This window comes from Trachypithecus francoisi, unplaced genomic scaffold (genome assembly GCF_009764315.1).
Source record: "Trachypithecus francoisi isolate TF-2019V2 unplaced genomic scaffold, Tfra_2.0 Lachesis_group12, whole genome shotgun sequence".
In the NCBI taxonomy this organism is placed as follows: domain Eukaryota; kingdom Metazoa; phylum Chordata; class Mammalia; order Primates; family Cercopithecidae; genus Trachypithecus; species Trachypithecus francoisi.
The window spans coordinates 111,670,361-111,726,897 of NW_022681457.1; the positions used below are offsets into that span (position 1 = coordinate 111,670,361).

General features: G+C 43.0%; 1 protein-coding gene, 1 non-coding gene and 1 pseudogene across 3 annotated transcripts; all 3 read right to left on the reverse strand.

The window, feature by feature from the left end:
* Positions 1–17,989: 17,989 nt before the first annotated feature.
* CUNH1orf158 (chromosome unknown C1orf158 homolog) lies at positions 17,990–33,890 on the reverse strand. The gene is made up of 4 exons (XM_033228291.1): positions 33,597–33,890; positions 23,837–23,950; positions 19,666–19,843; positions 17,990–18,392 (listed from the first exon to the last, which is right to left on the reverse strand). Exons 1-4 carry the CDS (start codon positions 33,705–33,707, stop codon positions 18,211–18,213), a joined length of 585 nt encoding a protein of 194 aa, XP_033084182.1. The 5' UTR covers positions 33,708–33,890; the 3' UTR covers positions 17,990–18,210.
* Positions 33,891–37,333: 3,443 nt separating this feature from the next.
* LOC117093293 lies at positions 37,334–38,526 on the reverse strand (annotated as a pseudogene). The gene has a single exon (XR_004441094.1). The product of XR_004441094.1 is annotated as a non-histone chromosomal protein HMG-17-like (transcript).
* A 1,993-nt stretch (positions 38,527–40,519) lies between these two features.
* LOC117094092 lies at positions 40,520–40,623 on the reverse strand. The gene has a single exon (XR_004441417.1). It is a non-coding gene; the product is annotated as a small nucleolar RNA U13 (small nucleolar RNA).
* Positions 40,624–56,537: the final 15,914 nt, after the last annotated feature.

A 56,537-nucleotide genomic window follows, 5' to 3' on the forward strand; every position in this document is an offset into this window, starting at 1 on the left:
CTTCAATATGAATTTTGAAATGACAAAAACCAAGGACAAATCAAATTTGGGGGGATGAAGACAAAACTACATTTAGGGGAAAAATCACAGCCTAAATCTGTTCATCTGAAAACAGACAAGAAAGTTCTCTCTGCCACCTTGGGCTGCATGTCACCATCCCTGAGTGGCTGGCTGCAGATCAGATGGGCATGAACCTAAGGATGTGGTGACTTACCAGATCTGGACTCACTTTGCCGGGTGCTGCGACCTCTCAGAGAACCAAGCAGTAGCTCCAGGTGTCAGGGCTTCGGGTCTCTTCTGTGCACTTTTGGGAGCTTTTATGGACCTTTCTAACCACACCCTCCCCTTCTCAACAACCAACTTCCAATCAGAAAATGATGTCTGATTAGATTCTGAAGTTCCACCCAGTTAATCCTGATTGAGTTTGCGCCTTTCTTCTGATTAATTGATTGAATCAGATATACATTTTGAAAGTGAAAATATAAATAATAGGGTGAAAGTCCACAACTCATTATTCCTTTATTCCACAAACACTGATGGAGCTTGACTGACATGAGAGCTTCATAGTGATGCAGGAAAGGGTTGAATCTGTTTCTGGCATTTGACAGAAAAAAACAAAACCTTTGTTGGGAGATATTTAGTACCTTTGTTGGGAGATATTTGGTATCTTTGTTGGGAGATATTTGGCCACATAAACATTATTGAAATGTCTCAGATCTAAAACAACTCTAAGAAGACAGTAATTTCATCCCTAAGAAAGCAGAATAAATATCTCTGTCTATCCACTGGTCGCCTGGGATTTATGCTTTCTCACATGGTAGATCATATGCCCATTCAGGTGGAAGAGGGTACCACTGAGGGTGTGATTGATCTCAAGACAAAAGTCCAGGCTTCTCCAGAGGAAATTAGGCCAAAATTACAAAGTGAGGTGGGGGCTGGGCAGGATGGGACTGGGTGTCCTAATGGGACCCTGGGAAGGAACCAAGACAACACAAAACACGGTGGGTATTTTGTGGGGGAGGAGACAGAAGGATTGGAAGACTCCACTCAGATTGAATTCAAAAATTAGAAAGGAAATAATTACAAAAGAGACACTGTAGACTCAAAACATAATATTGTCTTTGAGGGCATGGGACGAGATACAGTCCTGGTCCCCTCTAGAAGGTAAAGCATGTTTACTATCCCTCTCCCCTCCCCCAACCCCTTGACAAGCCCCGGTGTGTGACATTCCCCTTCCTGTGTCCAAGTGATCTCATTGTTCAGTTCCCACCTATGAGTGAGAACATGTGGTATTTGGTGTTTTGTCCTTGCCATAGTTTGCTGAGAATGATGGTTTTCAGCTTCATCCATGTCCCCACAAAGGACATAAACTCATCCTTTTTTATGGCTGCATAGTATTCCATGGTGTATATGCACCACATTTTCTTAATCCAGTCTGTCATTGATGGACATTTGAGTTGGTTCCAAGTCTTTGCTATTGTGAATAGTGCCACAATAAACATACCTGTGCATGTGTCTTTACAGCAGCATGATTTATAACCCTTTGGGTATATACCCAGTAATGGGTTGGCTGGGTCAAATGGTATTTCTAGTTCTAGATCCTTGAGGAATCGCCACACTGTCTTCCACAATGGTTGAACTAGTTTACAGTCCCACCAACAGTGTAAAAGTGTTCCTATTTCTCCACATCCTCTCCAGCACCTGTTGTTTCCTGACTTTTTAATGATTGCCATTCTAACTGGTGTGAGATGGTATCTCATTGTGGTTTTGATGTGCATTTCTCTGATGGCCAGTGATGATGAGCATTTTTTCATGTGTCTGTTGTCTGCATCAATGTCTTCTTTTTGAGAAGTGTCTGTTCATATCCTTTGCTCACCTTTTGATGGGGTTGTTTGTTTTTTCTTGTAAATTTGTTTGAGTTCTTTGTAGATTCTGGATATTAGCCCTTTGTCAGATGAGTAGACTGCAAAAATTTTCTCCCATTCTGTAGGTTGCCTCTTGACTCTGATGGTAGTTTCTTTTGCTGTGCAGAAGCTCTTTAGTTTAATTAGATCCCATTTGTCCATTTTGGCTCTTCTTGCCATTGCTTTTGGTGTTTTAGTCATGAAGACCTTGCCCATGCCTATGTCCTGAATGGTATTGCCTCGGTTTTCTTCTAGGGTTTTTATGGTTTTAGGTCTAACATTTAAGTCTTTAATCCATCTTGAATTAATTTTTGTATAAGGTGTAAGGAAGGGATCCAGTTTCTGCTTTCTATATATGGCTAGCCAGTTTTCCCAGCACCATTTATTAAATAGGGAATCCGTTCCCCATTTCTTGTTTTTGTCAGATTTGTCAAAGATCAGATGGTTGTAGATGTGCAGTATTATTTCTGAGGGCTCTGCTCTGTTCCATTGGTGTATATCTCTGTTTTGGTTACCAGTACCATGCTGTTTTGGTTACTGTAGCCTTGTGGTATAATTTGAAGTCAGGTAGTGTGATGCCTCCAGCTTTGTTCTTTTGACTTAGGATTGTCTTGGCAATACAGGCTCTTTTTTGGTTCCATATGAACTTTACAGTAGTTTTTTCCAATTCTGTGAAGAAAGTCATTGGTAGCTTGATGGGGATGGCATTGAATCTATACATTACCTTGGGCAGTATGGCCATTTTCACGATATTAATTCTTCCTATCCATGAGTGTGGACTGTTCTTCCATTTGTTTGTGTCCTCTTTTATTTCGTTGTGCAGTGGTTTGTAGTTCTCCTTGAAGAGGTCCTTCACATCCCTTGTAAATTGGATTCCTAGGTATTTTATTCTCTTTGAAGCAATTGTGAATGGGAGTTCACTCATGATTTGGCTCTCTGTTTGTCTGTTATTGGTGTATAAGAATACTTGTGATTTTTGCACATTGATTTTGTATCCTGAGACTTTGCTGAAGTCGCTTATCAGCATAAGGAGATTTTGGGCTGAGATGATGGGGTTTTCAAAATATACAATCATGTCACCTGCAAACAGGGACGATTTGACTTCCTCTTTTCCTAATCGAATACCTTTTATTTCTTTCTCCTGCATGATTGCCCTGGCCAGAACTTCCAACACTATGTTGAATAGGAATGGTGAGAGAAGCATCCCTGTCTTGTGCCAGTTTTCAAAGGGAATGCTTCCAGTTTTTGCCCATTCAGTATGATATTGGCTGTGGGTTTGTCATAAATAGCTCTTACTATTTTGAGATATGTCCCATCAATACCTAATTTATTGAGAGTTTTTAGAGTGAAGGGCTGTTGAATTTTGTCAAATGCCTTTCTGCATCTATTGAGATCATCATGTGGTTTTTGTCTTTGGTTCTGTTTATATGCTGGATTACGCTTATTGATTTGCATATGTGGAACCAGCCTTGCATCCCAGGGATGAAGCCCACTTGATCATGGTAGATAAGCTTTTTGATGTGCTGTTGGATTTGGTTTGCCAGTGTTTAATTGAGGATTTTTGCATCAATATACATCAGGGATATTGGTCTAAAATTATCTTTTTGTTGTTGTTGTGTCTCTGCAAGGCTTTGGTATTAGGATGATGCTGGCCGGATTCCCTCTTTTTCTATTGATTGGAATAGTTTCAGAAGGAATGGTACCAGCTCCTCCTTATACCTCTGATAAACTTCGGCTGTGAATCCATCTGGTTCTGGATGTTTTTTGGTTGGTAGGCTCTTAATTATTGTCTCAACTTCAGAGCCTGTTATTGGTCTATTCAGGGATTCAACTTCTTCCTGGTTTAGTCTTGGGAAGGTGTATGTGTCCAGGAATTTATCCATTTCTTCCAGATTTTCTAGTTTATTTGCATAGAGGTCTTTGTAGTATTCCCTGATGGTAGTTTGCATTTCTGTGGGATGGATGGTGATATCCCCTTTATCATTTTTTATGGTATCTATTTGATTCTTCTCTCTTTTCTTCTTTATTAGTCTTGCTAGTGGTCTATCAATTTTGTTGATCTTTTCAAAAAACCAGCTCCTGGATTCATTGATTTTTTTGAAGGGTTTTTTGTGTCTCTATCTCCTTCAGTTCTGCTCTAATCTTAGTTATTTCTTGCCTTCTGCTAGCGTTTGAATGTGTTTGCTCTTGCTTCTCTAATTACTTTAATTGTGATGTTAGGGTGTCAATTTTAGATCTTTCCTGCTTTCTCTTGTGGGCATTTAGTGCTACAAATTTCCCTCTACACACTGCTTTAAATGTGTCCCAGAGATTCTGATATGTTTTGTCTTTTTTCTCATTGGTTTCAAAGAACATCTTTATTTCTGCCTTCATTTCGTTATGTACCCAATAGTCATTCAGGAGCAGGTTGTTCAGTTTCCATGTAATTGAGTGGTTTTGAGTGAGTTTCTTAATCCTGAGTTCTAGTTTTATTGCACTGTGGTCTGAGGACAGTTTGTTATAATTTCTGTTCGTTTACATTTGCTAAGGAGTGCTTTACTTCCAACTATGCAGTCAGTTTTGTAATAAGAGTGATGTGGTGCTGAGAAGAATGTATATGCTGTTGATTTGGGGTTGAGAGTTTTGTAGATGTCTATTAGGTCCGCTTGGTGCAGAGCTGAGTTCAATTCCTGGATATCCTTGTTAACTTCCTGTCTCATTGATCTGTCTAATGTTGACAGTGGGGTGTTAATATCTCCCACTATTATTGTGTGAGAGTCTGAGTCTCTTTGTAGGTTTCTAAGGACTTGCTTTATGAATCTGGGTGTTCCTGTCTTGGGTGCATATATATTTAGGATAGTTAGCCCTTCCTGTTGAATTGATCCCTTTATCATTATGTAATGGCCTTGTCTCTTTTGATCTTTGTTGGTTAAAAGTCTGTTTTATCAGAGATCAAGATTGCAATCCTTTTTCTTGTTTTGTTCTCCATTTGCTTAGTAGGTGTTCCTCCATCCCTTTATTTTGAGTCTATGTGTGTCTCTGCATGTGAGACGGGTCTCCTGAATACAGCACACTGATGGGTCTTGTCTCTTTATCCAATTTGCCAGTCTGTGTCTTTTAATTGGAGCATTTATCCCATTTACATTTAAAGTTAATATTGCTATGTGTGAACTTGATCCTGTCATTATGATGTTAGCTGGTTGTTTTACTCGTTAGTTGATGCAGTTTCTTCCTAACATCAATCATCTTTACAGTTTGGCATGTTTTTGCAGTGGCTGGTACCGGTTCTTCCTTTCCATGTTTAGTGCTTCTTTCAGGAGCTCTTGTAGGGCAGGCCTGGTGATGACAAAATATCTCAGCATTTGCTTGTCTATAAAGGATTTTATTTCTCCTTCACTTATGTAGCTTGGTTGGGCTGGATATGAAATTCTGGGTTGAAAATTCTTTTCTTTAAGAAAGTTGAATATTGGCCCCCACTCTCTTCTGGCTTGTAGAGTTTCTGGTGACAGATCCTCTGTTAGTATGATGGGTTTCCCTTTGTGGGTAACCTGACCTTTCTCTCTGCCTGCCCTTAACATTTTTTCTTTCATTCCAACTTTGGTGAATCTGACAATTATGTGTCTTGGAGTTGCTCTTCTCGAGGAGTATCTTTGTGGCATTCTCTGTATTTCCTGAATTTGAATGTTGGCTTGCCTTGCTAGGTTGGGGAAGTTCTCCTGGATAATATCCTGCAGAGTGTTTTCCAACTTGGTTCCATTCTCCCCATCACTTTCAGGTATACCAATCAGACATAGATTTGTTCTTTTCACATAGTACCATATTTCTTGGAGGCTTTGTTCATTTCTTTTCACTCTTTTTTCTCAAAACTTCTCTTCCTGCTTCACTTCATTGTTTTGATCTTTAATCACTATATCCCTTTTTCCAGTTGATCAAATCGTCTACTTGAAGGGGTGGCCTGCCCTTCCACACCTGTGGGTGTTTCTTGTCAGGTGGAACGAGAGACTGAGAAAAGAAATAAGACACAGAGACAAAGTATAGAGAAAGAAAAACAGGCCTAGGGGACTGGCCCTTAGCATAAGGAGGACCTGTGCTGGCCCTGGTCCCTGAGTTCCTTCAGTATTTATTGACCATTGTCTTTACCATCTTTGAGAGGGGGATGTTTCAGGACAACAGGGTAATAGTGGGGAGAGGATCAGTAGGAAAACATGTGAAGAAAAGTCTCTGTGTCATAAATAAGTTTAAGGAAAGGTGCTGTGCCTTGATGTGCACATATACAAACATCTTGGTGCATTAAAGAGCAGTATTGGCTAGCACATCTCACTTCCAGCCTTAAGGTGGTTTTCTCCTATCTCAGTAAATAGAACATACCATCGGGTTTTACACAGAGACATTCCATTGCCTAGGGACGAGCAGGAGACAGATGCCTTCCTCTTATCTTAACTGCAAAGAGGCCTTCCTCTTTTACTGATCCTCCTCTGTACAGACCCTTTAGGAGTGTCACACTGGGGTACAGTCAGCTCTTTCCTTTCCCACGAGGCCATATCTCAGGCTGTCACATGGGGAGAAACCTTGGACAATTCCTGGCTTTCCTAGGCAGAGGTCCCTGAGGCCTTCCACAGTGTATTGTGTCCTTGGGTACTTGAGATGAGAGAATGGCATGACTTTCAACAAGCATACTGTCTTTAAGCACTTTTTTTAACAAAGCACATCCTGCATAGCCCTAAATCCATTAAACCTTGAGTCAACACAGCATATGTCTCTGCGAGTACAGGATTGGGGCTAGGGTTACAGATGAACAGCATCTCAAGGCAGAAGAATTTCTCTTAGTACAGAGCAAAATGGAGTCTCTTATGTCTACCTCTTTCTACATAGACACAGTAACAGTCTAATCTTTCTTTTGTTTCCCCACACTATTGAAGCTTCTGCATTCATCATGTAGTTCTCGTGCCATGGTTTTCAGCTCCATCAGGTCATTTAAGGACTTCTCTACACTGATTATTCTAGTTAGCCATTCATCTACTCTTTTTTCGATGTTTTTAGCTTCTTTATGATGGGTTCGAACTTCATCCTTTATCTCAGAGAAGTTTGATCACCTGAAGCTTTCTTCTCTCAACTCGTCAAAGCCATTCTCTGTCCAGCTTTGTTCCGTTGCTGGTGAGGAGCTGCATTCCTTTGGAGGGGGAGAGGCACTCTGATTTTTAGAATTTTCAGCTTTTCTGCTCTGTTTTTTCCCCATCTTTGTGGCTTTATCTACCTTTGGTCTTTGATGATGGTGACGTACAGATGGGGTTTTGGTGTGGATGTCCTTTCTGTTTGTTAGCTTTCCTTCTAACAGTCAGGACCTTCAGCTGCAGGTCTGTTGGAGTTTGCTGGAGGTCCACTCCAGACCCTGTTTGCCTGGATATCAACAGCAGAGGCTGCAGAACAGCAAATATTGCTGAACAACAAATGTTGCTGCCTGATCATTCCTCTGGAATCTTCATCTCAGAGGGGTACCCGGCCATGTGAGGTGTCAGTCTGCCCCTACTGGGGGTGCCTCCCAGTTAGGCTACTTGGGGGTCAGGGACCCACTTGAGGAGGTAGTCTTTCTGTTCTCAGATCTCAGACTCCATACTGGGAGAACCACTACTCTCTTCAAAGCTGTCAGACAGAGACATTTAAGTCTACAGGGTTTTCTGCTGCCTTTTGTTCAGCTATGCCCTGCCCCCAGATGTGGAATCTACAGAGGCAGGCAGGTCTCCTTGAGCTGCAGTGGGCTCCACCCAGTTTGAGCTTCCCAGTCTCTTTGTTTACCTAGTCAAGCCTCAGCAATGGCGGGCGCCCCTCCCCCAACCTTGCTGCTGCCTTGCAGTTCCATCTCAGACTGCTGTGCTAGCAATGAGCGAGGCTCTGTGAGCGTGGGACCCTCTGAGCCAGGTGTGGGATATAATCTCCTGGTGTGCCATTTGCTAAGACCATTGGAAAAGCGCAGTATTAGGATGGGAGTGACCCCATTTTCCAGGTGCCGTCTGTCACAGCTTCCATTGGCTAGGAAAGGGAATTTCCTGACCCCTTGCGCTTCCCAGGTGAGGTGATGCCTCGCCCTGCCTTGGCTCACACTCGGTGGGCTGCACCAACTGTCCTGCACCCACTGTCCGACAAGACCCAGTGAGATGCACCTGGTACCTCAGTTGGAAATGCAGAAATCACCCATCTTCTGCATCATTCACGCTGGAAGCTGTAGACTGGAGCTGTTCCTATTAGGCTGACTTGGAACCGTGGAAAGAACTGATTGACAGGCTTTCCCTTCCTGCCCAATTCGGGGAGTCTTGCACCACCCCCAGGACCCTGGTGAGAATCTGCACTTCGGGGCTATTCTACCATGTCCTGTTGCCTGTGCTTCTCAAGGTGTTTGTCTGCTGCCCAGGTCAGAGCAGCCTGCACAGCTCATCTCAAAGGACGACCTGATCCCTTCTCCACTCACGGAATCCTCACTGGGATCTCAAAGTTTCCTCCAGGCCCTTGCTCAGGGTCTCTAGAATATTTCTGAGCTTCCATTTTCCTCTCCAGGTGCAGCCTTTTCAGCTCTAAGGCTGGGCCAGGGGAACCTGGAAAGGGCCAGGGCAGCCCATTTGCTCTGCATCCCAGGAACACCAGCCCATCTCTCCTGGACCTTGGAACATGGCCATGATGCTTGGAGATCCTTTCCTTGTCATCAGCAGTAAAGAAGGAATTCTCCCCAAGTTCTACTGAGGCATTCTGGTGAATACAGCAAGGCACAAAGCAGGGAGCTCCTCAGCTGCTGCTCTGGACCTAAAGAGGCACCCGGGACTGCCTCAGGGTGACCTTGCCTGGCTTGCAGAGGAAGATCTGACTCCCCTGGTTCTCCTAGGGGTTCCAGGCTGATGGGAATCCCTGGGAGAGCTTCTGGGGCAGGGGCCTTCCCTTTCCAAGCTCCCCTGGCCCAGCCTGAAAGCTGACAAGGCTGCACCTGGGATGCAATAAGTTTGTTTTCTGTCTGAGTCAGGTCACTTCTTGCCCTAACAAGGGCTGCTTCTTTTTTTCCTCCAATAAGGATCTGAGGAGGTCACCCGCGGAGCAGACAGTTGATGCTAGGGAGGTGCTTGTAGCATCCTGGTGGTGGGGGAGTTCTTGGGACTCACTACAGGCTGGACAGAGCCAGAGGAACTAAGGGAAAGAGCAAAGCCAAGTCAGGGAGTGCGTGGCTAGAGATGCTACTGGGGCTGGAATAAGGGAGGAGGAAGGAGGTGGCAGCAGGGCCGGTACCAGGTTCTCTGGCTCTCACAGAGCCATGTCCCTGACCAGCTGCGGCCTTGTGCCTGAGACCCTGGGGGGACTGGGCCTGGATATGACCCTGTGAGTTCCCAAGGCTGTTCGTGTGCCCTGGTCTGCATGAGGTTCCAGTGGCTGCCCCACCCTGCCCCAGGAGCACACAGTCCAGTGGGGAGTCCTGGGGAGATATCATGGGTGGCACGCATCCATCCTGAATGCAGAGACAAAGGACAGGTCAGAGGGAAGCAGCCTTGGTGTGAGGCCAAGGGAAGGGATGCTCTCTGAAAATTGTGCATTTCTGTCTCCTCGCTCGTCACAGCCTCGTGGAACAGGGAGGACTGGACTTTTCAGGAGGGAATGAGGGAGAATGGAGTCTGGCCCAGAGTCCCTGTCATCGAAGAGACCCTAAATCTCCTCCTGCAAGCCAGAGAAATGTCTTGGGGCATGGAAGTCAAAACAGAGCCCACCAGCCTGCCCAGCACCTCCCTGTGGAAGGAGAAGGTGCACGTTGATTCTCAGTCAGAAAAATCCTGCCATGTTCAGTGCTGAGGAGCGTCATGAGGCCCTGGAGGGAAGACTCTGGGTCAAGTTTTCAGGGAAGATTCTGGCACATGTGACCCGCCAACATGCAGTGCCTTCCTGTCCCTGCTCTCCCCTTGATTCATTCAAAAATCTTTACTGAGTGCCTGGGATGTGCCATCTACTATTCTCAATGCTACTGAGGAAGACAAACAGAAAGCAAAGAATCTGGAAAATGAACTCAACAGGGTACACGTGGCTCAGCACTGCAGCCCAGGTCAGAAAAAAATGACTATGCAGGATGAAATGTGCAGAGTGATCTTAATAATCCATGGGGAAAAAATGACATATGTCCCATGTCCTTTAATCACTTTTTGTTGAATATGAAGAACTCTCTCACTGCTGAATATAAACAGACAGGTAAGTGGAAAACATTAGTAAAACTAATATTTATTAAGTACAATGTAAAGCAAAACACTGAGAATCCAAGGACCTTATTTCTTTGAAACAACTTGCCAAGGCAGTTTGAACAGTGATCATCTTCCTCCTGGGCACAGCACCACAGAGGCAGTCGCTGTCTTCTCCCTCTTGGAGAATTCTCCTACTTTCTTTAAGTTTGGGTGGGCCAGGGAGTCTGGAGGAGTTTGTTCATCTTGGATTGGGGGTGCATGAGGAGTTGGTAGGGTGCCTGTGGCCACATCCCTGGCCTCTGGGATCAGGAGGAGACAGTGGGGCCAGGACCACCAGGTTTGTGCCTCAGGTGATCCCTCTCCCTCCTTTGGATGTGGAGTTTGGGAGAATGTTTGGAGCCCTTGCCCATCCCCATTGGCTCTTCTAGGGAAGACGCATGTGTGGGACCTGCAGGTGGCCCTGTGCAGGAAGGGATCCCAGAACCCACGCAGTCCATGTAGAGCAAGGTTTCCTCCTGCAGACTGCAGGAGCCCTGAGCCTCCTCACAGCTCCCAGAGCCTGGGGTTGGGGACCCACTTGGAGGCAAATGCATGGAGCTTTGGCAAAGGCAGGGCTGTGGAAAGGAAAGGATGCAGGAGTCCCTGGAAGCTCCAGGGCCAGAGGAACTTGAGAGTAGGGGAGGCATCACGGGGAGAAAGGTCCAGCGCTGTCTCCATGCCCTGAGGTCCCAGCGGGTTTTCCTCTCTCCCACCTCCTCCCTGGGCTCTTGCGTCTGGGAGTCAGGGCTGGCTCAGCAGGAGCCCTGTGGGGAGTGGGAAGGATGTAGGGCCTCAGGATCTTGAGTTCAACTTTTCACATCAACCTCAAATGAGGGATTTTATCAAGTGCTCTCCTGTCCACAGATCCTATGTCTTCTTGCTGAACTCCTGGGAGATTTGTCCTGCCAGGGATATGGGACATTTTACTTTTCTCTGCTATGAGGCCAGCTCATCCTGGAGAGCTGTGATTTTCTAGGTGGTCACACACAAATGCACACAAACATACCATGTGATCATTGCAGCAATGCCCACTGGGCCTGGGGTTCTCCTATAGCTCACAGCTGATAAAAGCCTCCTTTACGCTCATCTGGGACCTGGGGCCATTGGCCCCCTTCTGTCTCATTTCACCCAGAATTTGTCCTACTCCCTGCCAATGTGCTGCTCATTTTAATGCTTTGTAATAAAATTCCACAGTGAGAGGCTTGTGCAAGAGCTGGGGTCCAGAGCATCAGGTCTAATGTTTACTATGTTTATTTTCACTGCACAATCTGTTATTCCAAATAAATTTTACAAATAAAATAGAAATACACGAGCTGCCAGCATTACTCTAATACCAAAACCAGACAAGGGCACAACCAAAAAAGAAAACTACAGGCCGGTATCCCTGATCAACACATATGGGAATATCCTCTAAAAATACTAGCTATCCGAAATCAGTAACACATTAAAAAGATCATTTACACTCATCAAGTAAGACTCATCTCAGTGGTGCAAGGATGGTTCAACATATGAAAATAAATAAATGTGATTTATCATGTTAGCAGAACCAAGAACTGAAATTATATGATCATTTCCATAGACACTGAAAAGTCATTCAATAAAATTCAACAATTCTTTAAGATAAAAACTTTCCACAAAGTGGGTATAGAGGAACACAACTCAAAATCATGAATGGCGTTTTTCACAGACCCAAAACCAACATCATACTGAATGAGGAGAAATTGAAAGCCTTTCTTCTGACATCTGGAACAAGACCAGGATGTTCACTTTCACTACTGTTTTTCAACATGATACTGGAAGTCCTGGGCAGAGCAATAAGCCAAGAGAAAGAAAGAAAGGGCATTCAAGTTAGAAAGGAAGAAGTCAAATTAACCTTGTGCGTGGATGATGTGATCTTATATTTATAAAAACCTAAAGACTTTAACAAAAAATGTGTTTCAGTAAAATTGTAGGATACAAAGTCAACGTACAAAAATCAATAGCATTCATATATGCCAACAGCAAACAATCTTAAAGATTGTTAAAGAAATCAAGAAATCACTTCCATTATCAACAGCGACAAAGAATATAAAATACCTAGGAATTCATTTAACCACAGATATGAAAGATTAATACAAGAAAAACTATAAAACACTGGTGAAAGAAATTTAAGAGAATACAAGAAAAAAACAGAAGGATATTTTATGCTCGTAGATAGGAAGAATTAATGTCATTAAAAATGAAAATGCTACCCAAAGAAACTTACAAATTCAATGAAATTCCTATCAAAATATTAATGGCATTCTTCACAGAAATAGCAAAAATAATTCTAAAATTTTTATATGGAACCTCAGCAGACCGTGAATAGCCAAAGCCATCCTGACCAAAAAGAACAAAACTAGAGGCATCACACTACCTGAGTTCCAAATATAATACAAACCTATAGTAACCCAATCAGCACGGTACTGGCATAAAAATAGACATATAAACCAATGGAACAGAATAGCAGATTCAGATATAAATTCACACATTTGCAGCCAACTCATTTTTGACAAAGGCAGTAAACCCGTATACAACTGGGAAATGACAGTCTCATCCATCAGTGTTGCTGGAAAATCTGGATACCCATGTGCAGAATGGAAGTCGATCCCTATCTTTCACTGTATACAAAAATCAAGTCAAAGTGGTTTAAAGTCTTGAGCCGGCACAGTGGCTCACGCCTGTAATCCCACCACTTCGGGAGGCTGAGGTGGACAGATCATGAGGTCAGAAGATCGAGACCATGCTGGCCAACATAGTGAAACCCCGTCTCTACTAAAAATACAAAAATTAGCTGGGCATGGCAGCACGTGCCCGTAGTCCTACCTACTCGGGAGGCTGAGGCAGGAGAACTGCTTGAACCCGGGAGGTGGAGATTACAGTGAGCCAAGATCGCACCACTGCACTTCAGCCTGGTGACAGAGCGAGACTCCATCTGAAAAAAAAAAAAAAAAAAAAAAGCAAAGTGGTTTAAAGTCTTAAATCTAAGACCTGAAATTATGAAGCCAGAAGAAAAACCTGAAAAATTACTACAAAACATTGATGGGGCAAAGATATTCTGTGTAAGACTAAGACCTGAAATTATGAAACCAGGAGAAAAACTTGAAAAAATGCTCCAGAACATTGGTTTGGGGCAGAGATATTTTGTGCAAGGCCTCAAAAGCGTAGGCAATCAAAGCAAAAATAGACAAATGGGATTACATCAAGGTAAACAGCTTCTTCTGCACAGCAAAGGAAACAATCAAAGTGAAGAGATGACCCACAGAATGGGAGAACATTCTTACAAGCTACCCAACTGGCAAGAGACTAATAACTAGAATATGCAAGGAGCTCAAACAAGTCAATGGGAAAAAAATCAAATGATCCATTTTTAAATGGGCAAAAGTTCTGAATAGACATTTTTCAAAAGATGGCACACAAATGGCCAACAGATATATGAAAAAATGCTCAATATCACTAATCATCAGAGAAAGGCAAATCAAAACCACAATGACATTTCATCTTATCCCAGTTAGAATGACTTTTATCAAAATGACAAGAAATAACAGATGCCCATGAGTATGTGGAGAAAGGAGAACTCTTGTACATTGTTGATGGAAATGTAAATTAATTAGTATAGCCCCTATAGAAACTGCATGGAGGTTCTCCAAAAAACTAAAATTACCATATGATCCAGCAATCCCACTACTGGGCATATATCCAAGAGAAAGAAAATCAGTATATCAAAGAGATGTCCTCACGACCATGTTTACTGCAGTACTATTTACAATATCCAAAACATGAAATCAACGTAAGTGTCCATGAATGGATTAATGGATACAGAAAATGTGGTACATATAGCTATACAATGAAATATCATTCAGCCATTAAAAATGAAATTTTGTCATTTTCAGCAACATGGATGGAACTTGAGGTCATTACGTTCAAATAATCATTATGTAAAATAATCCAAGCACAGAAAGACAAATAATGCTTGTTCTCACTTACACGTGGGAGCTTAAAAAGTGGATGTCATGATGATAGAGAATAGAGTGGTGGTTACTAGAGGCAGGAAAAAGTTGGGTGCGAGGGGTGGGTGAATAGAGGTTGGTTAATGGGTACAAATATACACTTAGAAGAAGTAAGAACTGGAGTCTGATAGATCAGCAGGGATACTAGAGTTAACATCAAGTGTGCATTTCAAAATAGCTAGAAGAGAATAATTGGAATGTTCCCAGTGTAAAGAAAAGAAATATTTAAGGCGGCAGATATCCAAATTATTTTGATTTGATTATATAAATGTATCAAATGGTCACATGTATCTCAAAAGTACGTACAACTATTATGTATCAACAAAAATAAATTAATTAAAAAACAAAAAAGAATTAGACTAGCTCAGCCTAGTGCCATGGTTGCCAACGTTCAGTCCCCAAGCCAGCAGCACCGGCTTCCCCTGGGAACTCATTAGAAATCCAGCTTCTCAGCCCCACCTGAAGCTCAGGGGCTGGGCCTAGCATCTGTGTGTCAGCAAGCCCCCAGGTGAAGCTGATGTGGCTCACATTTGAGAACCCCTGGTTGGGTTGAAGCAGGGCTATAGGAAAGAGACACTCACTGGCTTGATCTTCCTTTGGGAACAGTTCGGGAGAACCTCCGCCCTGGTCAACTGGAGCCTCTGCTGTTGGTTGTGCACCCCATCTTGTTGATTTGGTTGCATTGTTGACCTTGAACACAATACTCCAGCTCAAGTGTTTCTGGTCACTCTCACATTCACAGTGATTTTTTAATGTGTGTGGTTGGAAGGTAAGGCAGTGCTGACCAGGTGAGGGCAGCCACAGTCTGTGGCCCTCATCAGATTCCCCCTGCCCCTGCCCCTTGACCATCCCAGCTGCCTGGAAAGGACCAGATACATTGGGGGTAGGAGGGGGGTAAGTGACTGAGCAGGTGTCAAGTGCACAGAACTTTTCTCTCCTCGTCCCTCCTAGAATGTCCATATCCTCATCCTGGAACCTCTGAATATGTTAGTTTAGATGCAGAAGGAATTTTATAGGTGTGATTAAATTAAGGATCTTGAGACGGGGGTTATCTTGGGTTATCCAGGGAACCCAGCGTAGTCACAAGGATCCTTGTAAGGGGAGAGAGAGGAAGGAAGAGGCTGCACTGCAGGCTCTTGACAGGCTGATGGCGGCACCAGATGGGGAGCAGTGATGTGCCCTAGAAGCTGGAAAAGACAAGGAAACAATTTGCCCCAGACCCTCTAGAAGGAACGCAGCCCTGAGGACCCACTGTAGACTCTTACCCATAAGAGAACTGCAAGAGGATGAATGTGTGTTGTTTTAAAGCACTGAGCTTACAATATTTTGAATAAATATGCATTTATTCACATTTATAATAAAAACTGTCAAATAAACATGTGTTGCTTAAGGGCACTGAGTTTGTGGTATTTTGTTCCAGCAGCAACAGGAGACCGACGCACGGTCTTTCTGGACTTTTAAGGAACCTGCTTAGCTTCTTCCCGAGTCAGAAGCTTCACATGTGCTGCCCCCATGGCCCAAGCCACCCTCTCTTCCCTCCCCACCTGTCCCTTCAGCTGGGCAATCTCCCTCAGCTCTCTGGCCTTGACCTACCTGATTCTCCTTGGCCCTACCTAGACAGGCCAGGTCTTCATTCACCACCCGTCAACCCCTGCCCGTTGCTCACATGACATCCTTTACCTTCGCAGAAGCTTGTCCAGCCCTCCACCTGCAGGCTGAATGTGGCCCAGCATAAATTTGTAAACTTACTTAAAACATTATGGTATTTTTTGCGATGTATTTTTAGCTTATCAGCTATTGTTAGTGTACGTTTTTTGTTGTTGTTGGGATGGAGTCTCACTCTGGCGCCCAGGCTGGAGTGCAGTGGCACCATCTCGGCTCACTGCAACCTCCACCTCCCGGGTTCAAGCAATTCTGCGGCCTCAGGCTCCCGAGTAGCTGGAATTACAGGCATGAATCACTGTGCCCAGCTCATTTTTTTTTTTTTTTTTTGAGAGGAGTCTCGCTCTGTCGCCAGGCTGGAGACAGTGATCTCAGTCACTGCAAGCTCCGCCTCCGGGTTTACGCCATCTCTCGGCCTCCCGAGTGCGGAATACAGACCGCCATCTCGCCCGGCTTGTATAGTAGAGACTTCACGTGTTCAGGATGGTCTCATCTCCTGACCTCGTGATGTCTGGCCTCCCAAAGTGCTTTACAGGCTTGAGCCAGGCCTCATTTTTGTATTTTTAATAGGACAGTATTTCACTGTGTTGGACAGGCTAGTCGCAAACTCTGACCTCAGTGATCCACCATATTGGCTTCCCAAATGCTGGAATTACAGGCGTGAGCCACTGCGTCCGGCCAGTGTTCGTTTTTTTATGTGTGTCCCAAGACAATCTTCCAATGTAACCCGGGGAATCCAAAAGATTGGACACCCCTGCTTAACATATCCTGGGTCTCCCTCACTCCCCGCAATCCCTCACTGTCCCCCAGGGCCTCCAGCTGCAGGAGCTCCCTGTCCTGCAGCCATTTACCTCATGCTCCTCCCTGACTGCTGGACTGAGGCTCTGTGAGGTCAGGGATATGGCTCAATGGACGCTCAATAGAATGGCTGGATGTTGGAGGTATGAGGACAGCCAGCTTCACTTTACCCCACAGCTGTCTCCTGAGGCAGCCTTTCTGTACCCCCTGGCTCCTCCTCCTGTCATTCATTCATTCATTCAACTCATTCGTTCAACTCCTGTCATTCACTCATCCAACAAACATTTATAGAGCACCTAACCTGTGCCAGGCTCTGACTTTCAGTCGGGATGGAAGACAGCGTCCTTACATGGACACTTGGATGACTAAGGAAGGAACTTAGTAGGTGCCAAAGTGGCCCTAAGGTAGGTGGCCTGAGGCCAGCAGGAGTCCTGTGAAAACAACAGTAAAGACTCAGGCTCCCAAACTGGGAGTCGTATTACTGGTCTGCAGTACAAAATCACTGACAAAACACACCTGTGCCCATAAGCCAAGCATGCAGAGGGCCAAAGGTGTCTGCTGGCATTTCTTCAAAGAGGCAGTTTTGTGCGAGCACTGAGCATGCGCACTTGTGGACCCCTGTCCTAGGCGAGGACCATGCCCGAGTTCTTCTGCTAGGAGATCCACTCTGTCTCCCAAATCCCTCACCAGAGGCTCTGCCCTCTGCCCAGGCTCATAAAGATTTGAGAGCTCAGCCAGGTACAGTGGCTCAGGCCTGTAATCCCAGAACTTTGGGAGGCCGAGGCAGGCGGATCACCAGCATGACCAATATGGTGAAACCTCGTCTCTACTAAAAATACAAAAATTAGCCGGGCACAGTAGTGCGCACCTGTAGGCCCAGCTACTCAGGAGGCTGAGGCAGAAGAATCACTTGAACCCAGGAGGCGGAGGTTGCAGTGAGCCGAGATCATGCCACAGCACTCCAGCCTGGGCAACAGAGCGAGACTCCATCTCAAAAAAAAGCAAGCAAACAAACAAACAAAAAAGATTTGCGAGCTCAGAGACAGAGGAAATGTCATGTGTCTTCCCCTTCTGAGTCCCACGGGGCCAGAGCACGCCTTCTGCTGCCTTGGCAATGACAGACAAGCTGGGATCCTTCCCCATCGCCAGCTCTGCAGCACTGCCCTCCTAGGAACCACATTCGGTCATTCTGTGGGGTTTTCATGATGGGTTTCATCATCAGATTCGTTTCCTCCATGGGACTAGACTCTTCAGCAAGTCTCATTACCTCTCCGGACCTCAGCTTCCCCTCCTGTGAAACAACAGGGTGGAACTTAAGGGCCCTTCCTGTTTTCTCTGACAGTCTGAATCTGTCTTGTGCACGTACAGAGCCCAGCAATAGTGTCAAAGAGCTTTAATTGTGGGATGGAAAAGAAAGGAACCTGTGGGTTTTGAGGAGGGGACAGGTACCGCCAAATGCAGATGATTATTCTAAGGGCATCCTTGACAGGCCGGATATCGTACTCTGAGTTTATCTGCAGCCACTTGTTGTTTGGCAAGTGCAGGGATGCTGTGGGTCTCCAGTTGGTTCTATCTGAGCTGCTGCTGGGGTGGCAGCTCTCAGAAGTGTGGGACAGGATGCAGGCGATGGGGAGGGACTGGAATTGCATGTTCCCTGCAGGACATAGCGCACAACGGTGGTCTGGGGTAGGATGAAGTGTAAGTGCTCTGCTTCAGGCCAGCCTTGGGTGCGAGCCATCTCTGCTTAAGTTGTTCATAGAGTCCATAGTTTGTAGGGGGAGCTGCAAGAGAAACCAGGGTCCACTGAATGGGGCTTAGAGAAGGAGTCTTGCTCTAAATGGCCACGAGACTGGGCAGCAGGGGCCCTGGAGATTTTCCCAGGCTGCTCTGTTAGGCACCAAGGCCGGCAGAGCCCCAGAGGGAAAAAGTCTTGCAGAGAGCATTGGTTCAGCCAGCCCCTGGCGATCTCAAGGTGCACCTGCATCCCAAGTGCTCGGGGAGACCAGGCTCTGCCACGGGGACCGTGGAGAAGTCAGCCCCCACGGTGAGGTTGTGCGTGGCCTCGCTGGTCCTGAGTAATTGTCCCACCCCTGTTGGGACAGGAAGCTGTGTGCATTGAGAGTGATGTTGAGAAGAATCCCATGCAAAAGTAATGCAAAGTGACCAGCAGCTCATCCTCTGACCTATGTCCCTTTGCATCAAAAGGTAGGACCACAAAGAGATGGCACTGCTCTGTGTCCTCATTAGGGTGGACGTGGCTTGAAATGTAAATCAGATCAAGGCACTCTCCTACAAAAATGCATTCCAAGTCTTGGGATTGTGGGTAGAACAAATTTCATTCCCTTCACTGTGCCCTATGAGCCCCTACATGGCCCTCCTCCATTCCTGCCTTAGACCTTTTTCACTTACTGTTCCTTCCTCTGGAATGCCCTCCCCATCAATCCCTGTATGGCTCCCTTCTTCCCAACTCAACTATCTCCTCAACAAAGACCATCCCTCACTTTTCCAAGGAGGAATGTGTGAACCAAAGGAGTCTCACAAATTCACCACCTCACTTTCTATCCATTACCTGTTTTCTTTCCATAGCACACATTGCTGTCTCAAATTATCTATGTGATCTTAAGTGTTCTTACTTTTTAATGGTGTCTTATCTGTTTCCCCACTGGAATGTCAACTCCCTGAGGCCAGAAATTCCTCAGTGTTTGTTACCATTGCAGCAAGGAGCACTACCTGGGAAATATTGTCACTATTCATGTAGTAAATAGGACTGGGAGGGAGGATGCGTGGATGTGCTCCCTGCCACCTGTGCTCTAAGCATGCCATCATGGGGCACAGGTGATGGCTTCATTACACAGCCAAGATTATCCCGTATCAAAGGGAGAGCACAGGAGGCAGCCCTGAGGGGACAATAGGACTCAGCCCCGACTGTCATCCACTGCTCTCCTAGAGCCAGGGTCACCTGTGTGGCTCCTTCTGCATAAGGCAGGTATAGCGGCATTGGTCTGTGCACCTTTACAGACCAATTCAGAGGAAAACTCTGAACGATAAAAATACCAAGAAGGGGGAAGTCAGACTTCTCTGGCAGCCACAGCAACTTCTGTCCATTCCAGGTGCGGAGTGGAGGCAGCCCCGGGTTGTAACCATGCCGGTTGTAGTGGTCGTCATAGGTGCTGATCAGGTAGCGATGTGGGGGTTCCTGGTGATGGGTGATCAGGTGTTTGTAGGGGAGCCCCTGGAAGGACAGACACAGTGGGCTCATTACTGATAGGAGCAAGGCATCCGCCTGGCCATGATGGAGACAGGAGCTGCCACACGTAGGGGTCTGTGGTGCTAATGGAGAGAGTGGGCATCCACGGGCTGGCAAAGGGTCTTCAGAAACACATTTGTTTACCCCACTCTGAGGCATCCCACTTTCAAACACATCCCAGCTAGCTGCAGTCAGTTCTCTGTATGGCCGGTCCCATGCCAAGTCAATTCATTCCTAGAATGAGCTACGTTGGCACATTAAAATTAAAGCCAGGACATCCCGCTGAATGGGAAGAGTCAGTACCACCTCACTTGTGATCTGAAATTGCAGCCTGATTTGTCTCAAGTCTCATGCATCCAAGCCTGTTCCTAAGGGCAAGGAAAAGATGGTGAAAGCCAGCCTGACATGTGTGCCTTATATTTCAGTCTGTTACTGTGGGAAGAATCAGAGAACACCCTATAAATTATCTTCTCTTGCACACGATTTACAGCTTGCTCAGCTGGAAACTAGGGGAGTGATTTCTTTGGTGAGGAGTAATTTACAGGGAGAAGAAAGCCATGTTCTCCTTACTCTGGGATGTCTGCCTGATTCAGTGCTTTTCCTAAGAAAATCCTCTTGGGCCCAGAAGGGAATCCTGGGGAACTGTACTGATTTACAAGGGGGGATAATGTTGATTTCTATGCTTGTCCTCTTGTCTGGAGCAGACAGGGAGGCCTGTGTCTGCTATGGTCTGGAAATGCCAGCTGCACCCAATATTTCAAGTGATGGTCCCATAAATAAGTCAGATCACAATGCCAGAGGAAGACAAGGGGGGTGGGCACAGACATTAAGCAGGATTCCCAAGATCCACATCGCCAGGTACCCCATAGTATATTTCCAACGCCGAAGTGACTTGGAGGGTTTCCCATCAACAGAGGGAAGTGCAGAAGCAGCCTCGTGGCTTGGGAGGGAGAGAGGCCAGGAGGAATTTTCTTGCAGTTTCTCTTGATTTGGGGTGTGGTCCTGCTGTCTTTATTGTGTGCCTGGGATTTTTCCTTATTTGGGTTTGGGAAAGTGACAGACACAGAGACAACTACCTTTGAAAGAAGAGCTTGTTACTTAGAGTTCTCAAGAGGAAGAGTAGGCCATGCCCTGCAGGGCCACATAAGGAAGCACCAGTGTTGGTGGTTGGTCGGGAGTCAGAAGGAACGAGTGGGAAGCAGGGCCCAGAGCCTTTACTGTGGTTTCCATGGGAACCATTGGGTGAGGCAGAGTGGACAAGTTTAGGACTGGATGTGTGAATAGTTTTTGTGGGCTCTGGGCCCTAGAGGTGGTCTCTAGTGTCCACTACTTGGCCCTGGGGTGATTTAAGGCAGAGGAAACATTGGCTTGGTGTGTGAGAATCAGAAAAAGGAGGCAGTTGGGGATACGGGCTTTGGAATCGTTTTTGACTAAGAAGGAGGAGCAACGTGGGAGTGGGAGATGGAGAAGGAAGCTGTCCTAGGAGAAGGAGGGCACCATGAAGCAAACAGAAAAGCTGACAGAGTTGAAGCAGCCGTGTGGTAGCAGGGTGATGTTCAGAGCCCCATCCCACAAGCAGGCAATTTGAACAGAAACATTAGAAATAAATATTCAGCGCTGGGCACAGTGGCTCACGCCTGAAATCCCAGCACTTTGGGAGGCCAAGGTGGGCAGATCACTTGAGACCAGGAGTTCAGGACCAGCCTGACCAACATAGCAAAACCCTGTCTCCACTAAAAATACAAAAGAAAATTAGCTGGGTGTGATGGCACACACCTGTAATCCCAGCTACTTGGGAGGCTGAGGCAGGAGAATTGTTCCAACCCAGGAGGCCGAGGTTGCAGTGAGCCAAGATCGCACCACTGCACTCTAGCCTGGGTGACAGAGTGAGACTCTGTCTCAAAATAAAGAAAAGAAAAGAAGAGGAGAAGAGAGGAGAGACAGGAGAGGAGAGGAAAGGAGAGGAGAGAGAGGGGAGGGGAGGAGAGAGAGGGGAGGGGAGGAGAGAGAGGGGAGGGGAGGGGAGGAGAGAGAGGGAAGGGGAGAGAGAGGGGAGGGGAGCGGTGGGGAGGGAAGGGGGAGGGGAGGGGAGGAGAGGAGAGAAGAAAGGAAAGGAAAAGAAAAGAAGAAATGAATATTCAATTGTTTGTTCTTTTGGAGAGGACAGTGCGGGGTGTGGGTGGGGTGGGGGGCGGGGGTTCTTAATTTTAACCAGATTGTATGTTAAACTCTTGGTCAGAGCTTGTAATGGGTCCAAAGGTCTTTCAGAAAAGCTATCTAAATGCTCTACAACGTACTGAGAACTAGGGTCAATACCTCACACACACACGGATGGTTGGAGACTGAGAGCCCCCGATCCTGGCTTCTAACTTTGACTTGTTTATGTTCAAATTCACTTGTGTCTTTGGTGCCCACTACTGGTGAAGCTCAGCAGCCCCAGAGCATCAGCTTGCTTGGGGATGTCAGCGTGGTCTGAGGATGAGGGAGTGGTCTGGGGTTGCCAGCACAGAGCTGAAAATCTGTTGCTGCTTATCCTGACATGGATCCCTAAATGCAGAAGGCAAATAGGCGACTCTGGCAGACGACGAATAGAATCTGAGGACATTCTTTGCCTGAGTTGCAGAGCAGCAATTTGCTTCATCCCTTACCAATAAGCCACACAGTTTTGAAAAAACACTTGAGGCCGGGCGCGGTGGCTCAAGCCTGTAATCCCAGCACTTTGGGAGGCCGAGACGGGTGGATCACGAGGTCAGGAGATCGAGACCATCCTGGCTAACACGGTGAAACCCCGTCTCTACTAAAAAAATACAAAAAATTAGCCGGGCGAGATGGCGGGCGCCTGTAGTCCCAGCTACTCGGGAGGCTGAGGCAGGAGAATGGCGTAAACCCGGGAGGCGGAGCTTGCAGTGAGCCGAGATCGCGCCACTGCACTCCAGCCTGGGTGACAGAGCGAGACTCCGTCTCAAAAAAAAAAAAAAAAAAAGAAAAAACACTTGACACCTCTGGCTACTGAGCTCAATGATCTCTTGGGTCCCTCCAAACACTAAAATGCCCCAATTCCAAAAGATGTCCACTACCTTATTCCGTGCCTCTCTGCTGCCACCCTGAGTTGAAGCAGGTGTAGTAGGGTCAGGTGCGGTGGGAGCCGGGAGACAGAAATCACTTATGAGAGCAGCAGGCTGGCAAAAGAAACAACTCAAGAGAACTCCCAGAGTGTGGTGGGGACAGAGCACAGCTGCGCACCCAGTGGGTGAGCACCTACAAGCTTGCTCTCCCCAGGCTGTGCCGGCTGGGAGCTGCCCACAGGGGTTACTGTAGGAGACCGCTTTCCCTGCTGCTCCTGGAGGCGCCAGGATCTCTAGCCTCTGGCACACCAAGTTAATAATTGTCTCCTATATACTCACCAGTGGGATTGCTAAAGGTAATAATAGTCTCAAATGCCCCTCCTTGGGTGTGGGGGGCATGCTCTGAGGTTGCAATGCCCTGTTTTCTGCTTCCAACCCCTGGAACACCATGATTCCCACAGACAAGTGCCCAGTCAATACAACGTGTGAATGGTGCTTGACTTTTCATACAAAAGAACAGGAAGCTGGAGCACGGATAATACACAACGCTGTTTGTCCAAATACATCACTGCTAGCTGCTTTTGCAGTGCCTTATGTGATTCCTGACTATATGCATCATTTACCTTTTCGTTGCTGTTTCTCGCATTCTTTGCCCATATTCTGTTGGAAGAGTGTGACCCAGGTACTGGGACATAGGTTGGAGGGAATGCTACCAGTTTGAGATTAAACAGATCATCAGCCCACACAGGTAATTATGGGTTAGCGCTATCTGCAGCCCCTGGGCTGGGAGGGTATTAATGAGACTACTCCTGTTTTCCTCAAGAGGATAATAAACCTATAAGAAGCTGGCTGGTGTCCCCTGAGCTATGGGTGGGGTCCAGGCCTGAGTGTCCCAGCCACCACTCCCTCTTACCTCAACTTTCCTTTTCCCGTACCACCTGGAGATCTGGTCCGGTCTGTGGTCTGGGAAAGGGATGTATTCTTTTCCGTAAATGGATTGGGGTGTCTTGTCAGTGTCTCTGGTGAACTGGAAAAGACCAAATATTCAGGAAAGTCTCTGAGATGCCACTTCTCAAACTTCTGCTGGGTCCCCTTACCTGCTGGGCCATCAGAAGATGGGTCAGGAAAAGGTAAATACAAACCCCAGGGCATCCTGCCCAACACAGGAAAAGAGCTTGCTCGGGGACAGGGAGCCTGCCATGCGTCACCCCTGGGAAGAGCTGTCATTGTCTCCCCTGGCCACCTTCTCATCGTCCGCACCTGTGTCCTTTCTCATCTTCTCTCTCCCTGCTCTTGTCTCCTTTTTGCTTCTTCCTTCTTTTTTTTTCTTTTTGGACACGGAGTCTCGCTCTGTCACCAGGCTGGAGTGCACTGGCGCAATCTCAGCTCACTGCAACCTCCGCCTCCCGGGTTCAAGCGATTCTCCTCTCTCAACCTTGGAGTAGCTGGGATTACAGGCACGTGCTGCCGTGCCCAGCTAATTTTTGTATTTTCAGCAGAGACAGGGGTTTCCCATGTTGGCCAGGACGGTCTCGATCTCTCAACCTTGTGATCTGCCCGCCTCGGCCTCCCAAAGTGCTGGGATTACAGGTATGAGCCACTGTGCCCAGTCCTCCCTTTCTTTCTCTTCTTTGTTCCTCACTCTTTCCAATTCTCTCACTTTTTAAATTACATTTTGTTCTCTAATTAGTTTTCTTAATGTTTACTATGGTAAAATATATTCAACATAAAATGCATTTACCATTTTAGTCATTTTCAACTCTACAGTTCAGTGACATTCACACTGTTGTGCAACCATCACCACCATCCATCTCTAGAACTCTACTTACCTTGCAAAACTGAAACTCCGTGACCGTTAAGCACCAACTCTCCATTCTCCTCTCCCTGCAGCCCCTGGCAACCATCATTCTACTTTCTCTGCATGACCTCGCCTGTTACAGGCACCCTATGTAAGTAGAATCATACAATGTTTGTCCTTTTGTGTTTTAGCTCACTTAGTATAATGTCTTCAAAATTCATCCATTTGATAGCATGTGTCAGAATCTTCTTCCTTTTTAAGGTGTGATTATATTCCATGGTATACTTACAAATTTTGTTTATCCTTTCATCCATCAGTGGGCACTTGGGTTGCATCCACCTTATGGCTACTGTGAACAGTTACTATTAATGTGAATGTACAAATATCTTGTTGAGTCCCTGCGTTCGATTCTTTCCGGCATACAACCAGAAGCGTAATTGCCGGATCATATGGTAATTCTATGTCTAATTTTTTGGGGAAACTGCCATATTGTTTTCCACAGTGGCAGTATCATTTAGGGTCCAAGGGTTCCCATTTCTTCATATCCTCACCAACACTTGTTATTTTCTGTTTTTTGATACAAGCCGTACTAAAGGGTAAAGTGGTATCTCATTGTAGTTTTGATTTGGACTTCCCTAATAATCAGTGAGGTTGACTGTGTTTATGCGTTTATTGGCCATTTGTACGTCTTCTTTGGAGAAACATCTATTCAGCTCCTTTGTCATTTTTTAATCAGGTTGCTTGTCTTTGGTTATTGTTGAGTTATAGAAGTCCTTTACATATTCCGTATATTAGCCCCTTATCAGATATATGATTTGCAAATATTCTTTCCCACTCCACTGGTTATCATTTACTCTGTTGATAGTGTCCTTTGAGGCACAAAGTTTTTTGTTTTGATGACGTCCAATTTATTACTTTTTTCTTGTGTTGCTTGTGCTTTTGGTGTCATATCAAGAAATTCTTGCTAAAGCCAATGTCATGAGACTTTTCCCCTATGTTTTCTTCTTTTTTATTCAATTTAAAAAAAGAGAGAGATGGGCTCTTGCTACGTTGCCCAGGCTGGTCTTGAACTCCCTGCCTCAAGCAGTCCTCCTGCCTCAGCCTCTCAAAGTGCTGGGATTACAGGCATGAGTCACCACACCCAGTCCCCTATGTTTTCTTCTAAGAGTTTTGTGGTTTTAGGTCTTATCCAGGTCTTGATCCACTTCGAGTTCAGTTTTGTATATGGAATGAGGGAAGGACCTAACTTTATATTTTTACACACAGATATCCACTTGACCAAACACCATTTGTTGAAGAAATAGTCCTTTCCCCCATTGAACAGTTTTAGCATCCTCGTCAAGAGTCATTTGACCGTATATACAAACATTTGTTTCTAGGCTTTCTCTTTTGTTCTATAGGTCTATGTATCTGTCTGTATGCCGGTATCACACTGTCTTGATTACTGTGGCTTTTAGTAAGTTTTGAAACAAAGAAATGTGAGTCTTCCAATTTTGTTCTTTTTTTCAAGACTGTTTTGGCTATTTGCAGTCTCTTGAGATTTTATATGAATTTTAGGATGGATTTTATGTCTGCAAAAACTTTACTGAGGTTTCGATAGCGATTGCATTGAACCTGTAGATAGCTTTGTGTAGTATTGATATCTTAACAATATTAAGTCTTCCATCTATGAACACAGGGTGTCATTCCATTTATTTATGTCCTTTTTATTTTTTTCAGCAGTGTTTTGTAGTGTTCAATGTATATAAGTCTTTCATCTCCTTGGTTAAGCCTACTCTTAAGTATTCTATTTTTTGATGTTACTGTAAATAGAATTGTTTTCTTAATTTCCTTTTCAGAGTTCACTGTTAGCGTTTACAAACACAATCAACTTTTGCATACTTTGCTTAACTCGTTTATTAGTTCTAACAGTTTGTGTGTGGGTGCATGTGTGTGTTTCTGATATATAAAATCATTAGGGGTTTCCTATATGTAAAATCATGCCATCTGCGAAAAGAGAGATAATTTAACTTTTTCTTTTCCAATTAGGAAGCTGTTCTTTTACTTTCCTAACTTTTCTGGCTAGAACTTCCAGTACGATGTTGAATAAAAGTAGCAAAAGCTGGCATCTTTGTCTTATTTCTAATCTTGAAGGGAAAGCTTTCAATCTTTCACCATCGAGTATTATGTTAGCTGTGGGTTTTTGTTACTATGTTGAGGCAGTTTCCTTCTATGTGTAGTTTGTCAAATGCTTTTTTTTTTTTTTTTTTTATAAAAAGAAGTTTAATTTTGCCCATGCTTTTTCTACATTGTGATGATCAGGTAGTTTTTTTTCTTCATTCTAGTATATTGATTAATTTTTATATATTAAACCTTTTTTTTTTTTTTAAGACGGAATTGGCCAGGCTGAAGTGCAGTGGTGACATCTTAACTCACTGAGACCTCCACCTCCCAGGTTCAAGCCATTTTCAAGCTGGGACTACAGGCACATGCCACCATACCCAGATAATTTTTGTATTTTTTGTAGAGATGAGGTTTCATCATGTTGGCCTGGCTGGTCTCGAACTCATGACCTCAACTAATCTGCCTGCCTCGGCTTCCCAAAGTGCTGGGACTATAGGCGTGAGCCACTATCCCCAGCCCTGAACCATTCTTGCATTCCAGGAATGAATCTCACTTGGTCATGGTATATATAACCCTCTTAATATAATATTGAATTGGGGTTTCTACTATTTACTTGAGGATTTTTGCATCAATATTCATAAAGAATACTAGTTTGTAGTTTTCTTTTCTTGTGATGTCTTCGTCTTTAGTATCAGGGTCATGCTGGCCTCATAAAATTAGTTAGAATTTATTTCCTCCTTTTCAATATTTTGGAAGCATTTGAGAAGGACTGATGTTAATTCTTTTTAAAATATTTGTTAGAATTCACCACTGAAGTCATTTGGTCTTAGGCTTTCCTTTGTTGGGAGATTTTTGATTACTAATTCAATCTCTTCACTAGTTATAGATCTGTTCAGATTTTCTATTTCTTTATAATTCAGTCTTGATAGATTGTATATTTCTTGGAATTTCTCCATTTCATGGAGAATTATATAAGTTATCCAATTGTTAGCATAAATTGTTCGCAGTACTCTCTTATTATCTTTTTATGTCAGAAAAAGGTTGGTAATTATTTTACACTTTCATTTCTAATTTTAGTTACTTGCATCTCTTCTCTTTTCTTCCCTTAGTCAATATAGATAAACATTTGTAAATTTTATTGAGCTTTTCAAAAAACCAAGTTGGTTTTCTGTTTGTTTGCTTGCTTGTTTATTTAGAGATGGAGTCTCGGTCTGTCACCCAGGCTGGAGTGCAGTGGTACAATCTTGGCTCACTGAAACCTCCGCCTCCCAGGTTCAAGCAGTTCTCCTGCCTCAGCCTCCCTAGTAGCTGGAATTACAGGCATGCACCACAGCACCCAGCTAATTTTTATATTTTTGGTAGAGATGGGGTTTCACCACGTTGGCCAGGCTGGTCTCGAACTCCTGACCTCAGATGATCTGCCCACCTCGGCCTCCCAAAGTGCTGGGGTTACAGGCATGAGCCACCGCACCCGGTCCCAACTTGGTTTTATTGACTTTTTTCTGTTGTTTTTCTATTTTCTATTTTACTTACCTCTTCTCTAAATCTTTAATTTCCTTCCTTCTGCTAGCTTTGCATTTAGTTTGTTCTTTGTTTTTCTGTTTTCTTAAAGTGTAAAGTTAGGTTAATTTGAGATATTTATTCTTTTTTAATGTGTTTACAACTGTTAATTTCCCTCTTAACAGTACTTTCACTGCATCCCATAAGTTTTGGTATGTTGTATTTTCATTATTATTTTCTAATTTTTCTGTGATTTTTTTCTTCACTGATTTTTTTTTTAAAGTGTGTTGTTTAATTTCCACATATTTGTGGATTTTTCAGTATTTCTTCTGCTACTGATCTTTAAGTTCATTTCATTTGTGATCAGAAAAGATACTTTTTATGATTTTAATCTTTATAATTTATTAAAACTTGTTTTGTAGTCTAACATATGGCCTATCCTGGAGAATATTCCATATGTACTTGAGGAAAAAAAAAAACACCTATTCTGCCTTTGTTGGGTGGAATGTCTGTCAGGTCCAATTGGTCTATAGGGTTGTTCAAATCCTCAATTTCCTTACCGATCTTCTGGTTTTTTTTATCCAGTATTAAAAGTGGGGTATTGAAGTACCTTACTATTAGTGTGGAGCCATCTATTTCTCCCTTCAATTCTGTCCATTTTTGCTTCATATATTTTAGAGCTCTAATATTTGGTGTATACATGTGTGTAATTATTGTACCACCTTCTTGGTGAATTTGCCCTTTCATCAATATATAATGTCCCTCTTTGTCTCATAATAGTTTTTAACCTAAAGCCTACTTTGTCTGATACTAGCCATACCTGCTCCCTTCTGGCAAAAAAAATATCTTTTGGCTTCCTTTCACTTTCAACTTACATGTGTGCTTCAATCTATAGTCAGTCTCTTGTAGGCAGCATATAGTTGGATCCTGTTTTATAAATCTCTCTGCTAATGTATGCCTTCTATTTGGAAATTTAATGGTTACATTAATTTTAAATGGTTACATTTAAAAGTGATTATTGATAGGGAAGGACTTACTTTTGCCATTTTAGTATTTGTTTTCTGTGTGTCTTATAGATTTTTGTCCCTTATTTGCTCTCTTACTGTCTTCTTTTGTGTTTAATTTTTGAGGGCCACATTTTGATTCCCTTATTATTTTCTTTTGTGAATATTCTATAGGCATTTTCTCTGTGGGTGCCATAGGGATTATACACAATATCCTACAGCTACAACAGCATATTTTACATTGCGACCAACTGAAATTGCATACCAAAACTCTACTCTTTTATAGCTTTGCCTCCCTCTGCTTTATGTTATTAAAGTGACAAATTACATCTTTATATAATGCATACTCATTTACATAGATTTATAATTTTATGCCTTTGTCTTCTAAATTCTGTCAAAAATAAAGACTGGAATTACACCCCAAAATTATAATAACCCTAGCTTTTATGCTTTTCTACATATTTACCTTTACTGGACAACTTTATATTTTTGTATGGCTTCAAGTTACTGTCTAATATCCTTTTGTTTCAACTTAAAGGATTCTCTCTAGCTTTCCTGGCAAGGTAGGTCTACTGTCAATAAACATTCTCAGTTTTTGTTTATCTGGGAATGTTTTAACTTCTCCTTCATTTTTAAAAGACAGTTTTGTGGGATACAGAATTATCAGGTAACAGTATTTTTTTATCAGCACTTTAAATATATTATCCCACTGCCTTCCAGGCTCCAAGGGTTCTGCTGAGAAAATTCCCTAATAATCTGTTTTTTTGTTGGTTTGTTTGTTTGTTTTTTGAGACAGGGCCTCACTCTCACTCTGTCACCCAGGCTAGAGTGAAGTGGCATGATTTTGGCTCACTGCAACCTCCACCTCCCAGGCTCAAGTGATCCTCCCACCTCAGTCTCCTGAGTAGCTGAGACTACAGGCATATACTACCATGCCCAACTAATTTGTATATATTTTGTAGAGACAGGGTTTTACCATGTTGCCCAGCTGGTCTTGAACTCCTGGGCTCAAGCAGTCTACCTGCCTTATCCTCCCAAAGTGCTGAGATTCAGACATGAGCCACCTCATCTGGCCAATCCCCTAATAATCTCACTGAGGAGCCATTGTTCTTGATGAGTTACTTTTCTCCTGGTGCTCTCAAGATTCTGTCTTTGTTTTGGGTTTCAATATTTTAATTATAAAGTGTTTCAATGAGGGACTCTTTAGATTTTTCCTACTTGGAGTTCATTGAACTTCTTGGATTTGTAGATCTATGTATTTACTCAAATTTGGGAAGATTTTAGTCATTATTTTTTCAAATACTCTCTTGGCCCCTTTCTCTCTCTCTTCTCCTTATGCAATTCCCTTAATGCATATATTAATCTGCTTGATAATGTCCCATAAGTCCCTTAGGCTCTGTTCACTGCCTTTAAATTTGCTGATTCTTTCTCCGGCCTATTCAAATCTGCTGTTGAATTCCTCCATTGAATTTTTCAATTCAGTTATTGCATTTTTCAGCTCTAAAACTGGTTTGACTCCTTTTTATAATTTCAATCTCCTTTTTGATATTCTCATTTTGTTCATGTGTTGTTTTCCTGATTTACTTTAGTTCTTTGTGTCCTTTACCTATTTGTCCATATTTAAGACAGTTGTTTGAAAGTATTTGATTAGTACCTTGATGCTTGTGTTTATTCAGGGAGAGTTTCTCTCACTTTATTTTCTTCCTTTGGATGGGCCTTTTTTTTTTTTTTCCTGTATCTTTGTATGTCTGGTGATTTTTCATTGAAAATTGGGCATTTGAAAAGCAGCCAACTCTTCCAGTCTTTGCAGACTGGCTTTGTGCAGGGAAGACCTTTTCTAACTAGCAAGTAATGTTCTGAGTCTTGGGGTCAGCCCAACAGGAAGGCTTAAAATATTCTCAAGTCTTTTCTGGTGTACATCTTGCCTGGACCTGTGTGTGTTTGTGTTTTCTTAATTCCCCTACATACACAGCTGTTTTTAAATGTTTTAATTTCCAAAAAAAAGTCTCACCCCTGCTTCTTCTTCGACTTCAGATGTTCTATCGTATTCCTCTATCCACAATCTCTTGCCCTAGATATTTATAGATCGGTAATCCCCCGGCAGCTTTCACTAGCTGTGCCTGTCATTGCTTTCCATGGCTTTCCCCAGCGTGAGATCTGAAATATGCCACCTTTTCCCATCTGAGCTCCAAGTTAGCAGAAAGAGAGAGCAATCCCTCAGGCAGCCCCAGACAGGTTCAAATGTTGCTCCACTCCCTCTGAATTTGAAGGAGGGAACTTGGAGCCAAGCTACCACTTACCCTAAAATGCAGACTATGCTGTGCTGTACTGGGGAGGTAGTTGGAAAGGACAAGTAAAAACATCACGAAATTTCCTATTCATTTTGAATGTGTCTTTTTCTTGATTGGCCATTTGACTGGCCTATATATCTTTGACTGTTTTCCAGAGCTCCTATAATGTTTCTGTGTTTTTTTTCTTTAATGTTTCTTTTTTTTTTTTTTTTGAGACGGAGTCTCGCTCTGTCGCCCAGGCTGGAGTGCAGTGACCGGATCTCAGCTCACTGCAAGCTCCGCCTCCCGGGTTTACGCCATTCTCCTGCCTCAGCCTCCCGAGTAGCTGAGACTACAGTCGCCCGCCACCTCGCCCAGCTAGTTTTTTGTATTTTTTAGTAGAGACGGGGTTTCACCGTGTTAGCCAGGATGGTCTCGATCTCCTGACCTCGTGATCCGCCCGTCTCGGCCTCCCAAAGTGCTGGGATTACAGGCTTGAGCCACTGTGCCCGGCCTCTTTAATGTTTCTATAGGGAATGAGAACCTGGAGCTTCTTAGTCCACTACGTTGCTGACGTCACTCCAACTCCACTACTTTTATGCAATCTTCTCTAGGTGTGAGACCAGGCCATAATATCCCTGAGTACTGCATCACCCATGGGCACCTGAAGGTATTTTCAACCAGTCCTTCCTGCTTTTGGAACTTCTCTTGCACACACCTGCTCACCAAACAAGGTCAAGTACATTTGTAGCTGATGGTGACTGAAGGTTGTATCTGGCCAGAGAGGTGGTAATTACTAATGTTCTCCATGAAAACAGCCTTTAACCTTCCCTTCTTTTCCCCATACCAAAGCTGACATTTCTATTTCACTTTCTTTCCCTTGCCCACTTCCCAAGAAGACATGGGGAAGTCTAGATGTCTCTGAAAAACTTTAAGTGGCTCAGTCTTGCCAAATACAAATGAACATATTCTATTTCAAGTATGCCAACTTGAAACTTTGCCAACTCAGGCAAAGTATTTTCCAAAGACCTTTAAAACACAGAGGAAAACCAAGAGCCAAATTGTTCTGTTTGAAAGTAAAAATTGAGGCCAGGCACGGTGGCTCACACCTGTAATCCCAGCACTTTGGGAGGCCAAAGTGGGCAGATCACTTGAGGTCAGGAGTTCAAGACCAGCTTGGCCAACATGGTGAAACCCCATCTCTACTAAAAATACAAAAATTAGCTGGGCATGGTGGCATGCACTTGTAGTACTAGTTACTTGGGAGGCTGAGGCAGGAGAATCGCTTGAGCCCAGGAGGCAGAGGTTGCAGTAAACCGAGATCATGCCACTGCACTCTAGCCTGGGCAACAGAGCGAGACTGTGTCTCAAAAAAAAAGAAAAAAAGTAAAAATTGAAATGCATTAGTAGGGCAGGATTGTGGAAAGGTGCCAGAGAGCAGCAGCAAATCCCCAGACATCAATGCAGAGAGTGGCAAGCTGGCCTCAGGAGGTACCATATTCTGGGAAGGGCCAGAATAAGGAAAGCAAGTGTTCTTCAAATCAAGTATAAAGGAATTAAGGACAGAAAATATCCAGATGCCTGGAAACACTTCACTGAGAAGAGTGCTGAGAGGCACAACTACATTGACATCCTGTTACCGTATTTTCAATGTCCCTATTATATCTGTAACAGAGTGTCAGTGGTCTTTTCACTGACCATGATGTATAAACCAGTCATAGAAACCATGCAAAATGCATGAATATTGATGATTGCTTGAATGTAACTATCCTTTGTAGAGCACAAAGAGAACAAAGATGTATGTTACATACATGTTTTTCCATTGTGTATGTGCTCAGTTCCACTCATAAGTATAAATAGCTTTCCCCCAAACCTGCTGAATATTTAAGATGCAATCATCTGCTGCCCTCCATTTGCAAACAGTGATGAAATTCACTCCTGCCTCTCCCCATCGGTCCTCCCTCTGAGCCCTCTGTCCAGCCTCTCTCGTTTCCTTACCTTTCTCCTCTCTTCCACCCAATTTCCAGTGAGCACTTTCGTTGAGTACTTGGTCTCAACCTGCCAGCTTGGAGTAGAGAGTGGCTGTGGATTTACTGCAGTCGAAAACATGATAAGGATTTGCCCCAGGTTTCTTTGACTTGACACAGTTCAAGGCTTCAGGGGGAGAGGAAAGTGCTATGAAGTTGCTGAGTTTGGGGTGCCTATTTTGTCTTCCCAACTGGCCTCCTGAATGAGTAGTAGACTACTTCCTGCTAATCTCAGAGAATAAAACGACCCCTCTACTGTTGACTGTCTCCATGGTGACTGACTCTGGGTATAAATACTCTCTGTAAGAGAACAGCTGATTCTGCAGAAGCAGAATTGACCGCACAGAAACAAATCAAACCAACCATCCCCACAAAAGCAGTGGCCAGAAGAACTTGGTTTCTGTGTTGTCACCACAATACTAGTATCATCCTTGCTACACTTTTACAATTGGGGTGAGTTAAAGTCTGCAACTATTTAATGAATGTTGATGTGCTTACTCCAAGCAAAGATATTTATGTGCATTTATTCACCTGTTTAATCCTCACAGCCCCCTCTGAGGCAGATGCCTTTATTATACCCATTTTACAGATGAGGACACTGAAGCAAAGAGATTAAGTAGCTGCCTAACGTCATGCAGTTGTGATGAGATTTAAATCCCATGAAGAGATTTAAATCCCCTCTGGTTCAGACCTAAACCACTGGGCTCCATTTCCTGTCTGCTACTTTGCAGGGGCTTGCACAAAGAATTCTGTCTTTGTGCTCACACTGGTATAATATGGTTCATTCACTCAGTCTTCATTCATTCATTCCACAATCATTTCACATTCTATGGCAGGTGCTTAGCTACAGCTGCAATGCATTAGCAATTAGACCTGGGCACCATCCCCACAGAGCTCAGTCCAATGAGATAAGGGCCTTTGTCTTGCTCATTCATTAGGCAAAAAAAAAATTAAAAAGCACCAAGATATTCATCAACAGAGAGTTGGTTCAATAAATTGTAGTTCATCCATATGATGAAATCCTCTGCAAGGGTTTTAATGGTTGACTTAGGAAGATGTCTATAACATGTGGTTAAGTTAACTAAACAAAACTCTGTGTGCTACAGTATCGCTTGCTAAAAATGAAGAGGCTGGATTTCAGTAGGCAATTCAGAGAAAATTTCCAACAGCCTTTAAACAAAAATAGAGGAAGTCCAGGAAACTACATGTTCCATCTTGAAACTAAGCCTGTGGCAGGAAAAGACCATGAAAGATGTTCTACAGATTAGAATAAACCTTTATTTAGCAGAGACCACAGTTGGGACAGAGCTGGCACGATCTCGGCTTACTGCAAGCTCCGCCTCCCAGGTTCACTGGACAGAGGACCGGCCTTACAAACATTCTTTTCTCATAAGTTATTGCAGACCTAAAGCCAGTTTCAGCCAGCTTATAGAGGCTGTACACAAACTCTCTTTGTGCCCTACATTCACCTTTTGACATAAAGAGCCAAATTCCACCTCATTTAATATTAAAACGCTGCCCGCCGTTTGCAAACTGGTATCACCAATAAACCTGTCCTGCTATTCAGCCATCCTGGTGGTCTTTTGGATGACAATCATGTACAAAACAGTCATAGCAGCCATGGCTACATGCAACATGGGTGAATCTTAAAAACGTTAACAATACTGGGGAAAAGAAACCAGACTTGAGTAAATACATATGATAGGATTCCATTTATATGTAGTCCACAAACACACAAAGCTAAACGTTACTGTTTAGGAAAGATGTATGTTACATACATGTTTTTCCATTGTGTATGTGCTCAGTTCCACTCATAAGTATAAATAGCTTCCCCCAAACCTGCTGAATATGTATAAATACAGGACTTATGAAGCATGAAACCCAACCTGTCCTTCCTCTCTTGGAAGAGACGGTACTTCTGATCCATGCTGGAGAGTATCTCCCCGTGCAGTCCACAAATAGGCAAAACTGAACATTATTGTTTAGGAGCACACTTTGATATTAAGCATGTAAAGAAAAGCAAGGGAGTGATGGCTATAAAAGTCAAGAGAGTGGTTTCCTTTAGAGGAGGAATGGGTTGTGAGTGGGAGGGGCATGTGGAGTACTTTGGGCGTGCTGGCAATATTTTATTTCCTGACCAACTCAGTGTTTTCTGTGGGGTTTGCTATTCCATAATTCATTTATCTGTGTACATTTATTTTTAATGTACTTTTTGATGTTTGTGTTTTATGTGACAATAAAAGGTTTTAAAAACTGAATTATACCGGGCCGGGCGCGGTGGCTCATGTCTGTAATCCCAGCACTTTGGGAGGCCGAGGCGGGTGGATCATGAGATCAGGAGATCGAGACCATCCTGGCTAACGCAGTGAAAGCCCGTCTCTACTAACAATACAAAAAATTAGCCGGGCGTGGTGGCGGGCGCCTGTAGTGGACTGTATTAGTGGTGCTGGAGCCAGGTTGTACCTACTTATGAGAGTCAGTTGCGGTCTCGTCCCAATAACATGCTCTATGAAGTCACATTGGTAGCTTGACATCAGTCATAGTGGGAATATCTATACCACAGAACTGGCAAAGGCTACATATCAGGCTGTTGGGGTTTTTTTTCCCAGAAAGCGAGTTTATCAACATGTTATTGGTTATATTCATCAATATTTACCATATTAGAAATTAAAACAGTCTGGGCACAGTGGCTCATGTGTGCAATCCCAGTATTTCGGGAGGCCAAGGCAGGAGAATTACTTGAGCCCCAGGAGCTCAAGACCAGCCTGGGCAACATGGAGAAACCAATTTCTTAAAAATATATATACATGAAAAATAGCCAGGCATGGTGATGCACACCTTTAGGCCCAGCTACTAGGGAGGCTGAGATGGCAGGATCCGTTGAGCCCAGGAGTTTGAGGCTACAGGGAGGTATGATCGTGCCACTGCACTCCAGCCTGGGTGACAGAGAAAGACCCTGTCTCAAAAAAAAGAAAGAAAGGAATTAAAACAGAAATTTAAAATATATTTATTAATTTCAAAATAACAAAAACACTTACTTCATGTTAACATACTTAATTTTTTAATAAAGATTAACTCCATTTTCCAAAACAAAAAAATTTCAATAAATTTTTTGCCCATTGGTGATTTTGGTGGTCATCTGCAAAATATTGCTTCACTAAGCTGTGTAGATCTTCTTCCAAACTATACAGTATTTTTAAAAATCACACTTGCTGCTGGATACAGTGGCTCACACCTTGTAATATCAGCACTTTGGGAGGCTGAGGCGAGCAGATCACTTGAGCCCAGGAGTTCAAGATCCACCTGGGCAACATGATGAAACCCCATCTCTACAAACAAATACAAAAATTAGCCAGGCATGGTGATCCACAGCTGTAGTCCCAGCTATTTGGGAGAGTGAGGTAGGAGGATGGCCTGAGCCCAGGTGGTCGAGGCTACAGTAAGCAGAGATTGCACCACTACACTCTAGCCTGGGCAACAAAGTGAGACCCTGTCTCAAAAAAAAAAAAAAAAAAAAATCGCATTTGCTAACATCATTACTGTTATCATCAGAAAAGCATTGATCTATTAGGAAGTTGTCAAGTTCACAGTGGTGGACATAAGTTTTCCAAAATTCCAGTTCTAGTTTGAAAGCTCAAAATTTTGTTATTGGTAACAATTAATCTTAGTCGTTTTCCTTGAAGTGACAGGCTTACCTCATTCATTTTCTTTTTTTTTTTCCAAGCCAAACTGTATCCAGCTTTATTAAAGATACTTTCCATAAACAATCATGGTATTTCAGGCAGGACATGGGCAGACAATCGTTAACAGTATACAACAACTTTCAAACTCCCTTCTTCAATGGACTACCAAAAATCAGAAAGCCACTATAAAACCCAATGAAGTCTTCATCTGATGCTCTGAACAGGGAAAGTTTAGAGTGAGGGTTGACATTTCACATTTAGCATGTTGTTTAACAGCTTTTCACAAGCCGACCCTGACTTTCAGGAAGTGAAATGAAAATGGCAGAATTTATCTGAAGATCCACAATCTAGAAATGGAACCATGCTGTTTTGACAGGTGACATCTCAGTGGCATCACTGGAAAGTCCAGATTGCCTGACACACTGGTAACCACTGACTAGGGGTCAGGTCCCAACAGATGTCTGGGCTTAAGGGAGTTAAGTCTATGCTGAAAGATGGAAAGGGAGAAGAGAACATAAAAACAAATTTGTTTTTCCATACCACAAGGCTTTTGTGCCAAGGTGGCCATGTGTGTCAAAGTAGGGAATCCCTCCTCCTGGGAACCAAGAGGAAGTCTCTCAAAATTAGAAGGGAAAGGTGTTTTCCCCACATCAATACAGCTTTGGAGACATTCTATTAGTGACATATGCCCCTTCCCCCAAAAACAACAATGAAGTGTTCTGTGTGCTAACAACATAGCTTAAAAAAAAAAAAAAAGTAAAACAAAATTCTGCATTTTTATAAAACTTGATAAAAAATAGTATTTCAAACTGTACAGTCACCAGAAGTACACAGTTATCAAAAATGCACACACTTCACTTGGCATCTCCAGCACCTTCAGCTTTCTTGCCTGGTCTGTTTTGGCATCTCCATTTTCTGCAGGGTTATTCCCCTCCTTGCCAGCATCAACTTTTCCCTTTTTCCCTTTGGGTACCTTCTCTCCCTTCTTTGCAGGGGTCTTTTTAGGCTTGGGCTCTGGCTTTGGAGGAGCAGGTTTAGCAGACAACCTTGCAGATCTTCTCTGTGGTTCGTCCTTCACCTTGGTTTTATCTTCTTTAGCATCCCCTTCAGCCTTTCTCTTGGGCATGGTGGCGTCGGCGGCGGGACGTAGGTGCTGGACGCAGGATGCAGCGCGCGCAGGCTTTGGTCGGTCCGGGGGTCGTTCTCGCCTCTTCTTCTTCACACTGCCACCTCATTCATTTTCAAGGAAACATCAAGAAAACATTTCACTGGGAGGCTGAGACAGGAATTGCTTGAACCTGGGAGGCAAAGTTTGCAGTGAGCCAAGATCGCACCACAGCACTCCAGCCTGGGCGACAGAGCGAGACTCCGTCTCAAAACAAACAAACAAACAAAACAACAATAACAAAAAGAAAACATTTCAAACTTAAGTAATCATGGTTTGTCTGCAAGTAATCATGGTCTGTCAAGTAAAAACGGTGTTTCATTGAAAAAAAAAAAGCCCAGCTAATTAATTCAGTTCACAACTCAATCACCCACACAAATGCTCTTTCTCAAGACAGTGCTCACCCTTGGATGTGCAACATCAGTGCCTTATTTGTATCTCCTTCCCATTTCATCACACAGAGTGCTAAAAAGGCATTTGCTCAGGGTAATGATTTGATCAAAGTAATTTTTGATCAAAGATCAAAATAAGATTTGATCAAAGTAATTTTTTTGTTTAAACTGTAAGTGTGTGGCAGTGAAGAATAAAGGATACTGATGTAATTAATGGCACTGCCTTGATCCATGCACAGGTGCCAGCAATTTTACCCACAAATGCTTTTGCACCATCAAAGTCAGCACTGTGGGCCAGGTGCGGTGGCTCACACCTGTAATTCCAGCACTTTGGGAGGTCGAGGTAGGTGGATCACCTGAGGTCAGGAGTTTGAAAACAGCCTGGCCAACATGGTGAAACCCTGTCTCTAGTCATAATACAAAAATTAGCCAGGGGGTGGTGGTGCACACCTCCTCAGCTACTCAGGAGGCTGAGGCAGGAGAATTGCTGGAACCGGGAGGTAGAGGTTGCAGTGAGCCAAGATTGTACCATTGCACTCCAGTCGGGTGACAAGAGCAAAATTCTGTCTCAAAAAAAAAAAAAAAAAGTCAGCACTCTAGTAGAAAAGGGCAAATAACATCTTAGTAGTATCATGAAAATTGTCGGCTGGGCACAGTGGCTCACACCTGTAATCCCAACACTTTGGGAGGCCAAGGCGAGCGGATCATGAGGTCAGGAGTTCAAGACCAGCCTGGCCAACATAGTGAAACCCCATCTCTACTAAAAACACAAAAAATTAGCCGGGCATTGTGGTGGATGCCTGTAATCCCAGCTACTCGGGAGGCTGAGGCAGAATTGCTTGAACCCGGGAGGCAGAGGTTGCAGTGAGCCGAGATCGCGCCATTGTACTCCAGCCTGGGCAACAAGAGTGAGACACCATCTCAAAAAAAAAAAAAAGAAAAGAAAAAAGAAAATTGTTTTCACCCGCCAGGCCCCTTGAAAGGGACTTGGGACCTCCAAGCATCTGTGGATCTCACTTTGAAACCCACTGCTCTAGAATAAATACTTAGAAGTGGAATTGCTACATCAGAGAGTGCATATGTGCCTCCAGCTGTACTAGATAATGCCAATTATTTTCCCGAGGGTTGTATCAATTTACATTCCCACCATGAGTGTATGGGCGTTTCCATTGCTGCACACCTTCCGGAACTTTTTCAGCATCCCAAACAGAAACTTTGTACCCTTCAAGCTCTAACTCCCCATTCTCCCTTTCTCCTCAACCCCTGGTATTCTCTCTTCTCCTTTGTCTCTGTGAATTTGCCTAGTCTAGGTATCTCATATAAGTGGAATCATATAATACTTGTCCTCCTGTGTCAGTTTTCTTGCCCTGAGATAATGTTGTCAAGGTTCATCTATGTTGTAGCACATATCAGAACCGCATTCCTCTTTATGGCTGAACGGTATTTCGGTTGTATGTATTTAACACATTGTTCATCCATTCATCTGGTGATGGACATTTGCTGTGTTTTCACATTTTGGCTTTTGTAAATAATGCTGGTATGAACACTGGTGTACAAGTAGCTGTTTGAATCCCTGCTTTCAGTTCTTTGGGTTCATACCTAGGAGTGATATTGGCACCACAAAGATATTGGCATCTTTCTTTTTTTTTTTCCAGGTCAGATGGGTGACGTGCTGACGTCATAACAAGTTTCAAGGGTGGCACATCTCACACACGTACATGAACACCCAGTCATCAGGCTCACGAACCACAAAAGGATCTGTTTTCCACAGCATCTGCATCATTTCTCATTCCTGCCAGCAGAGCACGAGGGTTCCCATTTCACTACCGCCTCATCAACCCTTGTTATTTTCCAGTTTTTAAATAACAACCAGCCTCGTGGGTGTGAAGTGGCATCTCATTGTGATTTAATTTCCCCTAATGACTAACAGTATCGATTATCCTGTCACATGCTCATCGGCCATTTATATACCCACTTTAGAGAAATGTCTATTCAAGTCCTTTGCCCATTTTTTTGTTTTTCATTTTTTATTTTAGGTTCAAGGGGGGTATGTGCAGGTTTTTACATGCATATATTGCAAGATCCTAGAGCTTGGGCTTCTGATGATCCTGCCACCCAAGTAGTGAACATAGTACCCAATAGGGAGTTTTCAACACTTGCCCTCCTTCCCCCTCCCCACTTTTGGAATCCCTGTGTCCACTGTTCCCATGTTTGTGCCCATGTGTCCCCAGTGTTGAGCTCTCACTTATAAGTGAGAACATGTGATTTTTGGTTTTCTGTTTCTGCATTAATTCACTTAGGATAATGGCCCCAGCTGCATCTATGTTGCCACATAGAACATGATTTCATTCCTCTTTATGGCTATGTAGTATTCCACGATGTATATGTACCACATTTTCTTTTCTTGTCTTTTCTTTTCAGAGACAGTGTCTCACTCTGTCACTTAGGCTGAAGTGCATTGACATGATCACAGCTCATTGCAGCCTCAACCTCCCAGGCTGAAGCAATCCTCCTGTCTCAGTCTCCTGAGTAGCTGGTTCTGCAGGTGCGCACCACCACACCTGGCTAATTTTTATCTTTTTGGTAGAGGCGAAGTTTCACTATGTTGCCCGGGTTGGTCTCAAACTCGTAGGTTCAAGTGATCCACCAGCCTCAGTCTCCCAAAGTGCTGGGATTACAGGCGTGCGCCCCTGCACCCAGCCTGTACCACATTTTCTTTATCCAACCCACACCATTGAGGGGCACCTGGCTTGATTCCATGTCTTTACTGTTGTAAATAGTGCTGCAATAAATATACAAGTATAGGTATCTTTTTGGTAGAAGGGTTTATTTTCCTTTGGGTAAATACTTAGTAATGGGATTGTTGGGTCTAACCGTAATTCTGTTTTTAGAATTTGCTCATTTTTAAATCAGGTTTTGTGTGTGTGTATGGCTGTTACTTCTTCCTTGAATATTACATTAATCAATCCATCTGGGCCAGGAGGTTTCTGTTTGGTTTTGTTTTTGTTGGAAGGCTTTTCTATTTTAATTCACTATCTTTATTAGGTACAAAACTACATAGGTTTTCTGTTGCCTTTTCCAGTTTTGGTAAGTTGTATTTTTCCAGGAATTTTCACATTGCATCTAAATTTTCAAAATTTTTGACATATATTGCTCATAATGTCTTCTTATCTTTTTATATCTCTAGGGCCTGTATTAAAGCTCCCTTTATGCCTTGTATTTATTATTTATGCCTTTTCTCTTTTACCTTTATTGTTCTCACCAGATATTACCACTTTTATCAGTCTTTGCCAAGAGCCAAAACGTGATATGGTTGACCATCTCTATTGTGTGATTGTTTTATTTCAGAAATTTTCCTTTAAAGATACAAAAAATATTTTTTTAAAAAAAGGGTAAGTATAAAAATACTTTTAAAAACTTTATTTTTTTCATTATGTTCCTTATATTTTCTTTGGATTTATTTTGTTATCAGTTTTTTGGTTTTTTGAGATGGATGTTTAGTTCATTAATTTTCAGCCTTTATTCCTTTCTTCTATATGCTTTTAAGACTATAAATTCCCTTAATTGTTGTTTTGAGAATATAAATTCCCTTAACTATTATTTTTCTGCTTCCCATAATAGACTAAACTATTTTCTATTACTTTAGTGTTTACCAAAGAAATTACCATGCACTCATGACTTAGCAAAGTCTAATGTTGGTTGATACTTTTACCCTCCTCCCAGAAAAGTCAAGGACAATTTAACTCTATTTAGTCCCTTCCAGACCTATATGTTATTGTGTACTTTAATTCTCTTTCCTATATATTTTCCTATATATTTTACATTACATGTGTTATTATTATTATTATCATTTTATAGTTAGCATTTACTTAGATTCGCCCACATAATTTCCATTTGCATTATTTTTTATTCCATTCTGCATCTCTGACCTCCCATCTGTGATCATTTTCCTTTTTCCTGAAGAACCCTTTAGAATATCCTTTAAAGGAGTTCTGCTGGTGGCAAACTTCCTCAGTTTCTATTTATCTGAAAACATCTTTATTTCACTTTGATTCTGAAGGATATTTTCAGTGAGGGTAGAATTCCAGTTTGGCAGTTACTTTTCTTCACGCATAGAATATATTTTTCCACTGTTTCCTGACTGTCATTGTTGCTTCTGAGAAAACAGGTGTCAGTCTACTAATTCTTTTAAGGTATTTGGGTGATTGTTTTGTTTTGTTTTTAAGATTTTCTCTTTGTCCTTGGTTTCCTGCAGCATTATTCTGATATATCTAGGAGTGGATTGCTTTATGCTGCTTGCAATATGATTCTTGGATTTATGGATAAATGTCTTTCAATCATTTTAGGAAATTCTCAGCTATTTTCTGTTCAGATATGGCTCCTGCCTCCTTTCTTTCTACTCTCCTTCTAGGACACCAGTTATATATTTGTTCTTTCTTATCACTGAATCCTCAATGCCTCTGGCCCCCTCTTCTGTATTTTCTATCCTTTTGTCTCTTCATGCTTGATTTCTTTTTTTTTTTTTTTTTTTTTTTTTTTGAGACAGAGTCTCGCTCTGTCACCCAGGCTGGAGTGCAGTGGCCAGATCTCAGCTCACTGCAAGCTCCCCCTCCCGAGTTCACGCCATTCTCCTGCCTCAGCCTCCCGCGTAGCTGGGGATACAGGCGCCGCCACCTCGCCCGGCTAGTTTTTTGTATTTTTAGTAGAGACGGGGTTTCACCGTGTTAGCCAGGATGATCTCGATCTCCTGACCTCGTGATCCGCCCGTCTCAGCCTCCCAAAGTGCTGGGATGACAGGCTTGAGCCACCGCGCCCAACCCATGCTTGATTTCTTACAGTTTCTTCTGACCTAGATTCCAGTTTACATAACTTTTCTTCAGGTGTGTCTAAGGTGAAATCAAACCTGTTAAAGCGAACTATATATGGCCTGAGGAGGACTCTGCACTTCTCTATTTGAGTCCTTGTGGACAAATCGTAACCTAGCTTAATAGGAAGACAAGATTGAACACCTAACTTAGAAGTATGCACCTGTAACAACAGCTGAGTCTTGGCCAATCCCAGAAGTCATACTTCAGCCATGCACAGGCTGCTCAGTGTTCAAATTATGTTCAAATAAGGCAAACGCCAACCTGTAACCAATCCAGCTGTTTCTGTACCTCACCTCCAATTTCTGTATGTAACTTCCCCCTTTTTTGGTCTATAAATTTGTTCTGACCACAAGGCACCTCTGGAGTCTCTCTGAATCTGCTGTGATTCTGAGGGCTGCCCAATTTGTGAATCATTCATTGCTCAATTCAACTCCTTTAAATTTAATTTGGCTGAAGTTTTTCTTTTGACAGGTCTATCCATTGAATTTTTCTTTTGTTTACTGCATTCTTCAGTTCTAGAATTTCTATTTGTTTCCTATATATACGTGTGTGTGTGTGTGTATTAATCTACATTACTTTTACCATTTTAATTTTTTAAATTCTGTTTTGCCTCCTGAAGTTTTTTTTTTTTTTTTTTGAGACGGAGTCTCGCTCTCTCGCCCGGACTGGAGTGCAGTGGCCGGATCTCGGCTCACTGCAAGCTCTGCCTCCTGGGTTTACACCATTCTCCTGCCTCAGCCTCCTGAGTAGCTGGGACTACAGGCGCCCGCCACCTCGCCCGCTAGTTTTTGTATTTTTAGTAGAGACGGGGTTTCACCGTGTTAGCCAGGATGGTCTCAATCTCCTGACCTCGTGATCTGCCCGTCTCGGCCTCCCAAAGTGCTGGGATTACAGGCTTGAGCCACCGCGCCCGGCCTGCCTCCTGAACTTTTAAATGACCACTTTCAACCTCCTCAAATATCAAATTTATATTTTATCCCCTTGAGCATAGTTAGCAGACCTCTTTTACAGAATGTGGATTTTTTTTTCTTTTCTTTTTTTACTGTTGTTTCATTGGGTTCTTATTTCTAGCTCTTTTCTTCTCATGTAGCTGGTATTTTAAAAACTCTTTGCAAAAATAATGTAAAGCATAGAATATTTCCTTCATCCAGAGATGATTGTCATTTGCTTTTCCAAGCACCTGTGAACATTAGAAATTGGGTACCACTTTAATCCAGTGTATGGATTGGATTATGGAACACTTTAATCCAATCCGATTCACATTTTCAGTCACTGTATAATCACAATGCAATGTGCTCAGAACTATGATTGAGGAACTACAATCTGCTATGCAAGCCTGAAGGAGAAGAATCTAACCCTGACTGGAGTAGGAAGGCTGACTGGGAAGGCAAAGTCTAAGATAGGACCCAAGGAGTGAATAATGAATGGACTTCTTCGCTCCTGATTCACCATGACCTAGAAATATTTCTTAAAGATGGCAAATCAGTGTCAGGTTATTGCAACGGGAACCGAATGGTTGTAGGATGGTGGATTTGGAACGCAAACTAACTTGGCTTCAAATTCCAGTTTCACCACTTACCAAGAAACTTTGAACAAGTTTCCGGGCCATGTCAACCTTGGCTTCCTCATCTATAAATTGGGAAGAAATATTATATGCTTCATAACATGATGAGGATTCAATGAGATGTCACCTAAAAGCACCCGGTAAAATGTCTGTCACCTAGAAAAGGTCAAAAAACATCAATTCTTTCTTCTCTTTGTGCCTAAACCAAGTTTATTCTAGTAACAACATTTATTCCTTTTCCTTCATTAGAAGAGTGTATTTGAAAATTTGGGGCAGAAGAATCCCAAGGAAAGTAATTCTAGATTCTCTTTGAATAGAGAATTCCTGCATACAAGAGTAACTTCTTAACCCCAATGGGGGCTTTGCTGTGAGTCCGATCAACAGTACTCCCTGCCCTCTACAGTTGAGTCTGACAAGCGGCATATACCTAATCACAACTTGCATTGAGTCAGCATGAACAACCCATTAGATATGATGATCCCCACTTCAGGGCAAGAAAACTGAGGGCTGGGAGGTTAAATGTTGGGTCTCTGATTGGCTCCAGATCACGTGTTCTGCATCATTCTACCTCCTGGAAGGGCCTTGGGAATGCAGCAGCAACAAGTCCAAAATTTATCTCTTCAACATAAAATTAAAACTCCTCTGTCCTTTAGTGATGAGAGACAGAGAATTGTTTCATAGTAATGGACATAGAGCCTTGAGTGTTTTTTCTATGACTAGAAATGCTTTGAAACTGAACCCCAGGCACTACCATATCTGATTTAACCTTGTACAGCAATTTGCAAGACAGCCAGCTGCAATGTTGGGGCAGTGGTGTTCTTGTCAGGGAACCAAACAAGCTTTGGCAACCTGCATAACTAGGAACCAGTTTGCTGACTCTGACAACGTTTGCTTTGTTAAATGGAGGCAAAGATATTTGAGGCAAAAACCCACTAATGGTTTGAGTCAAGGAACTTTCCTTTTAAAATACAGATATGCCATACCAGCTACTTCCCATCCTGCCAATTGTCAAACTCATCAGTTTTCTTTTTGCTTTAGGGATTGGTTGTTACAATGTGACCACTTTCCTTCCGACTGAGATCTGTTGATAAAAGAAATGAAACAAGCATTTTGTTAGTATTTATCAACATTTAAGATGTGCCCTGCTAACAGTTCTTGGATCTATCACAGAGAATCACATGTGCAGAAGAAGATGTGTGCAGAAATGCTCACTATAAATTTGTGTATCACATTGAGAAACTGAAAACAGACCAAATGTGTCCATCAGTAGGGAATGGCTAAAAAGTGTAATGTTGCCAAACCACAGAATACTATGCAGTAGCTAAAAAGAGTAAGGTAAATCTATTTTTACTAGGCTGAATTTCTTAGATACACTATTGAGCAAAAACTCACTCAAATTTCACAATAGCACATACAGAACAATATATTTTATGTAGCAATATATGGAAAAATTATACCATAACATAATGCTCTTTATTTTCTGTGGATAAATGCACAGAAACAGGCGTTAAAGGATTAGACCATACCCACCTCCCCTGAAAAAGGTAACAGTGCATACATCAAGATAAAAAGGAAAAGAGTTGAGGGGAAGGTGGCCAAAAGGACTTGAGCCTTATCTCTGATATTTTAAGGTTTTATTTGAATGGAGAGTATAGGCAAGGCATGATGGCTCATGCCTGTAGTCCCAGCACTTTGGGAGGCGGAGGTGGGAGGATCACTTGAGCTTAGGAGTTCATGACCAGCCTGGGCAACATAGTGAGACCCCATCTCTATTTCTTTCTTTCTTTTTTTTTTTTTTTTGAGATGGAATCTCATTCTGTTGCCCAGGCTGGAATGCAGTGGCACAATCTTTGCTCACTGCAACCTACCCGCCTTCCCAGTCTCAAGCAATTCTCTTGCCTTCACCTCCCAAGTAGGTGGGATTACAGGCGCCCACCACAATGCCTGGCTAATTTTTGTATTTTTAGTAGAGATGGGGTTTCAACACACTGGCCAGGCTGGTCTTAAACTTCTGACCTCAAGTGATCCACCTGCCCCAGCCTCCCAAAGTGCTGGGATTACAGGTGTGAGCCACTGTGCCCAATCTCCATCTCTATCTTTTTAATAAAAACATTAAAAAACAACAACAACAACAAAAGGAGAGTATATTGGTGTATCATTTATATAATTTAAAATTAATTTCTAAAAGATATTTTAAAGTGGAAGTGGAAATATTATGATTGAGAGTGTGGTAACATTCTCCAAATCATATGCTGAAGGGATCTGGCAAGATGGCCAAATGGGAACGGCTCTGGTCTGCAGCTCCCCACGAGACCAACACAGAAGATGGGTAACTTCTGCATTTCCAACTGAGGTACCCAGTTCATCTCACTGGAACTGGTTAGACAGTGGCTGCAGCCAAGGAGGGCGAGCAGAAGCAGGCTGGGTCTTTGCCTCACCCAAGAAGCACAAGGGGTTGGGGAACTCCCGCCCCTAACCAAAGGATGCCGTGAGGGACTGTGCCGTGAGGGACAGTGCTATCCGGCCCAGATATTATGCTTTCCCCACAGTTTTTGCAACCCACAGACCAGGAGATTCCCTTAGGTGCCTACACCACCAGAGCCCTGGGTTTCAAGCACAAAACTGGGAGGCTGTCTACACAGATACCTAACTAGCTGCGTTAACTTTTTTTCATACCCCAGTGGTGCCTGGAACCCCACTGAGACAGAACCATTCACTCCCATGGACGGGGGGCTGAAGCCAGGGAGCCAAGTCATCTTGCTCAGTGGATCCCACCCCCATGGAGCCCAGCAAGCTAAGATCCACTGGCTTGAAATTCTCCCTGCCAGCACAGCAGTCTGAAGTCGACCTGGGACACTCGAGCTTGGTGGGGGGAGGGGCATCCACCATTACTAAGGCTTGAGTAGGTGGTTTTCCCCTGACAGTGTAAACAAAGCCTCTGGGAAGTTCAGACTGGGCAGAACCCACCGTAGCATTGCAAAGTTGTTGTAGCCAGACTGAGTCTCTAGATTCCTCCTTCAGAGCAGAGCATCTCTGAAAGGAAGGCAGCAGCCCCATTCAGGGGCTTATAGATAAAACTCCCAACTGCCTGGGACAAAGCACCTGGGGGAAGGGATGGCTGTAGGTGCAGCTTCAGCAGACTTAACCATTCCTGCCTGCCAGAGAGAAGAGATCCTCTGAAGAGAGCAGTGGATCTCCCAGCACAGTGCTTGAGCTCTGCTAAGGGACAGACTGTCTCCTCAAGTGGGTCCCTGACCCCTGTGCCTCCTACTGGGAGACACCTCCAAGAAGGGGTAGACAGACATCTCATACAGGAAAGCTCCAGCTGGCATCTGGTGGGTGCCCCTCTCGGACAAAGTTTCCAGAGGAAGGAGCAGGCAGCAATCTTTGCTGTTCTGCAGCCTCCACTGGTGATACCCAGGCAAACAGAGTCTGCAGTGGACCTCCAGCAAACTCCAGCAGACCTGCAGAAGAGGGGCCTGACTGTCAGAAGGAAAACTGACAAACGGAAAGCAATAACATGAACATCAACAAAAAGGACACCCACACAAAAACCCCATCCAAAGGTCATCAGTATCAAAGATCAAAGGTAAATAAGTCCATGAAGATGAGGAAAAATCAGCACAAACACGCTGAAAATTTCAAATACCAGAATACCTCTTCTCCTCCAAAGGATCACAACTCCTCACCAGCAAGGGAACAAAACTGGACAGAGAATGACTTTGATGAATTGACAGAAGTAGGCTTCAGAAGGTGGGTAATAACAAACTCCTCTGAGCTAAAGGTATGTTCTAACCCAATGCAAGGAAGCTAAGAACTTTGATAAAAGGTTACAGGAACTGCTAACTAGAATAACCAGTTTAGAGAAGAACATAAATGACCTGATGAGGCTGAAAAACACAGCACAAGAACTTTGTGAAGCATACACAACTATCAATAACTGAATCGATCAAGTGGAAGACAGGGTATCAGAGGTTGAAGATCAACTTAATGAAATAAAGTGTGAAGACAAGATTAGAGAAAAAAGAATGAAAAGGAACGTACAAAGCCTCCAAGGTATATGGGACTATGTGAAAAGACCAAACCTATGGTTGATTGGTGTACCTGAAAGTGACAGGGAGAATGGAACCAAGTTGGAAAACACACTTTCAGATCTTATCCAGGAGAACTTCCCCAACATAGCAAGAAAAGCCAACATTCAAATTCAAGAAATAGAGAGAACACCATTAAGACACTCCTTGAGCCTGTAATCCCAGCCCTTTGGGAGGCCGAGACAGGTGGATCACGAGGTCAGGAGATCGAGACCATCCTGGCTAACATGGTGAAACTCCGTCTCTACTAAAAAAAAAAAATTTAAAAAACAAACTAGCCAGGCGAGGTGGCGGGCGCCTGTAGTCCCAGCTACTCGGGAGGCTGAGGGGGGAGAATGGCATAAACCCGGGAGGCAGAGCTTGCAGTGAGCTGAGATCTGGCCACTGCACTCCAGCCTGGGCGGCAGAGCAAGACTCTGTCTCAAAAAAAAAAAAAAAAGATACTCCTTGAGAAGAACAACCCCAAGACACATAATCGTCAGATTCACCAAAGTTGAAACAAAGGAAAAAATGTTAAGGGCAGCCAGAGAGAAATGTCAGGTCTTTTCTGCAGTTCATTCTGCATAAACTCTACAAGCCAGAAGAGAGTTGGGGCCAATATTCAACATTCTTAAAGAAAAGAATTTTCAACCCAGAATTTCATATCCAGCCAAACTAAGCTTCATAACCCAAGGGGAAATAAAATTTTTTTACAGACAAGTAAATGCTGAGAGATTTTGTCACCACCAGGCCTGCCTTACAAGAGCTCCTGAGGGAAGCACTAAATGTGAAAAGGAACAACCGTTACCAGCCACAGCAAAATCATACCAAAATTTAAAGACCAATGACACTATGAAGAAACTGCATCAACTAATGTGCAAAATAACCAGCTAGCATCATGACGACAGGGTCAAATTCACACATAACAATATTAACCTTAAATGTAAATGGGCTAAATGCCCCAATTAAAAGATGCAGACTGGCAAGTTAGATAAAGAGTCAAGACCCATCAGTGTGCTGTATTCAGGAGACCCATCTCACATGCAAAGACACACATAGACTCAAAACAAAGGGATGGAGGAATATTTGCCAAGCAAATGGAAAGTAAAAAAAGCAGGGGTTGCAATCCTAGTCTCTGATAAAACACACTTTAAACCAACAAAGATCAAAAAAGACAAGGTCATTACATAACGGTAAAGGGATCAATGCAACAAGAAGAGCTAACAATCCTAAATATATATGCACTCAATACAGGAGCACCCAGATTCATAAGCAAGTTCTTAGAGACCTACAAAGAGTCTTAGAGTCTCACACAATAATAGTGGGAGACTTTAACACCCCACTGTCCATATTAGACAGATCAACAAGACAGAAAATTAACAAGGATATTCAGGACTTGAACTCAGCTCTGGACCCAGCAGACCTAATAGACATCTACAGAACTCTCCACCCCAAATCAACAGAATATATATTCTTCTCAGCACCACATAGCACTTACTCTAAAATTGACCACATAATTGGAAGTAAAACACTCCTCAGCAAATGAAAAATTACAGAAATCATAACAAACAGTCTCTCAGACCACAGTGCAATCAAATTAGAACTCAGGATTAAGAAATTCACTCAAAACTGCACAACCACATGGAAACTGAAAAACCTGTTCCTGAATGACTACTGGGTAAATAATGAAATTAAAGTAGAAATAAATAAGTTCTTTGAAACCAATGAGGACAAAGACAATGTACCAGAATCTCTGGGACACAGCTAAAGTAGTGTTTAGAGGGAAATTCATAGCACTAAATGCCCACAGGAGAAAGGGGGAAAGTTCTAAAATCAACACTCTAACGTCAAAATTAAAAGAACTAGAGAAACAAAAGCAAACAAATTCAAAAGCTAGCAGAAGACAAGAAACAACTAAGATCAGAGTAGAACTGAAGGAGATAGAGACACAAAAAAACCGTTCAAAAAATCAATGAATCCAGGAGCTGGTTTTTTGAAAAGATCAACAAAATAGACCACTAGCCAGACTAACAAAGACCAAAAGAGAGAAGAATGAAATAGACACAATAAAAAAATGGTAAAGGAGATATTACCACTGATCCCACAGAAATACAAACTACCATCTGAGAATACTATAAACACCTCTACTTAAGTAAACTAGAAAATTAAAAGAAAAGGATAAATTCCTGGACACATACACCCTCCCAGGACTAAACCAGGAAGAAGTCAAATCCCTGAATAGAGCAATAACAAGTTCTGAAATTGAGGCAGTAATTAATAGCCTACCAACCCAAAAAAGCCCAGGACTAGATGGATTCACAGCCAGATTCTACCAGAGGTACAAAGAGAAGATGGTACCATTCCTTCTGAAACTATTCCAAACAATACAAAAAGAGGCACTCCTCCCTAACTCATTTTATGAGGCCAGCATCATCCTAATACCAAAACCTGGCAGAGACACAACAAAAAAAGAAAAGCTTAGGCCAATATCCCTGGTGAACATCGATGTGAAAATCCTCAATAAAATACTGGCAAACCAAATCCAGCAGCACATCAAAAAGTTTATCCACCATGATCAAGTAAGCTTCATCCCTGGGATGCAAGGCTGGCTCAACATATGCAAATCAATAGACATAATCCATCACATAAACAGAACCAAAGACAAAAACTACATAATTATCTCAATAGATGTAGAAAAGGCCTTTGATAAAATTAAACACCCCTTCATGCTAAAAACACTCAATAAACTAGGTATTGATGGAACATATCTCAAAATAATAAGAACTATTTATGAAAAACCCATAGCCAATATCCTACTGAATGGGCAAAAACCAGAAGCATTCCCTTTGAAAACCAGCACAAGACAAGGATGCCCTTCTCACCACTCTTATTCAATATAGTAGTGGAAGTTCTCACCAAGGCAATCAGGCAAGAGAAAGAAACAAATGATATTCAAATAGGAAGAGATGAAGTCAAATTGTCTGTTTGCAGATTACATAATTGTATAATTAGAAAACCCCATCATCTCAGCCCAAAATCTCCTTAAGCTGATAAGCAACTTCAGCAAAGTCTCAGTATACAAAATCAATGTGCAAAAATCACAATCATTCCTATATACCAACAACAGACAAACAGAGAGCCAAATCATGAGTGAACTCCCATTCACTATTGCTACAAAGAGAATAAAATACCTAGGAATCCAACTTACAAGGGACATGAGGACTTTTTCAAGGAGAACTGCAAACGACTGCTCAAGGAAATAAGAGAGGGCACAAACAAATGGAAAACATTCCATGCTCACAGATAGGAAGAATTGATACCGTGAAAATGGCCATACTGCCCCAAGTAATGTATAGATTCAATGCTATTCCCATCAAGCTACCATTGACTTCCTTCACGGAATTAGAAAAATCTACTTTAAATTTCATACGAAACAAAAAAGAGCCCGTATAGCCAAGACAGTCCTAAGCAAAAAGAACAAAGTTGGAGGCATGATGCTACCTGACTTCAAACTATACTACAAGGCTACAATAACCAAAACAGCATGGTACTGGTACCAAAACAGATATATAGACCAATGGGACAGAACAGAGGCCTCAGAAATAACACCACACATCTACAACCATCTGATCTTTGACAAACCTGACACACACAAGCAATGGGGAAAGGATTCCCTATTTAATCAATGGTGTTGGGAAAACTGGCTAGCCATATGCAGAAAACTGAAACTGGACCCCTTGCTTACACCTTATACAAAAATTAACTCAAGACGAATTAAAGACTTAAACATAAGACCTAAAAGCATAAAAACTCTAGAAGAAAACCTAGGCAATACAATTCAGGACATAGGCATGGGCAAAGACTTCATGACTAAAACAACAAAAGCAATTGCAACAAAAGCCAAAATTGACAAATGGGATCTAATTAAACTAAAGAGTTTCTGCTCAGCAAAAGAAACTATCATCAGAGTGAACAGGCAGCCTACAGAATGGGAGAAAATGTTGCAATCTATCCATGACAAAGTTCTAATATCCACAGTCTACAAGGAGCTTAAACAAATTTACAAGAAAAAAAGCAAACAACCCCATCAAAAAGTGGGTGAAGGATATGAACAGACACTTCTGAAAAGAAAACATTATGCAGCCAACAAACATATGAAAAAAAGCTCACCATCACTGGTCATTAGAGAAATGCAAATCAAAACCACAATGAGATACCATCTCATCCTGGTTAGAATGGCGATTATTAAAAAGTCAGGTAACAACAGATGCTGGAGAGGATATGGAGAAATAGGAACACTTTGACACTGTTGGTGGGAGTGTAAATTAGTTCAACCATTGTGGAAGACAGTGTGGTGATTCCTCAAGAATCCAGAATCAGAAATACCATTTGATCCAGCAATCCCATTACTGGTCATATAGCCAAAGGATTATAAATCATTCTACTATAAAGACACATGCACATATATGTTTATTGCAGCACTAATCACAATAGCAAAGACTTGGAACCAATCCAGATGCCCATCAATGATAGACTGGATAAAGAAAATGTGGCACATATGCACTGTAGAATAGTAGGCAACCATAAAAAAGGATAAGTTCATGTCCTTTGCAGGGACATGGATGAAGTTGGAAACCATCATTCTCAGCAAACTAACACAGGAACAGAAAACCAAACATCGCATTTCTCACTCACAAGTGGGAGTTGAACAATGAGAACACATGGACACAGAGAGGGGAACATCACATCATACACTGGGGTCTGTCGGGAGGTTGGGGGCAAGGGGAGGGATAGTGTTAGGAGGGATTATAGGAGTGAATCACTGTGCCTAGCCTTGTTTCCTTTCTTAAATTAAAAAAAAAAATTTGTTAGAGACAGGGGTCTCACTATGTTGCACAGGCTGTATTCGAATCCCTGGGTTCAAGCAATCCTCCCACCTCAGCCTCCTGAGTGGCTGGGGCCATGACATGCACCACCATGCCTGGCTTGTGATCAGTCATCTTTGATGTTACTACTGTAATTGTTTTGGTGCCACGAACCACACCCATATAAGACAGTGAACTTAATAAATATTGTGTGTTCTGACTGCTCCACTGACTGATACCCTCCCATCTCTCTCCCTCTCTTAGGGCCTCCCTATTCCCTGAGACACAACAATATTGAAATTTGGCTAATGAATAACCCTACAAGGAACTCTAAGTGTTCAGGTGAAAGGAAGAGTCACACATCTCTCACTTGAAATCAAAAACTAGAAATGATTAAACTTAGTGAGGAAGACATGTTGAAAGCTGAGACAGGCCAAGAGCTCTATCTCTTTTTTTTTTTTTTTTGTCTTTTATTTATTTATGTATTTATTTATTTTTATTATACTTTAAGTTCTAGGGTACATGTGCATAACGTGCAGGTTTGTTACATATGTATATTTGTGCCATGTTGGTGTGCTGCACCCATCAACTCGTCAGCACCCATCAATTCATCATTTATATCATGTATAACTCCCCGATGCAATCCTTCCCCCCTCCCCCCTCCCCATGATATGCCCCAGTGTGTGATGTTCCCTTCCCGAGTCCAAGTGATCTCATTGTTCAGTTCCCACCTATGAGTGAGAACATGCGGTGTTTGGTTTTCTCTTCTTGTGATAGTTTGCTAAGAATGATGGTTTCCAGCTGCATCCATGTCCCTACAAAGGATGCAAACTCATCCTTTTTTATGGCTGCATAGTATTCCAGGGTGGATATGTGCCACATTTTCTTTTTTTTTTTTTTTTTGAGACGGAGTCTTGCTCTGCCACCCAGGCTGGAGTGCAGTGGCTGGCTCTCAGCTCACTGCAGCTCCGCCTCCCGGTTCACGCCATTCTCCTGTCTCAGCCTCCCGAGTAGCTGGGACTACAGGCGCCCGCCTCGTCGCCCGGCTATTTTTTTGTATTTTTAGTAGAGACGGGGTTCACCGTATTAGCCAGGATGGTCTCGATCTCCTGACCTCGTGATCCGCCCGTCTCGGCCTCCCAAAGTACTGGGATTACAGGCTTGAGCCACCGCGCCCGGCCGTGCCACATTTTCTTAATCCAGTCTGTCACAGATGGACATTTGGGTTGATTCCAAGTCTTTGCTATTGTGAATAGTGCTGCAATAAACATACCAGTTAACCAACTTGTGAATGCAAAGGAAATGTTCTTGAAGGAAATTAAAAGTGCTACTCCAGAGAAACAGGATAGATAAGAAAGCAAAACAGCCTTATTGCTGACATGCAGAAAAATGTAATGATCTGAATAGGAGATCAAACCAACCACAGCATTTCTGTAAACCAAAGCCTAATCTGGAGGAAGAGCCTAACTCTTTCATTCCATAAAGGCTGAGGGGGAAGTGAGGAAGCTAGCGGGTGTTGGTTCATGAGGTTGAAGGAAAGAAGTTGTCTCCATAACATAATGATAAAAGTGCAAGGTGAAGCAGCAAGTGCAAGATGGGGAAGCTGCAGCAAGTTATCCAGGAGACTCAGCTAAGATGATTGATGAAGGTGATTACATGAAACAACAGATTTTCATTGTAGACGAAACAGCCTTCTATGGGAAGAAGATGCCATCTAGGGCTTTCATAGCTAGAAAGGAGAAGTCAATGCTTGCCTTCAAAGCTTCAAAGGACAGGCTGACTCTCTTGTTAGGAGCTAATGCAGCTGGTGACTTTAAGTTGAAGCCAATGCTCATTTCCATTCCAAGAGTCCTAGGGTCCTGAAAAGTTATGCTAAATCTATCCTCCCTGTGCTCTATAAATGGAACAAAGAAGCCTGGATGCCAGCACATCTGTTTACAGCATGGTTTACTAGATATTTTAAGCCCACTGTTGAGATCTATTGCTCAAAATAAAAGATTTCTTTGAAAATATTACTGCTTATTTACAAGACACTTGATAACCCAAGAACTCTGATGGAGATGTACAAGGTTAATATTTTGTTCATGCCTGCTGACACAACATCCATTTTGCAGCCTATGGATCAAGGAGTATTCTGACTTACAAGTCTAATTATTTAAGAAATACAATTTGTAAGGCTATAGTTATCATAGGCAGTGAGTCCTCTTATGGACCTCAGCAAAGTAAATTGGAAACCTTCTGAAAAGAATTGCCGATTCCAGAAGCCTTGAGGAACATTCATGATTTATGGGAGGTGATCAAAATA

Coding starts and splice junctions, on each gene's coding strand:
- CUNH1orf158 (XM_033228291.1), bottom strand. CDS start 33,707: ATGTTTTCGACTGCAGTAAATCCACAGCCACTCTCTACTCCAAGCTGG. Junction 23,951..33,596: donor GGGTGGAAGAGAGGAGAAAG/GTAAGGAAACGA, acceptor GGTCTTTTCCAG/TTCACCAGAGACACTGACAA. Junction 18,393..19,665: donor GTCTGACTTCCCCCTTCTTG/GTATTTTTATCG, acceptor TTTCTCTTGCAG/CTCCCCCTACAAACTATGGA.